The 65,997-nt window shown below is 49.5% G+C and overlaps 11 protein-coding genes across 15 annotated transcripts; 7 read left to right on the forward strand and 4 right to left on the reverse strand.

The window, feature by feature from the left end:
- Positions 1-7,896: 7,896 nt before the first annotated feature.
- LOC128269780 (uncharacterized) lies at positions 7,897-12,319 on the forward strand. The gene is made up of 4 exons (XM_053007187.1): positions 7,897-8,086; positions 11,273-11,389; positions 11,462-11,704; positions 11,787-12,319. The coding sequence occupies exons 1-4, from the start codon at positions 7,897-7,899 to the stop codon at positions 12,317-12,319; spliced, it is 1,083 nt and encodes a 360-aa protein (XP_052863147.1).
- Positions 12,320-13,315: 996 nt separating this feature from the next.
- Positions 13,316-14,694, forward strand: LOC128269350 (uncharacterized protein DDB_G0288805-like). The gene is made up of 3 exons (XM_053006795.1): positions 13,316-13,752; positions 13,846-14,087; positions 14,171-14,694. The coding sequence occupies exons 1-3, from the start codon at positions 13,416-13,418 to the stop codon at positions 14,384-14,386; spliced, it is 795 nt and encodes a 264-aa protein (XP_052862755.1). The 5' UTR covers positions 13,316-13,415; the 3' UTR covers positions 14,387-14,694.
- A 1,155-nt stretch (positions 14,695-15,849) lies between these two features.
- Positions 15,850-19,075, forward strand: LOC128268102 (CD81 protein). Its single transcript, XM_053005122.1, has 5 exons — positions 15,850-16,054; positions 16,134-16,328; positions 16,393-16,566; positions 16,824-17,039; positions 17,504-19,075. The coding sequence occupies exons 1-5, from the start codon at positions 15,989-15,991 to the stop codon at positions 17,654-17,656; spliced, it is 804 nt and encodes a 267-aa protein (XP_052861082.1). The 5' UTR covers positions 15,850-15,988; the 3' UTR covers positions 17,657-19,075.
- Positions 19,076-19,250: 175 nt separating this feature from the next.
- Positions 19,251-22,569, reverse strand: LOC128269075 (protein 60A-like). The gene is made up of 8 exons (XM_053006427.1): positions 22,208-22,569; positions 21,844-22,046; positions 20,891-21,077; positions 20,669-20,823; positions 20,470-20,564; positions 20,190-20,369; positions 19,941-20,075; positions 19,251-19,868 (listed from the first exon to the last, which is right to left on the reverse strand). Exons 1-8 carry the CDS (start codon positions 22,444-22,446, stop codon positions 19,743-19,745), a joined length of 1,320 nt encoding a protein of 439 aa, XP_052862387.1. The 5' UTR covers positions 22,447-22,569; the 3' UTR covers positions 19,251-19,742.
- Positions 22,570-24,300: 1,731 nt separating this feature from the next.
- Positions 24,301-27,658, reverse strand: LOC128269065 (uncharacterized). The gene is made up of 2 exons (XM_053006415.1): positions 27,575-27,658; positions 24,301-27,017 (listed from the first exon to the last, which is right to left on the reverse strand). Exons 1-2 carry the CDS (start codon positions 27,656-27,658, stop codon positions 25,431-25,433), a joined length of 1,671 nt encoding a protein of 556 aa, XP_052862375.1. The 3' UTR covers positions 24,301-25,430.
- A 3,275-nt stretch (positions 27,659-30,933) lies between these two features.
- On the forward strand, positions 30,934-36,563 carry LOC128275853 (calpain-D). The gene is made up of 12 exons (XM_053014423.1): positions 30,934-31,130; positions 31,475-32,148; positions 32,409-32,646; positions 32,708-32,823; positions 32,901-33,056; positions 33,337-34,815; positions 35,035-35,143; positions 35,220-35,375; positions 35,485-35,596; positions 35,692-35,958; positions 36,018-36,164; positions 36,349-36,563. The coding sequence occupies exons 1-12, from the start codon at positions 30,934-30,936 to the stop codon at positions 36,520-36,522; spliced, it is 3,825 nt and encodes a 1,274-aa protein (XP_052870383.1). The 3' UTR covers positions 36,523-36,563.
- Positions 36,564-36,820: 257 nt separating this feature from the next.
- LOC128270882 (caspase-like) lies at positions 36,821-40,213 on the reverse strand. The gene is made up of 3 exons (XM_053008311.1): positions 39,854-40,213; positions 39,429-39,688; positions 36,821-39,045 (listed from the first exon to the last, which is right to left on the reverse strand). Exons 1-3 carry the CDS (start codon positions 39,955-39,957, stop codon positions 38,495-38,497), a joined length of 915 nt encoding a protein of 304 aa, XP_052864271.1. The 5' UTR covers positions 39,958-40,213; the 3' UTR covers positions 36,821-38,494.
- A 1,319-nt stretch (positions 40,214-41,532) lies between these two features.
- Positions 41,533-42,597, forward strand: LOC128270871 (dnaJ homolog subfamily C member 25 homolog). The gene has a single exon (XM_053008300.1). It carries the CDS (start codon positions 41,572-41,574, stop codon positions 42,595-42,597), a length of 1,026 nt encoding a protein of 341 aa, XP_052864260.1. The 5' UTR covers positions 41,533-41,571.
- A 1,283-nt stretch (positions 42,598-43,880) lies between these two features.
- LOC128270893 (derlin-2) lies at positions 43,881-45,553 on the forward strand. Of its 3 annotated transcripts, none has more exons than XM_053008329.1 (7): positions 43,881-44,095; positions 44,192-44,292; positions 44,379-44,524; positions 44,626-44,713; positions 44,834-44,956; positions 45,048-45,211; positions 45,293-45,553. In XM_053008329.1, exons 2-7 carry the CDS (start codon positions 44,200-44,202, stop codon positions 45,384-45,386), a joined length of 708 nt encoding a protein of 235 aa, XP_052864289.1. In that variant the 5' UTR covers positions 43,881-44,095; positions 44,192-44,199; the 3' UTR covers positions 45,387-45,553. The 3 variants fall into 3 exon arrangements, with proteins under 3 accessions (XP_052864289.1, XP_052864296.1, XP_052864281.1); XM_053008336.1 differs by having other exon boundaries at positions 43,881-44,060; positions 44,132-44,292; XM_053008321.1 differs by having other exon boundaries at positions 43,882-44,060; positions 45,293-45,552.
- A 1,191-nt stretch (positions 45,554-46,744) lies between these two features.
- Positions 46,745-50,388, reverse strand: LOC128269251 (uncharacterized). Of its 2 annotated transcripts, none has more exons than XM_053006670.1 (3): positions 50,337-50,388; positions 47,374-47,778; positions 46,745-47,263 (listed from the first exon to the last, which is right to left on the reverse strand). In XM_053006670.1, exons 2-3 carry the CDS (start codon positions 47,774-47,776, stop codon positions 47,148-47,150), a joined length of 519 nt encoding a protein of 172 aa, XP_052862630.1. In that variant the 5' UTR covers positions 47,777-47,778; positions 50,337-50,388; the 3' UTR covers positions 46,745-47,147. The 2 variants fall into 2 exon arrangements, with proteins under 2 accessions (XP_052862630.1, XP_052862622.1); XM_053006662.1 differs by having other exon boundaries at positions 50,238-50,384.
- Positions 50,389-58,302: 7,914 nt separating this feature from the next.
- On the forward strand, positions 58,303-64,680 carry LOC128278519 (UNC93-like protein). Of its 2 annotated transcripts, XM_053017285.1 has the most exons (8): positions 58,303-58,672; positions 61,435-61,497; positions 61,588-62,113; positions 63,174-63,426; positions 63,493-63,794; positions 63,861-63,992; positions 64,071-64,267; positions 64,355-64,680. In XM_053017285.1, exons 2-8 carry the CDS (start codon positions 61,471-61,473, stop codon positions 64,478-64,480), a joined length of 1,563 nt encoding a protein of 520 aa, XP_052873245.1. In that variant the 5' UTR covers positions 58,303-58,672; positions 61,435-61,470; the 3' UTR covers positions 64,481-64,680. The 2 variants fall into 2 exon arrangements, with proteins under 2 accessions (XP_052873245.1, XP_052873319.1); XM_053017359.1 differs by lacking the exon at positions 61,435-61,497 and having other exon boundaries at positions 58,303-58,523.
- Positions 64,681-65,997: the final 1,317 nt, after the last annotated feature.

Genomic DNA, 65,997 nt, shown 5'->3' on the forward strand with positions numbered 1-65,997 from the left:
TTCGGAGCCGAGAGTGCAAATAAATGTCCCTTGCCATGTGTCCTCCGGGTGCATGCCCACAGGGTTTACGTGTGGCCCGCGCTGCCATCGATCTGTGTTTTGTTGTTTCAATAATCACACACACACACACACGGCCTAATTCGACATGTACACACACACACACACACACACACACACATACATAGGACAGGCGCAGCGCAAAAAGAGATCCGTCCGTCAGAAAGTCTGTCAGGAGCGTCGATGCTTGATGCCATAAACCGGCGACTTAAGGACCCTTTTCGGTGCCAGCCAGCCAGCCAGCCAGGAACAGGAGGCCACAGGACGCGCGCACCCAACCTAGGATGATCGCGCTTCGAATGGCCGCTAGGACGCTCCAGGACAATACTGCCGTATAATCTGCCGTGTGGAGGGCCGAACCGAACCGCCTGAAAGAGAGAGTGAGAGGGAGAGAGAGAGACAGGGAGGGCAAACGGTACGAGATGGAGGAAATCAGGTACCGAGACCGCGACCGGCGGCTAAAAGCAGGGGATTAAACCATGCGTCGGGGGGTGGCTGTCACACTTAAACCGTCATCGCCGTGCTCGCTCTCTCTCTCTCCTTGCTCCGTCTCTCTCTCTTTAGTGAAGTTGTTTGAAATTGTGAGAACACACACACGCACGTTCGAGAATCGCGCCTCGAGGCCAGCAAAACCCCCCCCCTGAAACCGGAAGCTACTCTGACCGACCGGAAGCACTTTTTAGTAGTCTGTCTCAAAGTAAACAGCAATTTTAGGCGCCTCCAAAAATGTCCCTATTGAAAAAGTCCTGTTTACTTTGAGACAGACTGTGCCATTCTTTCTTGGTAAATTATCGGCGATGAATCGAATCTTCGAAAATTCTCAATTCCATTCCCATGAAACGCAACGACGAATTCGGCTCAGTTTTGAGAAAATCACGCACTTTATCGATGCTCCCTGGGCGCGTCATCACGAACTTGGCTTGGCCGACATAAAGGTCCGTTTTTGAAACGCGTATACCACTCATGAACTCTGCCACGAGATAGATAATCATCACCATAAACTTGTTGCATTCATTTAAACGTTACGGTGAACGTTTTACCGAGTTTAAAACAAAACTTAATACCGAAATTTTGACTGAAAGTCTGGAAAGGATGTACATTTCAAACAAATATACCCACATCAAGGTGACGCCATCAAGCTACTTTGAGACAGACTGTGTATTAGGTCCCGGCCCCAGACTCATCCTGGATTCCGGTTGGGGCCACGTCCGCTCCCTGACCGGGACGATCCTGGAGCCTGGAGTCAGCCTAGATTCTTCGGGGTGCAGTAAGCTAACAGGGGGCCCATCGCATCGGTCGGTCGGGAACAACCCCTAGTCAACTGCTTCGGCAGCCAGGCAAATCGACGGATTTATCAAAAAAGAAAAAAAAAACAATATAGTACTGTACACACACACACACACACCGCGCACACCAGAGTCAGTTCCGAGGTCGAGGCTTGGGAAAGTCGAAACCCATTAGGCAGCTGTTGTTACTGCGCTGAGCTGCGCTGCGCTGGGCTAGGCTGGGCCTACAATTTGTAGGATTTTTGCAGCTCCGAACATCAACAGAGCCGCGGCCAACCACCACCACCTCCTAGGCACCCCTCCAGGGGTCCAGGGGTCCGATCATTTACCGGTACCGATCCTCCGGTAATGCGGGGCGGTGCGCGGCACCTCCGCGAGCATCCAGCGAGGGATACATCTTTATTTTTATATCTCATTCAGTTTTTCTGTTGTTGTTGTTCATCCCTCTCGATATTCTCTCGATTGGGTCTCCAGGCAGAGGTCCCGAGGTCCTGAGAGAGAGCGGCGATAGCGAGCACGGTCACACTCACGCACGGAGCGCGATTCGGGTTGCGCGATAGGCTTCGGTGACTATCGATGGTAAACCGACGCCGGTAACGTACCTTTTTGCCGTCGAGACAGTCTCGACTGCGAACCCGAGCTCGGGTTCCAGAAGTAGGACCCTGGTCTGGTTCGCTTCCCGTCGGATGGTGAGAAGCTAGCTTTCGACGGCACGCCAGTGCGTCTGGTAGACCTAGTCGCGCTGGTCCAACCCGAGCCCCCACCACGTTGGCTCATCGATTGATTCGATCGGCTCAGATCTCTTACCTAACCTCCTGGTGGGGGGGGGAGGGGGGCCGGTTGGTCGCCGTCGAGGAAATGAAGCTATTGCAGGGGTGGCCGCAACCGCCTGCGTTAACCTCGCGTTATGATGGGCGCTACGGCTTCGGCTGACTTAATTTTGCGCCGCAATTTTTTGCTCTGTTGTTGATTTCTGCAGTCTTCTGCTTTCGTCCCAAAATGAGGTTGCGCACGGCGGCCCACGGCATCTCCGCAAGGGCCCCCCCCCCGCTATAGGCCCTACGTTGCCGTGTGCGTGCGTGTAAGTCCCATGGGCTGAAAAGTTCCGTGCGTAATGGCATAAATGGCGCTAGTCTGTTTTAAGTTCAACGCTTTTTGGTTACTGGAAAGTTTGAAGGCCGAAATTTCAAAGAACTCGTCAGACTTGGCCGCTACTCTGGCTGTTCACAGACCTCAACAAAAAGATGCGACGATTTCGCTCGAATGAAGAGAGCTGTTGCCCAGACACTGAGACCTTAGCTTGAGGCCCAAAACAGAAACCGCCCTACAAGAAGGGAAGGCTCTGAGAATGCCGCTAGTGTTTCGAACAACGCAACAAACGCAACGTTTTCTTTCGTAGGTCCGGCACTTTTCAGCCCACATACTAGAGTGTCCGTTTTTTCTGCCCGCCTCTGCCGGATTCGTTTTTCCGTGACCGTCGTCGCCGTGTTCACGGTTTGTTTGCTCCACTTCGTGCGGTTCGTGTTCGATTGATTTCTGCGGGCGCGCGCAGTAAGTCGTAATAGCTGAAGCTGAACCAACCAACCGGAGTCTCAACGCAAATCACCGACGACGACGTTGCGTTTACCGGGTGCGTTTCCAATAATCGATCGATCGACCGAGCGTGATGGGCAACCGCCACCGAAGGCATTTCACAATTTCGGGCACAAGCCACAAATCCCCAGACACGAACGAGAGAAAGGCGCGGACAGTGGAGCCGGAAAACGATTCTCTCTATACTTACCTAAACCGGCAAGGAAAGAGACCTGGACCATATATTTGACACTGACCAGTTACGCTCACCTCACCATGACCGTTGACAGGTGGTTTCTAACTGATTATTACTTCGACAGGGGTCGGTCGGTATCGGTTAAGTCGAGAGACCATAACTGCTGATATTAAGGCCCAAAGGTGAGCCGTTAAGAACTACTGCTGTCAATGTCTGCCGTCAATGTGCTCCTCCGGGATTCTAAATCGCGTTGGCTACGAAATGAAGGTGTTGGCACTGGACCATTTCCAACCCATTTGGTTTGCCATTCCGTTTGGTTATGGACCATTCCAACTTGACCATTTGGTTATGGTGTGAAAAGCGTTCAAACCTTCATAAGAAGATTCAAGTTCGAAGCTTGAATCTTCTTACGAAGATTAGGAAAACAGTCCAAAACCACAACACAACATATACGTCAGCTTTCAAGCAAATGACTCCACAGCACAGCTGTTTTGGGCAAGAATCAAACCTGAAACTCGAGCACTTAGGGTGGTGAGAACTGCAACTGCAACTGGACAGGAACAGGCTGGTCGCAGGTTGAACCCCGGAACCGCCGGCTTTAGGTTTTGGGCCCGCGGCGTCTATATCCCGCGCTGGTTGACCCCCGCCTGACAGGTCCCGCTCGCTCGAGCGGAGGTGTTGCGTGTTCCGTTGCGTTTGCTACGGACGGAAGTCGACGGGCCGATAGTCGGATCGGTCGGTGGTGGTCTCGGCGGACGGCGGCATAACGTTGATGGCGCGATAAACGTCAATCTAGCCCCGGTGGGGAGGAATGCGCCCCCGCTCTAGAGCGCATCACTGACGCGGGGTGCCACGAGGGTGTCCGATGCACCGTTAATGTCGTGTTTTTTTGTTTTGTTTTGGTGCACCCATTTATGCCCTGCCTATGCGGAGGGTGGCTTTGCGAGCCAGCTGCGTGGAGATTCGCGTTATCATCCTCTGCAGGGGCCGGGAACCATACCCATCCTCAAATGCCACCCTCTTCTGACCGCCTGACGCAATGGGACGGTGGGAACCATCATCATCGACATCGGCATCGGCATCGGGAGACCATCTGATGTTGGCGCGATCGGTTTGCTGCAGGTGACGCCGCTGTGGGAACGGCGCGCCAGAAGTTCCCAGACATTCCCAAACACAGCCCGGTTTCCTGTGCTGGCTGGGGTGCGTGGACTCAATTCGCCTCCCACACGGAGGTAGCTCACGCTCTAGTTTGACTGCCTGTGTTGGCTGTGACAATATTCGCAGGTGGCTGGTCACTGGACGGTGCCGGCTTGCTTCCTTTCTGGTCTGTTTGGATTCTGAAGATCCGATGCGCAAAATATCGTTCCACAGTGAAGTCTGACGTTTTAAAACGTCAAGCAGTCGGTACTTCCAATCACTTGACGGATCACCCTATATCTCAGCGGTCTGCTTGCCTCTTACTTTCTGACCTCCAGAATCGGATTCTCAGAATTTTCCCAGGCGAATTTCCTAGGAAACCGCTCCCGCTTGGTGGACGTCGAGGTCGTCGGCGAGCTGAAACGCTTCAAAAAATTAGCCGTGGCTGAAGTGGCCCAATGGCGAACGATGGCGGGCAGCAGATACCGACTATCCGTCCTTGCCGAGCATCCTACTCGCCAGAGTAGTCCACACTCACCGACACCGTTTTCTTCCTCTGCCTGCCCAAAGCCACGCCTCGGGACACAGTTCGACGACATGGGGCAAAAGGACATTCTAAACGCTGTAACCTCCTGCAGTGCAACTGCGGTAAGCGTCACAGCTTCACAGCGACCGCATCCACTCGAAGTGGCGGTGCCACTCGGGTGGCTTGACACTTGCCTGGCACACATTCACACGCCTCTTTACCCCGGAAAGCCGAGAACCCGCCAGTGACAAATAGAACTCACACACACACACGCACAGACCTTGTTGCGAAAAACACGCAAAAAAACGGAGGGAAAACTCTGCGTTCAGCTCGTCTGCGAAAATTTTTCCCCGGGATATGGTCAACAACTTGTGTTGGAGGTCACAGGTCAGAGTTAAAGAGAGCAGCGTCGACGCCAGCCTACCCCCCGCTTACACCGCGCAGGATGGAGTGCATCCTGGGTGTCGGAGATGTCGGGATCGGATTGCTTCGGTCGGCGAGAATCCGGTGTCCGGAAACCACCCATGACGCTGGAGCGCTGGCTTATCTGTCATGTCGTCGAACCCCGGGTCGGACCACCCCGTCGGGTCATAAGGATGGTCGATTTCCGTCGCCGGGGCCCGGTCTGATGCTGGTCGGCGGAACTGCGTGGTGTGACGTGGGCTCCCGCATGAGAACGCGCGACAAGCACTTGAAGTATGGAGTTAGTATGGAGAGAAGGAGCCCACACAGTATGGAGTAGGGGGTGGGACACACCGCTCACAACGCCATCAGCGTCAGGAGCTTAGACGTCAGAATTCCCAGAAGCAGGAGCAGAATGCGGCGGAGATTCTTGAAGAGTTGAGGCCGTTCTAGCCAATCGACGACTGATGTTTGTTTGCCTTACTGAAACCGATGCCTTTGCTAATCACACACTGTCACTTTGCTTGACATGCAATGCGAACAACAATCGTTGCAACAACTACGACCAAGCCCACTGCTCGATTTAAAAAACAAAATCATTCCAGGATGCGGTGAAGTTGAGCCAATTTAAAAAGGCAACACTCGCATCATCGCACCACCCGTCCAAATCTTGTTAAATTTTATTTCTGAAATCTTGCACGCAATCTTGCACGCCTGAAAGATTTCAATGGTTTAGTTACGGTCTGGTAACGTTGATTCAGTTTCATCACCCCGTGGTTCTTGTCTTAGCCAAAATCGGTTCTTGGCTTGGATTACACCGTAACGCTACTGATGTTTGTAACGCCCGTCAGCGTGTACGTGTGTCCCGGCTATGAGTTAACGCTCGAGCGTTACCAACTGCTCTGTCAACGGCTGTGGTTATGAACCGTTACAAATTGCAACAAGTGCCGTAACCGCAAACGGTGAACGTTTCGGCAACTGGTTGTTGCGCACTTTTGCGACCAAGACCAAGAAACAAGAGAGCCACAGCACAGCAGTGCGTAGAAGAAAAAGCCCGTAAAAAGACACTGTTACAGAAAACAACAGAGATTGCGGTTGCGCAGACCGCTCGGCCGGATAAGAAGCAGAAGAAGAAGAAAAGAAACACAGGACCACAGGCACACACCGATACCGATGCAACAAAATGGAACCCGCACAGAAACTCAGCAAAATGGAGTCAGCATCTCTGTGGCACCCCGTTTTCGGTTTATGCGCCTTTGCCGCTATTTTAGCACAGAACGACCCGCGCGTAATGGCCACCATGCACCACAGCGACGCTTGTGTCAGCGCCACCAAAAAGAGGCCTCCTCTCGATAACAGCTGTGTGTGGGGGGCTGCTGCCGCCGTGTCCCCAAAAAGAACGGCACACCGAGCGAACTTGCTGAAGGGAGAGAAGCATGCATGCAATGGGAAGAGAACGAGAGAGAGAGAGAGGAACGGGGCTCGAAGGGAAAGAGGACGGAGGTTGGAGGAGGAACTGGGGGAGTAGCGCAACGCAACAGTAGAGCACGATCGCGCAAAAGGCCAAATACACTAACACACCAAATACTGGCAAACCCGGCCCAACGCGTTACGTTTACGGGGTTTTTTTTTGTTTTTTTTTGAGGTGCGACCAGCCAGCCGCGTGGAGCGACCTACTCTACCGCCCTCGTACCCCGCGTTACCACCCCCCGTCTCCTACAGCCCACAGTTCCTTCTATACCACCGTCGTCGTCGTCGTCGAGGGCTTCGGTGTGGTTCTCCCTCTCCGGAGGCCTCTCGACTCGGTGAGCGGTTACGGCGGCACGACTGGGTGGCACTCCCACCACCCGTTCACCCTTCCCCCCCCCCCCCCCCCCCGTATGCCTAGACACCACAATGAAGAAAGTGAAAAGTGCCTCTTTTCTCACTCGCTCGACACTCTCGTGCTGCTAGGTGGCGCTCGCTCGCGCGCGCGGTACCCCCGCTTCATACTTGGGCTTGGGTTAGGGGTTGGGTCGGCTGCGGCGGGGATCGTGGGGAGTCGGTTGGTCGGTCTGCGCCGGGCTGCGCCAGGAAAAGTAAACACGCCAGATTCGCATTCGCGGCTGCATCGTCGTCGTCGTTGTCTGAGTCTCAGGTCCCTTTCCTCGGTCGAGTCCTGCTGACTGTATCCTGCTGCTGGTGCCCGCGCAATCCGTGCGACTCAGTGTGTGTGGGTGTGTGTAGGTGTGTGTGCGTGTGGAACGGAAGTCGTGGGCAAAGCCGCAGAGCCGCCACAGGCGCTACGGTGCTTCCGGACCAAGCTCTGGGGGACGAAAGCCCCCTGGGAGGGCACACCATGTGGACCTGAGCCTGCCAGGCTTCCGAGGGAGTTCTGGTTTAGCAGGGGGAAGAGTGGAACGAGAACGGCGGTTTTGTAGGTGGCATCCCAGCGCTGTTGGCGAAAGTCGGCAGATTCTTCTCGACCAGCACCGGCGCCCCCCAAGTCCAAGCCCCAAGTCCCACGAGTTGCGTTGCGCCCGCTGCCCGCAGCGTCAGTCGAAAACGTAAACACCACGTGAAAACGAAAGTGAAGCCGGAAGTGAAGCGGCGCGACGCACGGCCGACTTGGTGGGGTTTGAGGGCCGGTTATGCAACCGGGTTGGATGGCCTTCGCCACGGTTCGGCGTAGCAGTAGCACTAGTGGCCGTCGGTGTTGTGCGTTGCGGTGCGTTGCCGCAATGTCTCACTACCGGTCGCACGTCGTCAACGGTGCCGCGTTTATCGTCTTCGTCGTCGTCGGTGTCGTCGCCGTCGTCGGTGTCGGAGCCTCGCCCGCCAGAGACGGCCGATCGCCAAGTCAGCCAAAGTCAGCGTCCGCCACAATCAGCTACCAGCACCATCAACCCAGTGCCTCAACCGCAGATGCAGGTAAGCTCAAGCGACTCACCAGAGAGAGAGCGTGTCCTCGGTGTCTTCCTCTTGTCTGTGCGTCCGAGTGCGTCCGGGTGGTCAGGTCAGCTGGCTGGCTGGCTGGCTGGCTGGCTGGCTGGCCAGCCGGGAAAGTGCCGGAGCCGGAGGGATGTTGCCGATTACCTACGTTGCGTTTCATAATAGGCAATGTCGGGGCGCGCTGTTTCTTGCTGCTTTCTTGCGTGGAGTGGCCGACACTCTCGCGGCTCTTATTACCGCTTTCCATTTCTTTCGTCTTTCGCTCCCCCCCGCGGCTCTCTGTCCCACCGTTTTCCGCCGTTGGTTGCCCAACCGGTCGTAACCGGTCAACGGAAACAATTGGTAGGGTTTTGGAAAACTCACTCACTGAAAAACCGACAAAAATAGGAGGTACAGCCACCAGGTACGCCAGGTGCGCTCTTCATCTTGGTCTTCGAGTGCGGGACTTCGAGTACCGCGAGCGAAGTTGATTACGTTGCGGACTACGGACCTTGTTGGACGACCCAGCAATGTTGGAGAGCTCGATAACCTGGGGCGACCCCAGGCCCCGGCAATGCAGGTCTTCCCTGAGCCTTGTGCCTTGAGCTTGTTTCGACTGATCCACCAGTAGAGAAGCGCAGTAGGTTTGGGCGTTCGACGATGTTGACGGAAGACCACTGCAAACGAGGCGACCTCAGAACTCTGACGGACCTTCAGTAACGCTTATCCTATTATTCTGTTCTACGATGGTTTCTCTCAGCTTTGGGACATAGCTATGTGTACGAAAAAAAAACGCACCGTACGTTCTCACAATCGCTCGCTATTGTTTGCCACTGTATCTGTGTGATTGTGTGATCCGTGTGCAACATATCCATGCTTCTTCTTCCTTGCTGCAGCTTGTTTTGTCTTCACCGCTATTAGAACCGTCAGCCAGCTTGTAACAACTACATTACCGGCTAAGTACTTGCGAGACATTGGGCCCAGTTTCTAAGCAAGCACACACACACACACCTGAACGGTGGTCGGTAGATGGGAGTCGCTGTAACAGCTGCTGGAGGGTCACGTCTGGTCGGTCTCCAAGAGACCCTGGCCTGGTGGGGGCTAGTAGAGCTTACGCACCCACGAAAAGCGAACAGACAGCGTTGGCCCAGCTAGTTGGCCCGGTTGCTTCTTTCTCACAAAATTCAGTTACTCCAGCATCCAGCGATAGTATGCCCGACTAGTAGGAACCAATACTCCACCTACCGTCCAACGTAGCTGAGTGATTGCTAGGGTACAACGACCACGACAGCCGAACGATGGAATAATTTATTGCAAAAGAGAGTAAGATAGCAAGAGCGAAAGATAGAGAGAGAGACACACAGGTAGAGTACATTGGGAACAGGTTTCCAAGCGACTTCCAGCTTCTCTGGATTTTGTGTTTTTTTTTTTTTTGCTGCAAACAACCAACGAACCGCTAACCAAACGAACCAACGTTCTATGCCTCGCGGTGGTGGTGCCGGTGAATGGCAAGAATGAAATCTGGTGCCCGTGCGCCACTTTCGCTTTTAGTGCGCGCGTTTTTTTTTTTTTTTTTGTGACTCACTCACTTGTACGTTTTAGCACAAACCGCAGGTCCCCCTCCCATCTGACGGCAAGCCCTCAGCGCGATTCAGCTCGCAGTGCTCGCAGAGAACCTAAAGAGAGCGTGGAAATGTCTGTCAGCAAACGGCAAAGGGGGCATCGTGCTGCTAAGCCCTCAACCTTGAGCCGTCCCGTCCCAGGAAACGGCTAGGCTCTTAGGACTCTACCGACCCGCTAGGCATTCCATTTTGTCACCTTTCTCAACCCGTTTCATTAATAACCCGAGCCCGAGCTGACGGAAGGGCCGGACTGGGGGAAGGTTGGCGGTGTGGTGGCGACTCGATCTGGGGGTTCGATGGCTTCCGGATCTAGCCCGATTACCTACGTGCGTCAGTCGTCGAACGTTTTGGAGTAGAGCTTCGGAGGCAGGAGTCAAGAGACAGAGCAGAGGCGTTGAACTATGATCAGTTGGTACTCCGGATACCAGCGGTCATGACCAGGTGTTTGGTTTGTGTTTTGTCCAATAGCCGAGCCGTCAAGTGTTTGGATTTCAAATAACCGATGGACTTGACTTTTCGTCAAACGTCAAACTTCAATCTGGAATTTGTAACCGATTGGTTCTTCGGGGAAATTGCGAAGCTGAAAACTTGCACGATGATTTGGTTTCAGCACAGGACGGCGCGCTACAGCCGACAGCCCGAATCGATTATGGCAACGCGGGGATTGTGCCAGTTCTAGTGGTTTGTTTTGGGTTTTCGCTTTCTTCATGCAGATGGTTACTAAACGGACCGCAGTTCTCCACGGACCGGCGGGATTTCGAAAGCACCGTCACCGTGGATCGAAGTGGATCGATGGTTTTGGTTTTTTCTTGTCTTCCAGTGGTTACGCCGCCGCCGCCGCTCGCCGAAGGCCTCCTCACAGCAGCAGAGGGCTCACGACAAAGCGCAAAAAACACGGGCGTGCGCTATGCTACGCTATGCTGCCTGCTCGCACGTGCAAATTATGTAGCCAACTCGGCTAGTGGCTCGCTCGATTGAATAACATTGTTCAATCCGAAGCCAAATTGCACGTTTCGGGGTAATTTGGAGCAATACCGGATTCTCGATCGCTCGGCTGACGCGGGCGGCATGCCGAGCGTTATTGAAATCACCAATCAGCTCCCTCCAACTCCAACTGGTCGACAGCTCTTACTTCATTCGTGTTAGCCTTATTTGTTCGCCGGTTTTTCGGACGGCACTCGGACGGGGGTTTCCTGGTTTTCTGGTTATCCCTTTGGCCGCCAACTTCACACGAGAGCTTCCTTAGCACCACGCAGTGATCCAATTTTTCAGGCTCACCTCCACGGGAGGTGCAAAACACGTAACAGAGTTCCTGCATCTTACGCACCTTACGGCCACCCGCGTTTGCCCCCCGAACATTTGCTTTCATTTCTGTATGTCCCAACATCCCGAACTATCCCATCGCGTCGCGTCGCGTCGCCGCGCTTCTGGTGTCCTGGGGGTTGATCGACCCGGTGTTCGTCAAATTCGCTATCCGTCCAACAGCGCGCGCGCGTCTGTTAATGGAAGTAGCCACTTGGCCAGGGGGAACTAAACAAACTCACCTCTTATGGTCACGCCGCAGAGTCATTCAACCCGCTACCGGCCGCTGCTGCTGTGCGCGGAGTTGCTGCGTTTCCTGATGGTGGTGAACCGGTTTTCGTCCCGACGCTACCGTTACCGGAGAAACTAGTTCTCGAGCACTCGACCGGCCAGCAGCATCACCGGGCGGCGGATCTCGCCGTCAATGCTGATGAGGTGCCGGACGAGGTAGAACGTCACCCGGCGGCCCAGAAACTGTATCCGAACTTTTTCCGCAACATTCCGCCACTGGGCCATTCGCGGCCGTACTACCAGCCCAACGATGCCATCATCGATCAGCGGTACAACGGCAAGATCCGGGTGGCCGCGGGTGGTGGCCTACCGGCCGGTGGCGCCGTCCTGCCGGAGGTAGTGACCGCAGCAGCGGCTGCAGGCTCATCGTTGCTCGGGTCCGGTGACTTCGGTGTGATCAAAGGTAACTATCACGGAACGCCACCTCCCCCCGTATGTGAACTGTATTCTCTGTCTCTCTCTCTCTCTATCTCTCTCTCGTGAAGGCGGTACATTCTACTACGATACCGACGTGCCACAGAAAGGTGGCGGCTACATTGACGACTTCTACGGGCTCGGCTTCGCCAGCAACAGCAACAACGGTCACGGGCGACCCCAGCTCGCCTATCTGGTACAGAAGGCCGCCGCCGCCGGTCCACCGAAGGAGGAACAGTTCTCGAACTTTCGCGACTTCGCCGACATCAACATCTCCAACGATCCGGCGTACTCCCAGCAGGCGCCGCGGTACCTGTACCTGCCGGCACCGAAGGATGCCGAACCGAGCGGTGACTCCCGCAACACGACCGAGCGCGCCCCCGACAACATACTCGATGAGCTGCGCTCGCTCGACCGTGGGTCGCCCCCGGCAGCCGATCCCACCAGGGTCACCAACCGGGACACGGGGGTGCGGGCGAAGCTTAAAAAGGACCCGCTGCTCACTGTGCGCAAGAAGCGACCGAAGACTGAAGTCCGCGACCAGCAGCCAGACAGCAAGTCGGCCAGCGACGGTGGCGACGACTACATGGTGGCCGCCAGTTAGACACCGGCGAGGATGATCTTGATTCCTGCCTTGACTTTGAGTCCATCCACTCCATCCACTGTCCTGCTCTCTCGCTCTTTATAATTATCTGGAAAATAGTAGAAAATCATCAGTTCCCACCGGAAAGCACCAGAGTTATCAGCAATCCCAGAACCGGTCCACCGAGGGTGGGCACGTCAGACCGGACCTCGAGCCCCCCGGCCCCCCGCCCCCCCTTTTCAGACAGACGCGTTCGCGTTCCGGGTCAGGCTCGGGTTGTGAGACCGAACCTCGCGGTTGTGGCGTGTGGTTATCGGGGATTTATTAGGGCTCTATAAACCTTATGGTAGTTTAAGTGAGTGTGAGTGTGCATGTATGTCTAGCGGGGGACCGTGCGAAGCGTGTGTAGGAAGGTAGGACGAAATACGTGATTTATCTCAATACCGTACGCATCACACGCTCCTCCAAATTGTCCTGTTCAATTATTTGTCTCTTGTAATCTTCTGTAAAAATGGTCCGTTTGGACAAATAAATTGCAATCGAATCGAATTGGCAGCTAGCGCGATATTGGCCCATTTGCTTTGCCTCGGACATCGCTGTCGCTGTATTGAAAGTTGCCACCGAATCTGCCACCTGTTTGACTGTCCGCTGCTTTGCGCGTGCTCCTCTCGCATTAATTCCCGCAACGGGACAGCCGTTGGTTCGGGGGTGATTTCAGACCTGGGCCACCAGGATGTGGACCGGTGGAGGAGTTACTGGGTCAAACCCAACCCCATTGGGCCGTGGGGAAGTCGCCGTCAGTCGTCGCCAATGGCCACGGGACGCTCGCGCTTGACACCTCCGCGGGGGAGACCGCGGTGGTCGCAGCAACTCACCGCAGTGCGCAGGTCTGACCTCCCGCGAAACACATCGGTGCCCAGGTGCTCGGTAACAGTTCGGGTTCGGCCAGTGCATTGTGGTGGCAGGCAGTGTGGTGAAAAATCATGTTTATATACGACGGCCATCAATAGTCAGGAAACGTCGAACGTCGATAAACGAAAACAACAAACCCGACCCCAGAAAAACGGTCATCAGTCTTTCCGGGCCCCCGTTCTGGTGGAGTAGAGCGTTCCAAACCATGAACTTAAACAACAACAACAACAACAACAATCATCCGCTGCACCCGTACCACCACGCCCCCAGCACCCAGAGCTTCAGTGGTAGCAGTTTAGCAAACAACAACAGCAGCAACAGCAGCAGCAGCAGCAGCAGCAAGAGTAGCGACGGCACCAATCAGCCACACGCCATCATCAACAGCAATGGGCAGCAGGGGACGCTGCGGGTCAGCCGCAGCAGCACCAGGAAAAAGCCGTTCCACTTCATATCCAGCATGTGGAAGATGAAGAAAATCATCAAGTTCGAGGACATTATGTTCCACCGCGAGATGAAATGCCGGGCCCGCTCGGAACCGTCAGGTAGGGTCTCCGCACTAGTCTCCTCCCGGCACTTTCCCGGGGCCGGTAATGCAAGTGCTAATGCGTTGTTGCTCTCCGCTCCGCGGGTGCCAGTGTCCACCTACAGCTGCACCGGCGGCAAAGGCTGCCAGCGGAAGTCGTCGCCCTCCTTCTCGATGCTCAGCCTGTCGCCGGGAAAGTTTCAGAAATCGGCCGACGAGCTGGAAGTGACGCGCCTGCGGTTGTCGCGAAACGACAATCCGTTCGTGCAGAAGGTGCTAGCCAGTCGGGACAATATGGTAGACGTCATCGACGACACCGAGTCGGACGATGCCATCCTGATCCTGATGTCTGACGTAAGTAAGCTTGGGTCGCGCAACCTCACTCCCGCCTCCCCGGCTGATGCTGTCCGTTTGTTTTTGGCGTCGAAACTTCACAGGACTTCAACGGTGAAGCGGAAACCGACCCGCTGGCACTGCCGCAGGTGCACGAACACATGATCCGCTCTCCGCCACCCACGTTCTGGCCGCGGGCGCCAAAAACTGTCTTCAACTTCGATGGGCCCGACGAAAAAGGGCGCCGACCCGAGCCGAACGCCAGTGCGAGCGGCCGCCCGTCATCATCGGTACTTGCGGATCCACGGAAGCATCCGTAGTGACCAACACACACACACCGCTCTCGTATAGCACGGCGATCTTTCAGAGTACCCCCAGAGCACGGCCAGCAATTGTGAGTCAGTGAGAATGCCGGCCCACCACACGGAAGAGGTCCTTGTTCCGCCGTCGAACACTTGCCGAACGACGACGTGCGGAAGGACTTTTTATGTTTCAATTACCAGTACCAGCGTCCAGCGTTACCCTGCTGAGGAAGCGTTCGTTCATCTCCAAACGATAACAATATGAAGATTCCCGCACTATAACTTGTTACATAGTTCATTAGTGAATATATAAATAATTTGTTTAAGAAAAACTTTAACGGATACCTCTAACCATCACTATGCAGCTCTGTTGTACCTGTACTTGCTATGTACTTTGTTTGCGGTTTTCTTCCCGAACCGCGCAGCTACCAGCAGCACTTTACATAGCCAACGGTCGGCGGTGTTAGTAGTAGGCAACTGGCTTTGGGCTATAAATACGCACTGACCAGTGTTGGCGGGGTTGATGTGAGGTCGCCCTCACTCCGAATCTAAGAAAGAGATGAAAGAAGCTTCAAGCTCAAAGTCTCTATAATAAAGATAATAACAACAACATGTGAGGTCGCCAGCTCCAACGATGGCTGCGTCGACTAGCAAGCCTCGTGTGCTGGCGCTCCTCCCTGTGGCTGCTGATGGCAAGCCCCCGACGGCGTCGTCGTCAGGTATCGGGCTCCTTTCGGGGGCTAAGGCCGTTGGCAGTGGTCATTATTAGCTTCGCCTCTGTCCGGAAGCGGATCGTCTCTCCAACTGTCCTACGGGAAGTCTGGGTTCGGCCACCAGCCGGTCCCGTGGCAGCTGCCGGAACAGCTCGTTCACGATGCGCCCCAGGACTGCATGGATCCCGGGCATCAATCGTGAACAGCACCACCGACGGACGTACGAACGTTGGCCAGTGGCAACATCATGTCTCGTCCTGTCTATGAGTTTCATACGAAATGTCTCGTCCGCTGTGGGTCAGCAACTGGCAAGCGAACAAAAACCAGTGAGCAATTTAGTACAGACATAGTAACCTTTTTCAGTATACGCTTATTGATCATATCTGTTGGTGCCAATAAATAGTGATGAACAATCACAAGTCTGTCCATCCGGCGCCGGGGAGGTTTTAATTGTTTTCCCGCATCGGGAACATCAATTTAAAAAAAAAAGCTCTCCCCTATAATACCAAGAAGAATAACAACAATGCCTCAGTGCGGGGAAAATGTAAACAAAGCCAAACGCCCAGGGGCACCAACATTGCCGAGCCAACGGCGAAGCAGCGCACTGACAGCTGCGATAATAAGGGAGGGTTTCGCTCACCGTGTACACGCACAACACACATCGACGTCGACGGCTGGCTGCTGCAACAGTAGCATCCTGGAAAAAAGCGCCACCTATAAAGCGGTCATACCAATGTCGCTCAGTTCCATGACGCGGTGTCAGTAAAACCAATATACTGCCGATTAAATTGAAGGGCTCCGGGTACGGGTTAGGGGTAGCGATCTGTGAGTAGCGTACGTGAAACGCAGTGCCAACCGTGTGTCGACGAATCGTTTAGTGAACATTAGCAAAACTATAGCGCACAAGATGGGTATCAAAGGATGTTGCTCGGTTGTTAAATACCTGGTGGTTTTGGTGAACTTGCTTTTCCTGGTGAGTGGTGTCGAAAATAAAAAACCGTCCGTCCGCAGAGTTCATTGACTATTCTATCGCTTCGGTGATTCGGTTTCAGGTTGTCGGGCTGGTCATCATTTCGCTCGCCATCTGGATGCTGTCTGATCCAACGTTCCTGATCTCGTTGACCCAGAACGAAACGCACTACACCATCGGGCTGTATATCTTCCTGGCGGTCGGTGCTTTGATGCTGGTGGTTGCCCTTCTCGGGTGTTGTGGCGCACTTAAAGAGTCACAGTGGGTGCTAACATCTGTAAGCTGGTGTACGCCATCCGTTGTTGTTCGGCCGTTTCACTTCATAAGACCCCTCGTTACAGTTCTTCTGCTGCCTGTTGATGGTATTAGTTGCGGAGATGGCGGCTGGCGCTTGGGCATTTCAGAACTCCACCAAACTGGACAATGTGGTCCGTTCAGCCGTGAAAGATGCAGTCCAGACACAGTACGGCATGATACCGACACGTACCGCAACACTGGATGCCATTCAGCAGCATGTAAATATTCCACGGTTCTACATTTGCTCTTTTCTGTCGTGCTGGAATTATTTGCAATTATCTGCGTATTTGAATCTAATCACACGACGCGACTCACATTCTTTATCGCATTTTCATCTCAATGCGCCCATCTAACCGAGAAACGCCTGTAACCGTTGTAACCATTAGTGTTATTTGAAAGATTTGAGCACGACACTTCTTTTCATCTTCATCTGTGTCTGTACATATTGCCAATCGTACTGTTTGTCTCGTTGTAGTACCAATGCTGCGGAGCGGAAGGACCGAACGATTGGCAGTCGAGTGCTTATAACAATGTTGAGCGACCCACGCCCAGCATCGAGATCGGTAAGCTGCCGGTCAGCTACAACGTGCCGGAAACGTGCTGCAGCTCGCACATCTCTCCGGAAGAGTGCAAGGTCGCTCGCCGAATGGAGTACGCAACCTCGATCAAGCGCGCCAATATTTTCGCAGATGTGAGTAGTTGTTTGTGTACGGAATAGCGCATATAACAACGATCCCCCTACTCCAATCAATTGGTGGTTGAACGGTACCATGAAACAGTCTATCAACCGAGCAGTGACTTTGGCCCCGCCCGTGAAGATGACGAAAAAGAAGTGTACGGGGATTGTCTTGCCGTTAGGCTAAAAATAGATACACATCACTCGCATCATGCTAACGGTGGAATAATCCAAGCATTCCCACACAGGCTTCGTGCAATATGATAACATGCACTATTATTAGCGCCGCTGACTTAAATATGTGGTCTCGAAAACAGTTGTTTTTTTTCTCTCGTGTGCTAATCTCTTCTACTTCCTGGTCCCGTACTGTTAACATAATTGAGATTAAGATAGGAAATTAGATACTTGCGAATGTCTAATGGCGTCTACAATAATCTGTTTCTTGTTCTATTTTTCTTCAATTTTTTCTCCATGTATAGGGTTGTATGGAGAAGCTGGTCGGCGAGATTCGGAAAAACATCAAAACGGTCAGTTACGTCGGAGCAGCGATCGTTGGTATCGAGCTGCTTACCCTTATACTGTCGTTGCTACTGTGCTGTACCATTCGTCGGAACGATAACTATAAGCACTGAGCGAAAATCGAGATCTAACGACAGTTTGCATTACATTGCTTTTAATCCCTTTTCATACTTACATTTAAAACGATACATGATATGACGTCGAATTTTACTTATGCGGCCACCAGAACCGCCGAGTGTTCCTGGCCAGTAACAGAGCATCCCAACACCGTTCGCGATCGAGCGCCTCATCCGCCAACTCGGTAAACCGAGTATTCTTGCATCTCTAAGGATGCGTTCGCACAATCTCCCTTATCAAACTCATTCTTACCATGTCCCTTCTGTCCTTCCAAACGGCCTAAGAAGACTTTACGAACCGGTTCGTCATGCGCCATCCGCTATTCTCATGACATGGCGACATAGCCCACCGAAGCAAGGCGACATGTATACACTACATGACAGTACAGTGCGTACAACTCGCTGTTGTACCGTCTCTTCCACTATCCCGTCACACATATGATGCTCCAATCAGAGCCTCTTCCTCTCGGACGCGGTTCAGAGGGTTTCGTCGATTTTGGACAGTCCATCTCCAGGCATCCAGGCATATGTGAGTACTGGGATTATAAGGGTTCTGTACAACCCGAACTTCGACCGTCTTGACACGAGATGTGAGCGAAATAGTTTCTTCAGACCGTAGAATAACGTGCTGTCTGCTAGCACTCTAGCCCGAATCTCTTTAAGCCAGAATCAGGTTGGACTTGTAGTAGATGGTCTCTGAGGTCTCCACTTAAGAGTTCTGAACGGCTCGCTCCTGCGCGATGTAGAAAAGGACAAGCTTGGCCTCCTCCTCGATGCACTGCCTTTGTAGTAGCAGATAGGATTAGAGAGCTTGCCATCGTCCGTCGCCTGGCTGGTTACTTTTGGCGTGAAGTCGAATTTTAGTTACAATTTTTTACTAAAAGTCTTAGTACATAGATCTGACGACCCCCGGCCATGACAAAGCTTTTTTATATTGATAATAACATACTTTTCTTGATAACATTAATACTTTATATATATATACATTATAAAGTATATGAATATGTATAATATATATGTTATATATATTATACATATTCATATATACATCTCTCACTGTACGAATGTTTGTATTAATAATTTTAACTTAACACATCATTCATCATATTCTCAGCTCATCAACGAATGATGCGCCAAAGCCAAATATAAAGATGCATATAATCGATGTTCTACAAACAAACAAAACAATCAGAAGGATTGATAAAAACAACAACTTGTAACGCACTTATTTATTTAATTTTCGCCAATTAGCGTACTGTATTGAAGGTACCTACCTTTTTATAGGTATTAGTTTGTAACTAGTTACCGCCGTATTCAAGGAAGTATTGCTCTTTTCCTATACTACCATCGCATTAATGGGAAGGTTGGGATAAAAAGCAAACTTGTGTTCTCCATAAAATATAAAAGAAAATATATATATACATATTCATAAATTTATATATATATATATGCTTTTCTACAAGTTAGAAATGGATTAGAAAAAAAACATAATTTATTACGGGTCACTTGGTAGTAGAAAAGGTATATGTATGTTGGAATGTAATACCAAAAACAAATTTTACACCGTTTAACACACAGATTTTAATTACAATCTATAGATACTTTTATTTCTCCTTTCTCGAGTGTATTCACAATTACAGCAGCATTGCAGATGTAAATTACATAGATTGGTTCGATGCTTCTACTGAAAATAATACTTGTCTATGCTTTGTTAGTGCAATCACCTTTCTCACGATTTATAGGTGTATATGTGTTTATGATCAAATGATACATCCAAGCGCAAATGGATTACTAATGTGGAAATTTCTGATTTCCCATAAAGTGATGAATTTAAACATGGCCACCCTTCTCTGGCTTCGCCGATACCGGCAGTCTGCTCTCAATATTGTGCAGCATTGGGATTCACATACATACATTAAAATATAAACTTTATAAAATGCAACACACACGCACGACAGCAACGATCAAGGCCAAATTGTGATCATGGGCATATTATGATTCTCTACGTCACAATATATGAGTGATATACAACTTTTCTTATTTCCACCTTGGGCTGAATCGCATGTAGTTGCATTTTCTTTTTTCAATGACAACCGCAACTTTTTACTACCATATTTTTATACTTTTTGAGATTCACGTTCGACTCGTCGATATGGTAGAGCACAGATATCGGAATCAACTTCGTGGGAGCGCAACACGGCTTAGGAACCTGCAAGAAAAATTTCGTGGCACAACGTAATGAACTACTAGACATTTTGCGACGGACCCTATCATCGCTTACCTTAGTCGGATGATTTAGGTGTACAAGCGTCTGTACTATGGCGTGATTTGTCGCGTTCATGTGTGCGTTCAGTGGAAAGTTGCATTCACCGCTACAATAATACGCACCGTAGCCTTCAGGTGCGATGATCCATTCCTAACACAGAAAAGAGAGAAAAAAGAATTCCAAATCAACAATCATCGCAATAATGTTCGGCGCAATCATTCCCCCAAACTGCACATCTGACATTCCAATTCCCTAATCGCTTACATGCCACTGTAGATCCTTGAAGCTGACGTACAGCTGTTGAATGCGGCAGCTCTTATGATGATCAAACTGTGGGTGATACGGATAGAGGGGATTTCTGTGGTCAGTTTTTCCCTTGCGCCGACGCTGGCCAGAGTTGCGCTTGTTGCGAGTTAAATGACGCTGCAAGATCGGTTTCATCATCTGCAGAGAGGAGTATCAATGCGTCGAAGAAAAGAAATAGTCAGCAATAATATTACGAAACGATCAGATAACATATTCAAAATCACAATTCTATGCCAACCTGTTGACTGTTGGCGTACACAACCAGAAATGGCTGATACTCTTCGCTGCCGCGTACACTAACGAAACCGGCATCGTCCAGCTTGACTTCGCGTTCTGCAAAGAAGTAGCATAATATGAGAGCAATTTGTCGAAATCCTTCGGCTATAAACGCTGGTGCGATTAAACCGTCGAAGCATCTTTGTTTAGAAATTATTTACCAACACGATCACCAAAGTACGCGCCGATATACAACCCGTGGTTGGCCTGGCGGTTTTTCAACCATAAATCAACGGCCCCAGTTACGTTGATTTCCAGCCAACCCTCAAAGTCACCCGTCAGCTTCAGGCTGGAGATTTCAGTCATTTCGCTCTCGCTGGAAGGTGTTGTGCGGAAAAATGAAATAATGCTAGCTTGAGCCCGACCGAACGCCTACCACTTACCCGTCCAGTTCAATGAGCGCGTAAACTGTCAACGTAAGAGTGGAGTTGTACGTGCTAAACTTATTCAAATTCAGCTTTCGATAGAGCCGTAATTCGCCCATCAGTATGCTGACGTCGTTCTCGATGTTGCCGATGCTAAACCATAAGCGACGGCCTTTCTCGTGGCGCATTTCACTGCCATGGTGATCTGCAACATTGAACAGACGACGGCAGTTAGTGACATTCAAAATGTTGACTAAAGGCAGCGCTTATTGGTTTGTACGCGACCGACAAACCACTAACAGTTGAGTTAGTCGTGTATTTAGTCCAAGTCTACGTGCATACGGACCACCAGTAGGCGGTGAGATAACTGTGTTGAAGAAAAGCAGTCGTTAGTAGGAGAGCAGTTGTATTCTTCCAATTAGTGTACCGGTAGCTCAACACTGCCGAGCAGTACAACATTTCATGACTTCGTTATACACACCTATTCCTGAAGCAATCAATAAAAGTTATTGAATTGAAAGTCAGCTAACAATGTCAGGGGTTGGATATCAACAAATCGATAAAGTATTTCATGTACTTTCATGTTAATATTTTACTTGTACCAACAAGCGTCAATCTACATATTATTAGTTAAATCTCAGGGCGTACTGCTACATCGATACATTTCTATGTGTTAACAGAATACAAAATAAATAAACGGCGGCAAGGGAGCGTCGTATGCAGACTATAATGAAATAGAAAACAGTACAATAAAATAAATAAAACAAGTATAGAAACATACCCCTATTTAACCATACATATTAGTAACGCACAACATCGAATGTGTCCGTCAGTTAGAAATTTTGGACCTGAATAACAAAGTAAAACGAATATACTTTTAGCCATCACGGATGTTAGTAAAAGGTGCATGAAAAATACGAAGAAAGCTACTATAGACGGGCGAAAGAAGGAACTCTGTACGTAAAACTCACTCTTATTCAAAAATGTCATTATTATATCGCTTTCTTCAATCGCCTTTCGATCGGCATCGGTGATCAGGATATCCATGCTAGTAGCACTACGAACCTTTCGTGTCCGCGAGTATGCACCACTCTCACCGATCACCGCATTGCTCTCTTCCTGTTCCTGCTGCAGCTGATCGTATACATTGAGCAAAAATTGAGGCGCAGATTTACTGCAAAAAAAAGTGAGAGCGACCGAGAGGGATATGATGAAACAGAGGTAGAGAGGGGGGGCGGCATGTAAAGTGCGTTGAGTGTTGTGCGTCGTCGAGCGGCGGAAACGATGCGTTTCGGTTCTTCGCACTGCACCCATTGGGACCCGAAGCGTGCTTACCCGACTGAGGAGTGAAGATGGCGCACCGTGGGCTTAGGACCCGGCAATCCGAGTAGATTGAGAATTTCATCTTCGATTTCCTGCTGCTCGTCGAACGACAGTGCGTCCTCCTGTATGGTTTGGTCGATGCCGTTATCAACGTAAATGCCAGACAGGGTCGTTGGCGCGGATGCTAGCGATGCCCGCCACCAGCAGCAGGACACCAGGAGCATCGGAACCAAGAACACTTTGCGATTCATTGTGCTGCGTTCATGGACCGTTGCGACCGATTAATTTTCACGCACAATATTTCACGAGCCCCGCTAGGGTTTCAGTGCAAAACACGCCTGTGTGCTGGATTGACAGTGAAGATAAAATTCTTTACCCCGATCGTTCGCTGCCAGGCATAGACCCTTCCAAGAAAACGGGCCGACTGTGCGCATAAAGTTGTTGGCCTGTCGCAGTATGCGTGGCCCGATCTTAAGCCTATCATTCGTCGGCTTTCTTCGCTCAGTTCCGAACTCACTAACACTACCTTTAGTCTCCACACAAATGCTCTATCGCTGTGAGGCAATGTAAACGAAAGAACAACATTCATCAACAAACGACAAAACTACGAAAAACAAACTGCGAAGAAAAATTTGAAAACGAGTTTCACGATTTATGGAAAAGTAGAATAAATCAACACTGCTCCAGTAATGCCTTCTGGTATTAGCTCTCTTGGTACCCAACTAAGGTTCTGTTCTACTACTTTTGAATCTTAGTTGATCATAGACCGACTGCATTGCTTTCAGCGATAGGGTATTCGCAAGCGGATAGATTCCAGTGGCTGCTTTAGGTGATATTTTCGAATGCCATTTTTATGTTAAGCACCTATGCTAGCATCTAAATCAAACACGCATAGATATAAGGCCCGATTATCATTCTCTAATTGAGTACTCGAACGGTAGAGTGAACACAGTAAGGGAGAAAGCAAAATACAGCAAGAGAGAAGACAGAAAGTGACAGCTATAGCAAAATGAACTCAAAATGAATGATCGAGTGAACGTTCGAGTTTCATAATAAGGGGGATATACTGCGTTTTTGTGTGGAAACCATTTTTGCAACACAATCCAACGTCGCAAAAAGCTCAAGCTTAAAAGATACAGCTAACTTAAGCTTTTAATCTTATTAGATGTCGCCACTTTGAGTCAAACCGGATGTGCAGAGTCCGTGTGCTGTGAGTGTGGCCGTCATCCGAGTATAAAATACAGGGTGGTCCACGAAAGCTTTTTTTTTCATTTGGTTTGGCTTAATTTTTTTCGATGGTTAAACATTTATTCCAAAGTTTCATTTATTACATTTTTTTAATATAAAACATCTTTGTCAAATGTCCACCACAATTGACTTCGACGGTGTACGCTGTCAACGGTGACGGCGGATCCTTCTTCATTTGCGAAGAAAATGGGACGGTGATGTCGCCAGACCCAACTCAAATTAAATTATTCCTTTCAAGTTCTATTAAATACGCAATAGAACCTAGCTGGCTTCCAATTTTCCTATGTGATTCATTTCTCATCCCCAGTCTTCATCCGTTTTAAATATGGGTCTACACGTATTTCATTCCGTTTGGCCAAATTTGGCCGTTTTTCCGCTGTAGACAGCGATTTGAAGTGACATTAAAAAGTATTTTACTGCTAGGTTCTTAACATTTAGATTTAGAACACAAAACCCTATTTGATATAGAAGATGTGAAAGCAATTCGATGTCTACAATCTCATCTATCGACGGAGCCGCTAGTAAGTTCTCCTGGTAGGCTTTAAAAATAACCTAGAAGAACTTAAAAAATACAGTAGCATGCGACTTCTGGGTATTAAACTTAAAGACCTCTACGTGGACACCTCTTTAAATCGATAGAAACCCAAACGAAGCAGGAACGTTGACACGAGGGTATTGCATCCGGGAACTGCTTTGCAAGAGATGAAATGAATTTGGAAGAATGAATAACCATTTTTGTGTTTTATCCCGGTCACATTAGCATACACATTTAAATAAAATTATGAGATTTATGCAAATTTAAAATACCACGCTAGATTTAAATATATATCTCAACAATTAAAGTGGTTGGAAAAACAATACATTTTTTCTTTATTCGGTGTGCACCGGCTGCGGATACCGGCGCTATACCCGAAAAGCCCGTTCACGATAGGGATAAAAAACTACAATTACTACAATGCGGTTCGAAATAGCTTAACGTAAGTAGTTTGTTTTTGTTATTTTGAAACTGCCACAGACTGTATGGCACAAAGTGCAAAACTGGTCGCACATTTTACAAATAGTGATAGCCTATTGAAACAATATGTAAAATCATTCTTATTCCACGATAATACGCTTTAAATCTGGTGGCTTGTGAAGAAGTTGAATATTCTCACGCTTATTGGCACAAAACTGCTAAGCAATCTGCATATTTTTCGCATTCATAACTTTTGTTCTTAAATTTCCGAATATCCTGGACCCACGTCAAAACAAAAAAAAGATGACCAGATCGACACTGCAACGGGAATTAATCCAGTGGAATGTGCTCGCGCGTTGCCAACCTAGCATAGGAACAACCAGGAATGCCAACGAATGTTCAGTTCCAATAAAAGAGACATATCTAAGATGGCTTACAGTATGAGCGGCCTTTAGTCTACTTTTGATTGCCGCAATTCGCTTTTTTAGCTTGGTTCTTATTCTTAAACCTAATGAAAGCATTAAAAAAATCGTTATTATGTTTTAGGGTTTCGTCAAATCGTTCTTCGTAAAAAATACGGAAAACGTATGTGCATCCAGTGTCTTTTACCACCGTGCATAAACATACTAACTCGTGGAAAGTTGTTATATTGTTAACGAGTGTGCTACTTCGTAAGCAATGAAATATGTCCTGCTTCTGCCCAATGATTTCGCCATCGGTAACTGGAACCATGGTTCAGATATTGTAAAATGTGCCACGATCAGTGACTAAGGGAACTTGTCTCTATACTTCGGTTTTCAACAGTCATATCACATTTTGATAGCCTTAAAAACGTATTCAAAAGCCCTGCTGTGGACATGGGTTACAACCAGCAAGATTACATTTCGCTCAAAGGCATAAATATGCACACACGTTGTTTATATGACAAAAACCACGCTTTGATAAGGCTATCTCAAACTTTTTCCCTTCGTCTCGTGCTATTTAAAAAATAATCCCGGTTTTTTCTTGACCTGAGCTCAACAATTAGCCATTTCACACTCGCTTCGGTTTACTAATGGTCGCGTAATTGATGGTAGCTGCAATGTTGCGCTGATCTTCCTCGTTGAATACTAAAAATTCAAAGCCCTCCTCTGGTAGTCGACGGACCGTACCACTGGAACCGTAGCTGTTTGGAGGCCCATGCAAGGACGGATTGTGCTGCTGGGGTTGTGGAGTAGTTCCCGTGGTAGGTTCGCCGATGATTTCATAATCATCCGACGGCACTGATGACGAAGCCGCTGGTTGGGTGTAAGCGGTTGTTTGATCACGGCCTGGTAGCCGGATAGGCACGATGGTTTTGTAGTCGCCTGACGAGTGGCGGGTGGTGGTTCGGAAAAAATCCAACCTATCGTACTCCAGCCGCTGAACCTGGTCAATCCCGGACGTTCCATTTGCGTGCGTTGTCGGAACTGGAGCTGCTCCAAATGAGCTTTTTGGTGTTTCCGGTACGTGTGACGGCTCGGTGTGCTTAACGTCATTCAATCCGTACAGCTTCCATGCATCAGTAATGTCCTTAACACACTCATAGTCTAGCTCCTTAACTCTGCATCGATCCATCGACTCCTCGTGAGCTGGTCCAGGCGCACTGGGTACGAAAATGGACTGATTCCGTTGGCCACCAGTACACTGCAGTCCGTTGTTCCCGCCCGTTTTGATAAACACCGTCGACACGTTCGCAAGCTTTGAATCCTGCTGGTCCCCTACACTACCTCCAGCAATAGGCATCCCCTGTTTGCGAGGTGGTTTCGTGGGTGTAACCGTTTTTCCGTGCTGCGCAGCAGCATCGTGTATCGCGGGTATCGTATCGATCGAAGCCAGGTGCAGGGTAGCTACACCGTCGTCACAGTGGATGCCCGGTAGAGGACTTCGGGAACCCGGTTCCATGGCTAAAGCTGCGCAAAGCTGGCTGCTCAGTCCATGTGCCTCGTGTTCCAATGACGACGACGAGATGATCTTCTTCATTGATTTCATCTTAGTCAGCATACAACGGAATATGTCTTGCGGGTTAGCGTTGTCTAGCTTGAACGTACCCTCACCTGTGTTGCACTTCCGACCAGCCTCGAACGTAAACTTGCCCTCTCGGTAGCCATACTTACGAATATACCGATAAGGCCAAAGAGCCACGGTCATACTTTCGTCCTCGTAACACTTCAGTCGCATATCAATTTGGCCCAGCTCGAGTGTATACATCTTCGGTTCGATGCCATTCTTGATGGAGGCATCAGTTGCTATAAGAGTTACCGTGTAGATACCTTCACTGTACGAGGAGCAGTACAAGTCATTATCCTCTTCAATTGTATTTTGCCGCGGCGGCGTCGGGGCTTGATTCGATTTATCCTTGAACGCTACAATCTGCAACGCGTTGGTCCACTGACGGGCTAGCAGTTCATCTGGCGAGTAAAGCTGTATTTGGCCCGTCTTCGAAACGATGTTGATCGTGTTTTGAGGTGGCTGATCCAGTACAATCTTAACGCAATTTTCAAGCGTTACGATGCGTGCGGTTTTGTCGTTTTCGGTGTCGCTGATTTCAAGCCGTTCGATCCCGTGGCGGCTCGCTTTAAACAGTTGACAATATTTAACCTGAAAACCAGAAACATGTATAGATGCATTTATGTTACTGGGGTTTACTAAACTGCCCACTACTACAGCCGCCACTTAGCTACGTAAAGTGCGGACGATCCCCAGTCGTGGGTCCTTAGTTCATTACAATTAAATAAGGAACGTAAACAACACAGCAGGTCGATGTATTCCCGCGCTGTTATCTTGCCGACAGATATTAGCCTGCATTTTGTTTACAAAGCCACTAGTTGTTTACGTTCTTAATGTGATTTTACCGAAATAAGAGGCCATGACTACGTATCGCCAGGATATTATGCACCCAAGGTGCGGCGGTGCAAGTAGGCCACAGACTTTAAGGTTTACTTGTGCCCTAGGTTCGATTCTTACTGGTTGAGCAGTCGGTGATTAGGATGGAACTTTAAGAAAAGCTGCACCAGTAGAAACCGTAATTTGAAACTAAATAGATTTAAACGAACAGCACACGTGCATAACGCAACCAAAGAACAGCTACCGTCACCAGTTCCAGCGCATTGGTTAGCTTCATTAGTTTCCCCTGCATACTGCAATAGTTCACCCACCTTTTTTGTTACTCGCCACGAAAAACCACTCTGTGATCTGATCGTCAAGAAACCGGACAAATAGGGACTCTCTTCTTCATCCATCTTAGGAAGCACACCACATGAAAGGGCACGGAAGGCTACGTTCGACGGCGGTATCGCGGACTAGGATCATCCAAAATTACTTTTAAGTTTTGGTTCAACAGATCGACGATCACCAACTAGAATTGCTTCTGTCTCCACTCTTCCTAATTCATTTCTAATACTGGAGCGCAGCCCTCTGACGTCTCGTACAACAGGTTTACTTTGAATCTATAGGGGCGCGTTGAGAGCTGCACGAGCTAAGTCGATCAAGTCTGCGATCAAGGCATGATATTTTGAATATATGATTTGCCGATTCAGCACGAATTCCACCTGTCCATTTAATACATATTAAGCCAACATTTGTCAAAAACAGCGTAATTCGAATTCTGTGACGTTATGACTTAACGTTATGAATTTTCAATACATTTTCTTGTAGAACTACCATAACACAAGTAAGCAAAGGTATTCTTCTCTCTTCGATCACACGTTTTACATTTCCTCCCTTTTTGCCTGCCGCAATTCGTTTGAGAAACCTATGAGATGTCTGTCGGAAGTATTTTGTACAGGGTGTACCATCTAGCGTTTTCTTTTTCATTTGGTTATAAAACAAAAACGGCTTAATATTTTTCGATGGTTGAACATTTTTTCGAAAGGTTCATTGATTAGCTTTATGTATAAAATACAATTTTGGTTGCAGAAAATTGGGAAATATGAAAAACTTATCTCCAAAGTGGTTGATCTTCAACTCAAACGGTACGGTATTTGAAAAGCACATTTCATTTTAGGCTGTTACGAATCCATCTATCGTTTGTGTGGCTAGAGGTTTGTTTGGGGTGGTTTCAGAAAGAAGCATCGTCCCCTTAGCCCTGTTTTCTAGAGTCAGTTGGCCAGTATCACCGCCACAGGTTGCCTAGTTGTTGCTTCCCTGTGGAATAATTATTTTATAATAACATGAGTGGACAAGGAAGCCAAATCGACTGATTTGTTGCGGGTGCCTGGTTCTTAACGGAATTCCAGGCACTGCTTCCGCTATCACCAACGTAACTGCAACTGCTGCATTGGTGTGTTATACACCCTGGAGGCAACTTCGTTGTGAAGCTGTTTGATATCTTCACGCCGTTCAGCGTTGGTCTCGTCTACCTAGTGTACCGGTGTTTCCGACAGATTTGTATCTGCAAACCCAACAGTAGTCGCCCAGCCAACTCAGAGCGCTACTTAGTGTGCAAATCCAAAAAACCAAACACGGGTACGATCGAGCGCTATTTGCAGGACATCAACCGGCAGATGTTTGAAAAACGAAACGCAAGCAACGATACATTAGAACTCGTAAACGAGGCGGTAATGCGTAAAGATGAGGCGTTCTATGACTACATATGTGCAAGCAATAACGAGATTGGCCGTAAACAAATCATTGCCCTGATGAAAATAGCAGCCTTCTGCAAAAACCGAGACCTGATGGAAACGCGCCAACTCGAAGTGAAGCAGAAGTGTTTAGACTTATGGAAGCTAGAGGATGCGATCCGCAAATCCGCAAACAAGGGTGACCCAGATCAGTACGTTAAGAAGATCTACAAAAACTGGAATAGTCTGACAAAGCACATGCACCCGTCTGAAGCGCGAGTAAAAATGGACCTACGGGCATCCTTTTCATCTGCCCGGGATTGGTATTTTGTGCCCATCGGCAACAAGGAAAGTAAAGACAAGAATGTTCGCTCAATTCTGCTCGGTAAGGGTGGTAAGGAGGTGTATCAGTTCGACGCGAAACATGGCACCTGGATACTAATCAAAGATGTAGCAATTGAACTGTCGCCAGCTACGATCATCTATGGTGAAATTGTGCGTGAGTTGCAGGATGAAGGAAGGTCACAGGTCACCATGCATACGTTACACATCATTGACGGACTTATGTTGGGCGGGGAAAATATAGAACATTTAACATTCAGGCAACGGTTTGAGCGTTGTCGCCAATTTGCCAAGGCGCTTAACAAGCCAATCAGGTGTGCTACAACGAACGCGAGCTCAACATCGACGTGCGCCAACTCCACTGGGTCGTTGCAGATTCGAGCAAAAAAGCACTATCACCTATCCGAGATGGAATCGTTTTTCACCTCACTAGAAATGCACCAACTTAAGGATCTCACAAACCGTCTCGGCTACAATGTGCGTAATCCGATCAACCAGGATCGCTTCTATATACCATATGGTTTGTTGTTTCTGCGTGATGTCAAACCACAATACTCGAAGCAGTTGTCTAAACGACGGAACATGGAGTACTATTTTAATTGCAACACAGGTGAATCGAAGTACCCGGAGCAATTCAAGAACCTCATAGAAGAAACACAGGCAACGTTCGACGAAACGTTCAATACGCGAATCCTTTGGGAGTGGGTTCACATGTACCAGGTTCAGCCGAGCGTTGATGAAAAGGATGAGAAAATTCCCGATATTGTCCACCGCGTTGATTTCAAAGAATATCTTAAAGAGGCCTATCCTTCTTAAGTAATCACGAGGTTTCTTGCAACATAATCATGTCAACATTATATATATATATATATTTTTTTTATTAACATTTCTTTCTGTAAGGGCCAATCCCAAGAGTAGACACATAATCCAAGACCGAGACCAAGATCCCAGACCTAATCAAGAGTTCAACATCAAGTTGAACCTCCGAGAAAAGGAGTTCGAATTGTAGAATAATTTTTTGAAATAAAAGATAAATGAATAGATGAAATATTCCGTTGAATGTGTGGCTTTTTTTCAAACATGTAAGGCAAGTCAAAGTCTCAAAGATGTTTGACACCTTCTGTTGAAGCAGCATGCCGAACGGCTTCGGGTCAAATCGGCCTTCCAACAGCCAAACAACACGCAAATTTGATCAAAATATAGCATGCAATAGTTACAAAGATCTGTCATCAATCCTTACGTTGTGGGCAACAGAGCTTGCAATTTGCGAAATGTCCAAAACATCGAAAAAAAACTATTAACAGTTTTTCTACCAGGACAATGTGTAGAATTTTCCTTGTCGAGAGCTTCTAGGATGCGACTGTCACAGTGGTGCAACAACAACAAAACAAAAATCTCTGGTTGACTTTGGCTTATCTGTCAATGGTCGTTGCAGCAGCGAAACTATGTTGCGTTTGACAGACGAGATTTTCTCCAGCGGACGGCAAATCGATACCGTACGTGAAACAAAAACAGCACGGCTGTTGCGAAACCTTGGCTCCACGGGTGGCTTGGGTGGCACGGGTGGTCGCACAATCCACGGACACTAGACGTGCGTGTAGCAATGTAGCAAAATGGGCACGATAGCGTCGGTACTCCAGTGGTATTGCATTGCGTGTAATTACCTTAATCCAACAGAAAGCGTGCGCTGCTTACGGTGTCGAACGTTGCGTCGGGTCAACGGTGTCGATATAGTCCATCATCAGATTCGCTCGGTTGCCGAAGTGCCCAGGCAAGCTGCGACCTGCGTTCGCATGAAGGATGTGAATAGGTAAATAGAGCAAGTGTCCGCCGTAGTGTCCAGATTGTAGTCCGTTAGGCAAGCGTGTTGGAATTCTGCCTCCTTCGTTCGAAGCCCTAGGGCATCGCAACCAACGTTCAATTTTGGGCACACGAGCTCAGTTCGCTCTTTATTCCAGGAGTGTGCAGTACAGAGAAAAAAGTAAAAAACACACCAACACTGTTTTGCTGCTAAGCTAACACTCGCACCAAAAACTAGCATACCATACTACATAAGCAGCCCTTTCCACTGTCATTGTTTTTCTCTTTTAACTACGTTTTTCGTTCTTCCACTCATCTCTCTCTCGCCCTCTTTGCTTGTTTCTCTTTTGGCAGAAAACTAGTCACAAACGATTGTCTGTTCCGCGTTATAGACAGCCTAGCACTAGCGCACAAAAACATAAACCGGAAGAAAATCGAACGTTCCTTCGCTCAGCCGCAGGCAGATCGGTATTGCTGGAGCCGTAGACGGCATCTGTCGCAACCGAGTATTAACCGCCGCTGGAGCTGTCACCGATGCCGGCTGTACAACCGGAGCGTTTCCTGGCACTGCATCAACTGCGAAACACTGAGTCTGATAGCTCCCGTGTACAAGGACACGATCAAGAAATCCCTTACACAGCTTATTCGCAGGGGCACCGACGACCATCACGGGTGCGGTCTCTGTGCCATCGCTAGCATCAAAGCTACCAGTATGGAGCAATTGTGGGCCGCCCGATGTCGCTTTTGTCTCTACAATCAGTTCAACTTCGAGGGCGACCGTTCTAGTTGCTGCTGTGTCGGAGCCAGCGAGTCAAGACTGCCGCGCTGTCAACACTCCTCAACTGATTCCGCTGGGCGGACCAACGGCGCCGTTACAACGATCACCAAGCGCACTGGCGGGCTGATCGTAGTGCCCTCTGCCTCTCAGCGGCTTATCGACAACTCAACTACTAACGTTCGGCTCAAGGATAACCAATCACATCATCATCACCACCATCATCCTAAGAACAAAATGCAAAACCAAACAGGTTTGTATATACGTAACTATGAAATTTATGAGTCGATTTAAATGTTATCTTAAATATAGTTTTTGTTGTATGTATGATAATCCGGAAAACAAGTCTAAATACGAACCCGATCTGAACGAACGCTTAACGGTTACTGATTGATCGCATATGTTTTGATTATACAAAGCACATCAGTTCTATCACGTTATGTTCTGTTAAATATGCCGAATATATAAATATTTTCAATAAGAACTTGACTGAAAATTCTGTATGGCTTTCAGGAAAAAGCTACGCTTCGCCGTACTACGCAAGCGTGGAGCCAATTTATGCTGTCATCAATAAGGAAACTAAGCGAAAACATGTCGCATCGAAAATGACCAGTGATGCTGTAAATAACAACCCGAGCGATACAAATACCGACCAGCGAGATATTATACTGAAGGACTCGCCAGAAGACGACTACGCAACTCCTTCGTTTTTGCTGAGGCCTGTGCCTGACGAGATAGTCGGGAAAAATAGGTAAATTGAAACGTAGCTTCTTTTGTTTCCTTGCTTGAAACATGTTATCAAATTCGAATAGACGGCCGGAAAAAGATGATTCTTCATTTACCGGCAATAGTGGAAGCGCTAAGGTCACAGCTAAATGCAAGTATAATAAGCAACTACTGAACTACAAGAATAACTTCGATAAAGGTAATTGAATCAATTTCTGCTTGATGTTTTCGGATCCTGCCATGATCTGTTTTTCCAAACAATTGTTTCTATTATTTTCCTAGCTGACTGTCAAGATCATGATATTTTTTCCGTCATGGACGAATATAGCACGCATCAAAACTCTACAATCCTAGAACTCGACAACATACCGGCTATCGTGAAAGTACCAATAGCCAGCTTCGAGCAGGATCTAGAAGAAGAATGGTGCACTAAAAGTAAGATTTCCTCGTATCGAATGGATATAGTGGATAGTTCATTCTAAATTTAGCTAAACGCAAAATACCTTTACGTTATGAACAAAATCTACCATTACAACGTTTTATAAACGTTTACGTTATAAACGTTTTACAACATTTTATAAACTTCCACCGTTTTGAGTACACAATTTTTAAAGCATTGGACAATTGATGATTTTTTGTTTGTTTTATATTTTATCGTAGATAGCTCATGTTCTATTTCTATTCTTTTCACTCTGCTTCTTTTCTTTAAATGTAGCATCCATGTTAAATCAGGACGAAAAGGAATGGTCCTGTCGTAAATGTACACTCGTGAATTCTAGCACAGTATTAGCGTGTGCAGCCTGCGGTGGTTCAAAGCTTCGCAGTATATGTAACGTTGAGGAAATGACGCTGAAAAAGGGCGAGTTTTGGACTTGTGCCAAGTGCACGCTCAAAAATTCAATCCTTCAGCCAGATTGTAGCGCTTGTAAATCACTTCGCCCGACTTTAAAGGCTGTGGCCATCGCGAACGAATCCCTGGAACTTTCTCAACTAGCCACGAACCGCCTCATATTGGGTCAGTGCGATGAACCTTCAAATAGTCGCTCCAGCTCAGCGCCGGGCGTCCCAGCAGCCGCAGAATCTGGGGCAATTCCAAAGCACCAACTGCCAGCCGCGCTCTGCCAACCGACGGTAAAAGTAGCTAACCCACTACAAGTGGTCACCATCCCCAAACGTACCTGGCAATGTCCTGCGTGTACGTACGAAAATTCACTCGCCTGTGTGGTCTGCGATATCTGCTCGAGTCATCGACACATTGACACCTGCGGTCTCGTTCTTTGGCAGCAGCAGCAACAGCGTCAGCGAAGCGACCGATTGGCGGACAACCAGCGCCAGCTGGACGATATCGATGCACTGAATCGCTGGCGCAGTATCATCGAGTATTGTCTCGAGAACGGACAGGCGTTTGTAGATGATTCGTTTCCGCCCGCTACGAAAAGTCTCTACTATCAGCCGTCGTCGAACGTTGACAGTAATCCAGTCGCGCAGTGGCGACGACCACATGAAATCATCTGCGAGGGTGGCAGCAGTCAAGGATCGTTGATGCCTATGTGGGCTGTGTTTCGCACACCACTACCATCGGACATCTGTCAGGGAGTACTGGGCAACTGTTGGCTCCTGAGTGCCCTAGCAGTGCTCGCCGAGCGAGAAGATCTGGTTCGCGAGGTGCTGCTAACTAAGGAGATCTGTCCACAGGGTGCCTATCAGGTTAAACTGTGCAAGGATGGTCGCTGGACGACCGTGCTAGTGGACGATTTGCTTCCTTGCGACAAGCGTGGCCATCTTGTGTACTCGCAGGCGAAGCGAAAACAGTTGTGGGTGCCACTGATCGAGAAAGCTGTAGCGAAGCTCCACGGTTGCTACGAAGCGCTCGTGTCTGGCCGAGCAATCGAGGGACTAGCCACTCTGACGGGGGCACCGTGCGAAAGCATTCCATTGCAGGCCAGTTCTTTGCCGCTGCCTAGTGAAGATGATCTCGATCGCGATCTAATATGGGCACAGTTACTAAGTTCACGGTTGGTGAAGTTTTTAATGGGTGCCAGTTGCGGTGGTGGCAATATGAAAGTTGACGAAGATGAATACCAGCGAAAGGGCTTGCGGCCCCGGCATGCTTATTCAGTGTTAGACGTGCGTGACATTCAAGGACATAGGCTGTTGAAGCTGCGCAACCCCTGGGGGCACTTTTCGTGGCAAGGTAATTCAATAAATGATCGTTGATCATTCAAATCGTTTTTCAAACTTTCTTAACACGATTATTCTATTCCTTTTGCCAAAAGTCTATAATTCCGGTTTAATTTTTGTTCACTATCGGGAGAATCTTTCTAGGGCGTTATATAAAAAATGTAAATTTATTTATTAACATGAACATATTTGGTCAATGTTAATTTTATCCGCTTTGCGGGAACATTTGCAGGTGATTGGTCAGACGATTCGGAGCTATGGACAGACGAATTACGGGACAGTCTGATGCCACACGGTGGTTCGGAGGGAGTATTCTGGATATCATTTGAGGATGTGTTAAGGTGAGACTAAGATTTGGTTACATTTCTTGGCCCTACAATTTCGCATGAAATTGTTTTTTTTGTCATCTTCTTTCAGATACTTTGATTGTATCGACATATGCAAGGTGCGGTCGGAGTGGAATGAAGTACGGTTGTTTGGCACTTTGCAACCTTTAAGAGCTTTATCATGTGTACTAATCACGGTTTTAGAGCCGACAGAAGCCGAGTTCACCCTATTTCAAGAGGGCCAACGGTAAGCTGTACAATGTACATGTAAAAGTGACGTGCTAGATATATAAATATGCGGCAAATTAGAAACTGAATTTGACCAACGACTAAATATCAGTACTGTGTCGCTTCAGAAACTCGGAAAAATCCCAACGCTCACAGCTGGATCTTTGCGTTGTGCTATTCCGCACTAGAAATCCAGCTAATCCGGAAGTTGGTCGGCTTGTAGAGCATAGCAAGAGACAGGTATGTACGGTGTTTAGCAAATTTACTGAAAGTTAAAAAGTATGATCAAATCTTGTACAAAACCAAACATTCACCCCTTTAACTACTTTCAACAGGTTCGGGGCTTTGTCGGTTGCCACAAAATGCTGGAAACTGACCTATACATGCTGGTCTGTCTCGCTTTCAATCATTGGCACACGGGAATTGATGATTTCATGCAGTATCCCCAATGCGTACTGGCGATACACAGCTCGAAGCGACTGCTGGTAGAGCAAATTACACCACCTCCGTTTCTGCTAGCCGATGCCATTATCAATCTAACGTTGGCTAAGGGGCAACGACACGAGGGACGCGAAGGCATGACTGCGTACTACTTAACCAAGGTACATTGGATCGAACATGAAACAGAATGGGCTTAACTGATCGGTTTTACTTCTCGCAGGGCTGGGCCGGCCTGGTGGTCATGGTTGAGAATCGGCATGAAAACAAATGGATACACGTGAAATGCGATTGCCAGGAGAGTTACAACGTTGTCTCGACGAGGGGTGAGCTCAAAACAGTCGATTCCGTACCACCTCTTCAGCGTCAGGTAGCTAAGCCGTTTTTGGCATGCATTTTTATTTTACTTATTTTAGTTGTTCCGATTATAATCTAATCACAAAAAAAACTTGTAACAGTTTTAAAAGGACGGACTTTGTGTTTGAAAAATCGCCCATCTTTCTGCGCCAATTTATTGAAACAGTTCATTAATTCATTGTTTTTTTTTCTTCTAGGTAATCATAGTGCTTACACAATTGGAGGGTAGCGGGGGGTTCAGCATAGCGCATCGCTTAACGCATCGATTAGCTAACTCCGGTGGCTTGCACGACTGGGGACCACCGTCTTCCACACATTATCCTCCTATTGAAAGCGTTTCTGAGCTGCACTCGCCTCGAATGATAACCTAGAATCTGATGTCATCAAATAGCGGGAAAACTACGGATAAACTCAACTACCCATTGAAAGATATTGATAAATAAATCTTCATAGTTCACAAAAATTCCGCACTCTTTCCTGCTGCCTCTACATGTAAGTAGTTGAGAAATGTGTTAAATAGTACTAACTTTTTCTCTTGAAATAAATCAAATAGGATTTGATAATAATATTTTATATTAATATAGATATTATAGTTAGTTTTAATACATCTCATATGAAATTATAATTGGCGGTTGGGAATAACAAGGACATTCACACCAGTCTGGTTGGTACTTTTATTGATTTCCGATTTCCGTAGCTTCGTGCTTTAATAATAGTAGACTGTTGTTGAATAGTGATTAATCACCAAGATTACAGTTCCACTAAAAATGTTTGCTCCCCTGGTTCATGGATTTTTCTTTTCACTTACCTTTAGCAATTTAAAAATAGGCGAGACTGCGTTTGTATATGCTTCAGTTGCAGGTTTTTGAGCTATGTTATCTGACAGATTCTTCTTCCTATCGGTCAATAGCCGCTGAGCAGTCTTAGCTTGCACCAGAGACAATCAAAATTATGTTTTTTGCGAGGTTGTTAGGACCGCGCCAACCCTCGTGTCACACCAATATTAGGAATCGAACTCACGGCCAGCTGCGTGACATCGAAGCGTTACGGACTGCTCTATCAACGAAGTCAATCTGCACGATCACAGGGTATTAAAGCAGAACATCTTTCAACATATTTTGGTTTTCGCATCTTTTTTTATTAAAATTTTCCTTTTTGGATATATTTATCGTCTTTTAATGTTTATAGCAAGTAACGCCTGTGAGGTTTCTTGTGTTTTTTTATATATATTTCTTCAGAAAATCTATTTAAGAAAATATTATATTTTGTTACTAGTAATTGCTTCGTTTTCTGGCCGTTTTTTTTTAACTATTGAGAAATTTCAAATCAATGGATTCATGTTTTTGAACATTAATATTGTAGTCGCCATGAATAGACATTAGAAGTAACCCTGAGACATTAAATTGCATTAAAAACAGGAAAAAACAGTGTACGTAGGAAGGTTTAAAGATCGAATCTATCCGCCGCAGAAGAAAAATAATGGCCTATTTCTGTAACTGGAATATTGTTGAAGTGAAACTAATGCATTTAATTAGTTATTAAACCTTTCCTTTTTTTGTTCTAAGTACTGGATTTAATTTTTGAACGATTCGTAATATAGCATCGTAAATTCTACGTTCTGTTGTAGACCTTGTGTGTAGATTCTTTTAGATTCTTTACTCTGCTTGCATTCAGATATGCGTGCTTCACGTGCACTGGGCACTTAGGCAGCTCAATATAGCTTCGTTTTTTCGAAAATCATATATCCCTAACACTAATGGAGCATGCTAATTTACGTCCTTGTACGAAATTACTGAAGTCAGTATTTCCACATGACAAATTAAATCAATTCAATGTTTAAAAAAGTATTCAACTACGCAATTATTCTAAGCATTGAATTGGATACTAAAATGAGTAGTAATAAAATCCATGCATCCCATGCAAATCATGCATTCTAACTAGATGTGAATATAGTGTAAGCATCTTAACTTTGTTCGCCTCCAGATATCCGTGCCTGACCTGCACTGGGCACTTTGGTAGCTTAACATAATTTTGTTTTAAGTAGCTTAGAAAAACAAAACACATAAAGCTAAAACTAATAGCTATAATGCTATTTTACGTGCTAATGTAAAAAATTAAATGGGTAAAAACAGTAGACAAGAATGACTAATTACGTACCAAAGGAATGGACTACATCAATCTCTTGCGTTGTGCGAATTTGAATTCAACCACTCACTCTATACTATTTCAAGATGCTATTGAAAAACTTTTAAAAACAAATTAGAAGAAAATTGTATGAACTTGGTTTTGTATGTCTTTTTTGTTTCCTCGTTTTCAGCGTTCGTTGGCTGTGTTTTCTCTGCTTTACTTCTTCTCGCCAAAGCGCAACAAACGCGTAAGCATGGTGGTTACACAAGGGATCTGTTTCTGCTGATGCATCATGGGCACGTCGGGTGTGTTGGATTCAAAGTCGTACGCCACACGCTGTGCTACGAACGTAAGCAGCGTCAGGAGGTCGTACTTGCGACCGTGCTGATTCAGCTCCTGGCACAGCGACTGCATGAACCACGAACCTTTCTGTGTGTTACGCCATGAGTAGAAGCCCGGGATGGTGGAGTAGGCGATGAGGAAGTCGGCGTGCGTCGGTATCTTAAATGTCATCGCCGAGGAACTATCCGTTTCGGTGCGATCTTTCGGCGACAGCATCACTCCTCCATCAAGCTGATCACCCTGGCAAGCTTGTATAAAGAACAGCTTCGGCTTCCCGGCCAAAGATGGGCAGTGGTTCGCCGTGAAGAACGACCAGATAACGTCCAGCTTGTACTGGCAGTCCTTTGCGTAAAGGTAACCGAGTTCGCCGTGAGAAAGGATCGTCACTAGTATGCAGTCGCAATCACTATGATCCATAAGGGACACTTTTGTTGATCGACGGTGTTGTTGATGTTGTTGGATGGTGGATCGGTGGCGCCGGAAGGTGTGTTGGTTGGTCGAGGAGAGAAACGGAAGAACATTAATTACCATTTTTAGTGCTCCCGTGAGTTGTAACGTAAAAGGCAATGAAGGCTATCATATTTCTACCGCTGTTCGGAAGCCCCCAACCCCCCACCCGCCAATGGTAGTAACAGACAGGAACGCCATATTTCCGTGCGCAACATGTCTTTGTTTGGATATGTTCGCCGCATATTAGAACTGTTGTTTCCACTGCTATGTGGCTGGTTCACCTTCGGTGCTGCATCGGCAGCTGCACTGCTTGGAAAACACTGTCGGGGAGGAAGTGCGGGCCTTCGACTGTACTTACCTCGCTCGATTTCCTTCTGCAAGTCGCGTAGCTTTAGGTCCTTGTAGACGTGTACCTCAAAGTCAAGTCCCTCGAGCGCGATGGTTAAATTTTCACAATCAACGTTCGTACCCGCACGTGGTTTCAGCTGCGGCACATCGAAATTTTCGTGATTGAATATCAGCGCCAATCCACGGCGTTTATGGGTCATGTTGTAGTCAGAAGCATAGCGATCGACGGGCATCCGAGCCCGTATATGATGGTCATAGGTTTTGTCGCTGCTAGAGAACCAACCAAAACAGACATAAAGCCATGAAGCCAACAAAAAAAACCATGAAGCGTCGTGAACAGATCGTTAGGGGAAAAGGCTACTGGTAGATTGACGGAAATTTTGCGCCCGAAAAGGCTCTACTCTTTCATCCATCCGCTTAGTGAACTGTACTTACAAGCCCTTGCGGGATCCTAGTGCATCATTGACGTCGCGGGCCAGCTGTTCGTCCAGTTCTTTGTTTATGTCGTTGCGTAGCCCAACAACATCCATTCTACTCATGTCTAAGGTGCACTACACTGCCAACGCTAATACCTCTGGCTGCCAGATACTAAATACTGAAGCAATCACCAGAAAAACACCGTTTCGGTTGATCAAAATGCACGTTGGGTTGCAATGGATGGAGCGGATAGAAACAGACAACACTGGATAATGCTATTTGTCGCAGACCTGAATTCAATTGCAAGTACCCTATTGGCAGGAGCGTCGATTAGAAACTGAATCGGACAGCTCACTGAATCGGGCTAGGGCACTATACCTGCTAGCGAAGGATTTGTAATGCGTGAAAGAGACAGAACGCAGCTAGGCCAAACGGTATGTTCTACCTCTTTTGCTGCCATCCACGCAGTACTCTCCAGCGAGGCAAGGCATCATTGTTTTAAAATACCATATAACCACTACATCTATACATGGTTCGCTGCAATGTTTTGTACCCCGCCCGCCCCCCGTGGTGCATTGGTGCGCCGTATTGGTACGAAACGTATGTTTACAAAATAAGAGTTTAGAGCGATGAGCGTGATTTTGATTTTAAAAAACGTCAAACCAGGGCAGCATCAGGCAAAAGTTTCTACGCTTCTTCCTAGGCACAAATTTTCACCCTAGCCCCGGCACAAGTTTCTACGTTTGCCAGGCATTTACATAAGAAAAATCTCAAGTGTTTCGAAGTGGAAAACCAGGCCATCTGTTTTGGGCATCGTTTTTCGAAAGAAGGAAAAACGAAAGAGGAATAAGGCAAAGATATAGGTTTTTCCCTCCACTAGACGGGTAAGGATGCTCATATGCAGCGTTCTCTCCGCATCGAGCGAGGTAGACGACGGAAGAGAAGTCCATAAAAAGAAAGAGGAAGACCTACAGAGTGTTGACCTTTTCCGACGGATTGGACCTAAGGATACGTTTACGACTTGTGTTGTCACACACACACCCGCACATATCGCACGGTACATGACCGAACTTGGCGCTATAATGTTGGACGCACACACGATGAAACATTCAACATACACCGCACTTGATGCACATTTGAAACCATCTAGAAAAAATTGATATTATTTTCAGCGGATTTTTATATGTTAGCCTATCCACTCACTTTGATTTTTCATCCTATACCTTCCTGGACTGCTTTTGCTAACATTATTTCAAGAAGACTTTACGTGAATTTCATACCATTCGAAATATGCCCATGAAATAACAAAATTTTAAAATCCATCTGATCGGCAACCTAGATTCAATTTAAAACAGTTTGAGCCCAAACATGACTGTGCCGATTTGGCATTTTTCGTCACTTTGTACATTTCGATTAGTCTAAAATCGGTTTTGGTTTGGTTTAATTTGACCAATTATTGCCATTTTTTATTTCAACCTTGCTTGTGTTGCTCTCAATATCGATAGCAACGTAACGCAAAAAACAAACTGGCAATAAAAGGCAGTTTGATAACGCACATAAAAACGGGCAATAAAAGCCAGTAAAAGCTCTCCTGCTCGATTTGCCTTGTGTCAATCTGACCTTGTAGGAGCAAACCTGGCGAAAAACTAGGCGAATCTAGGCTGTCATCGATGACAACCAACCAACCTGTGTTGAGAACGTCGATGAGGAATGTTTAGTTTGTGGAGCACACGACGATGACGACGGCAGGATGGATTCCTTCGCTGGTCGTGCTCATCCTGGGATTCTTGGCCACCGCCAGCAACGGCCATTACCTGGACCAGTTCTACTGTGGTCCGGACAACTGCTACGAGTTGCTGGGCGTTAACCGAGAAAGTACCAAGCACGAGATTGCGAAGAGCTACAGACAACTTGCCCGAAAGTTTCACCCGGATTTGCACCATGGAGCCGAGCAGAAGCAAGTGGCCGAGGAATCGTTCAAGAAGATTGCCACGGCGTACGAAGTGTTGAAGGATGAGGAATCTCGCACCGATTATAATTACATGCTAGACAATCCGCAGGCTTACTACGCACATTTCTACCGCTACTACCGACGCAAGACCAAGATCGACGTCCGGTTAGTGGTCATCGTTACAATCAGCATCATCTCCTGCATCCAGTACGTTTCGCGGTGGCAGCGCTACGACACAGCAATCAAATACTTCATGTCTTTGCCGAAGTATCGCAACAAAGCGCAGGAAATAATCAATCAAACCCAGAGCGACGGCAACGGATTGTCCAGTAATGCTAGTAAGCAGCGCGCCAAAGCTTCGAAGGCGGAAATGAAGAAAGAACACGACAGACGGATTCGCGAGGTGATAGAAAACAACATGGACATTCAGGGAGCGTACGCGAAGCCGGAAATAACCGACATCCTGTGGATTCAACTGTTTCTTCTGCCCTACACCGTTGGGCGCTACCTGTGGTGGGTGGCGCGTTGGATTTGGAAGTTCAACGTTTGCAAGCAACCTTATGGCCGCGACGAGCAACTGTACCTGGTGCGAAGAAACATGAAGCTAACCGCTGTACAGTTTGATGCGATCGAGTTGGACACAGTTGAGCAGTTCTTACGGCAAGAACTGTGGGTCAAATCGAACTTCGATAGATGGAAAATCGAGCAGGAGAACGAGAAAAAGAAACAAATGGCTGACAATCCCCGCTACAAGGCTTTCCGTAGATACATGAAAAATCACGGCCCCGGGCGCCTTACATTTGAAGAATAAACGCACTGAAAAGATTTTCTTTTATTAACTTATTTCCAGTACCGCGCTCGTCATTCGTTGCCTCCATTCTTCGTGCAGTGTAGCGTTATCCGGATTCACGAAGCGACCATGAAGCTTGAAATCTGTTCAGTTGGTTACAAAATTTATTAGCTTAACGGTAGTGGTTCGAAGTACAATTTTCATGTATAATGGTAACTTTCCTAATACTTTGTATCAAGTTTACGTCTTCTTTATCCGGCAAGTACAACCGACGGGCGGTCTTGGCCTGTAACAGAGATTCCCTCCACCGCCCGCTGTCGAACGCCTTTGTTCGCTAGCTAGTTAAAGCGACCTTTCTTGCAGTCACACCATCTTGTGCGGGGCCACCACGTCCCCGTCCACATATTGTCCACAGCATGCTCAATTCCTATGTAAGCCTGAGCTACATCCTTTCTTCGACCTTTAATGTTTCGGGCAAGGATCGGGCTGAACATGTAGCATATGGTCCTTGAGGTCTGCACTCGAGAATCCCGTATCGTCCACTCGAGCCTGATGTCGAAAAGGAGACAAGCTAGGTCCCTTGGCGCATACCCCATTAACGAAATTTCATTTTCCGTTAGTAAAAAACCGAAAGAAAGTAATCGGAAACCGAGAGAAAGTTTTCACGGATTTTCGTGTTGTACTTTGCGTGCAGTTGCATATGGCTCATTGGTGACTGTTTTGAAACATTTGGCATAACTTCAAATCGGTATGGAATGCGATGGCCCTTTTGGTGCTGACCCCTTGTCTTGTACGAGCACCTTTTAGCCAGCATATGAATTTACGTGTTAGCCGGTTAAAACAATTGCGTTCTCGAGATCATTGATTGACAAAATGATTATTTTCTTTAAACGTCAAGTGCGTATCATAGAAAACAGCACAACCTTCAGAGGCGGAAGCGCGGAAAGCCACGTGCCACGTGTTTCAAAAATGTATTTACTACTTAGAGATTACTTCAATTTGTATCTAATCAAAAATATTTATTAGCTACGTTTGATATGTCTGCTCATGCACAACAAAATTGAACGATAACAATTCTTCGGCTAGCAGCATTTGGTATTGTACAGCCAAATCAAGCATTATTAATGCCAAAGTTTTTCAAGCCTTTGTATTTCGTTTCTGCTCACGTTTCGGACATGCAAATATAGTGAATGGAAGCGTTTAGTACCGAAAACAGAAAAACGCTCGGGGTGTTTCGTGGCGAGGGTCGCTAGGCAAAAGTCAAAACACACTGTGACTGTTGGCAAGATAGGGGACTGAAAATCAGGTACGTCATCGCACGACGTGAAGTGCTCAAACCGGCCCATTTGATTGGTACACGACAGAAAATGTTTGCGGTAACAAACTAGCACCGTTTTTGGTACTGAAATCGCCAGTAACACTCGTCTAACCTTTATCATCGGTAACACGCTCTTCCACACTTGCGAGGTTACGGCGGCATACAGGTATTTTTAATGGCTACGCCATCCGATGCGTAATCGTACGTTTTGCCGAGAAATTGTGCATCGCCTTCCAGCGTATTCATGGCGTATATTACATTTCATTAAATTCACCTCGATCAACCACCGTGCTGCAGAATGAACGATGGCATACCAAACGATTCGCCAAGAGTATCTGGAGATACCGATTGTAACGAGGGTGTATTCAACGGCGTGCATTATCACAACACTGTCTGTGGTACGTATTTAATGTCACCCGGGGTAGTACCGTCTAGTTTGGCACGATTGCTTATTTGTTGCGATGTTCCCGCTAAACCTTTGCAGCACCTCGACATTGTCACACCGTTCCAGCTGTACTTTAATCCAAAACTCATCTTCGAACACTATCAACTTTGGCGGATCTGCACAACATTTCTATTTTTCGGTACTTTCGGCTTTAACTTTCTGTTTAACATGATTTTCACATTCCGGTAAGTTTTGGTCAATTGCGCGCACCAGCGAGAGTAGCGTACAGATTCTCTAGTAGAGTAGTAAGCACGTCGCAATAATGTTTTATTTCAATCATTTGCAGGTACTGCCGTATGTTGGAGGAAAATTCATTTCGTGGCAAAAGTGCGGATTTTGTGATGATGTTTCTTTTCGGCGGCACCGTACTGGTTGTATCCTTTTATAGAAAATTTGGCCACCTAATGATGCAATGAATAGTTGCACAGCAGTCCGGCTACTTTCTTTTCGCGTTCTTTGGAGTGCTTAGTTTCCTTAACTCTGGCCCTGGAAAGATTCTTGCACTGTTTGTCAATTTACTTTTCCTAGGGCAGGCCTTTACCATCATGCTTGTCTACGTGTGGTCCAGGCGAAATCCATTCGTGAGGATGAACTTTTTCGGCGTGTTAAATTTCCAGGTACCAGCCTTTCCAAGAGTCGCTTGTTACGAGCCCCGATTAAATTTGCGTTTGAATAATGTGTGATCATCTGAACTTTCTACTCGCCCAGGCACCTTACCTACCGTGGGTCCTGCTGGGATTTTCAGTGCTAATAGGAAATACCATCTGGGTCGATCTAATTGGTATTGTCGTGGGCCACATGTATTACTTTCTCGAGGATGTGTTCCCCAACCAAGCAGGTGGCATGAAACTTCTTAAGACTCCAAGGATTCTGTACGTACCCCGAAGTTTTTGTTCGCTTGATCAGTTTTTATGCGTTGGTGCTTTATGTTCACCCCTTATTTACTTCCCTAGCAAGCTGCTATTCGACGAAGTGCCAGACGATCCCAACTACGTACCGTTACCAGAAAACCAACCGGGAGGCTTCAATTGGAGGCGGAACAACTGATGGTAAACCAGATGGTAAAATTCGAACCGATTCAATAAATGTAAGTTCATATGAAATTGACAAACGCACACTTTCTCGTATTGGAAATTCATCAAACTCGACTATGTAGTCGAACGCCTTGCGGTACGGTGCTTTTTTCAATGTGTAGGTATGGTGAAGGATTTTCAAAAGTTACTTTAGGCACAAGGCAAACCCCGTAAAATAGAGCAAGATATAAAATTTAACCTCAGAGCTCGAACCTTCGTCATCGCTATGTGTTAAACATTTAAAAAAGCATTAAATGCTTGATTGTTGTTATGCCAAACAGACTTTGGCATAACGACAGTTTATCAATCGCCTTTAGCGAGTTAGCCTTCAAACTAAGTAGTACAACAGGTAAGTGTGCGAAAACCGGTTGAGATGCAACCGAGCGATAAATGGCTCAATACTGGTACAAGATTTCCATTGTTTGTATCAGAGTTTCAGATTAAAAATCCTCCCTCCAACAGTCCGAACGATTGATTGTGTATCTGTGGCGGAGGCAGACCCTTTGAGATGTATCAACGCGAACGCTGCTCTGAGAAAATAGCGTGTTTGTATACACACTGGGAACGGAATCTCCCATTGGGACCACCCGAACTGCGTCTTCTGAGTGAGGCGCGCAAAGCTGAAGTTGATATAAACATTGGGCTCAGTATAAACGGGAATACGCCACCCGGGCGAATATTGAGAGCGATTATGCTGAGGCAAGCAGAAAGGGTCACGTATGCCACCACAGAAGTTGGTCTCAAATAAGTTAAGATCGATTCGGATTAAGATCATTAAACACATTGGCCACAGATGGGAGTGGTGGTTGTCGATATGCTAAGAGAGCAATCTCTTAGTATGTTGCAACCAGCGCACGAGAGACATTAAACAAGCGAAAGTAAAGCAAGTGACAAACTAACACAAAAGGATCGGCCACGTTCATCATCGAACATTTCAATGGTTTGTTGCAAGATCTTGAAATGAAAACAAAACGTTCGATTTACATCTCTACTCATTAACTTCTTTTCTTCAATTTGTGCCACATACGTGACCCTTTCTCTTCCGTCCTTGTGTCCGGGACTAATCCAAGGTCAAGGTTAACAAAGGGACCAAGGACTAACGGAAAGAGGGGCAACTTTGTGAAGCCGAACAGCAAGTTGTAGTATGGCGTAGTATTGGTAGTTGAGTCCTTGACCTGGTGTCCATGTGACCAAAAAAGTGTCTGGTCTCTTGTAGGTGTACGTTGTGGCCTGATAAACCAAGTACTATGTTTGATGTTTTCAAATTTTTATTCACTTCATGTTGTCACAATTAACACTAAGTTTTGAACATAACGGCTTTACGTTTATTGATAGTTCGCATATAGTGTAATATCATCAACCGTTCGCCGCTCGTCATGCGGGCCGCCTTTGAAACGCGCTCTCGTTTTTTTTTGGACAGCTTTAAGTGCGGCCGGCTTCAGACTTTGTATGGTGCGACAAGTAAGTGTCATAAAAACGGTAACGAGATCAAGAATCGACAACTGCTCTTCCTATCGTGTTGCTGGACTATGGACATTAATGCGGACTTTATTCAATCTCTCGCCGTACCGCAGACTGAAGCGTTATGGTGCCGCTTCCGAACAGCAGTATTGCAATAGCGTGCAGTTTTTTAATTGTGTGTGGTTGCATCTTGAAAGAATTGATTACCATTCATGAGAAGCAGTAGTAGTTTGCGTACACACATAACACGGAGGCGAAATTGTGGGTTAGTTGATTAGAAAACTTGGCTTACTTCCTGTCGCTTGCCCCAAGCCGAGGCCAGCTTGTCGGCCCGCTTTCCCCACAAGCCTTTCAGGTTGTTCCATCCGGGTTCTCGCTTGCCCCAGGATCCTGAGGAGGGGAAAAAAAATGCAACAAACGTCTGTAAGAACACTGTAAGCAAAACGCGCCACACGTCGTATGATGCATCCTGAGCTTCAGAAACATCATCAGAAACCCACCACCAAGTTTGGTCCATCCGGCGCTACGCCCGTGGCCGTTCATCCGCTTGCCCCACGCCGCGTTGATTTTGTTCCAGCTGCGCTTAACCTCATTAGCCAACGGTGCGGCGGGTTCCTGGCTTTGCACTATGTTCTCCGCTTCCGACTCATAGTCCACGGATGGCAGCAGACGCGGCGGCGCTCCATCGTCATCGTCATCGCGCTCCTGCAGGACGGTGTCATCCTGTGGGGTGCCGTATCCGTTGAGGAAGAAACCGATAGACCTGGCACCCGGCGGCTTGGCCCGTTCCATCAGATGGGCCATGTTGGCAAAGATCCGTTCCTCGGAGCTCCAGCAGTGAGCGTGTAGGACTGACACCATCAGTGTCACGGTCACCACAAACGCACAGCGGTACAGCTTCATGGCTGGGGAAGTAAAGTGGGCGAGTAGGTAGGTAGGTGAACATTGTGATGCCTATTGTGCACTGATAGACTGATAAGAAGTATTTTTCCCGCGAGTGTATACTTTATTTCACACAGAAAATGTTTCTTTCAGTTACATATTGTGGCTTGTATTTTGTCGCAACCAACCGGCTGGGAATGAAGGAAATGAAGGATGAAAGAATGAAGGGGACCCTAGAATGGATCTCGTTGCTTCGCGCCAATCCACTACCGCTCAATTGTTTCTGTTACAAACCGCTTCAAACAGCTCCCAGTAATCAGCCGTGATCCTTAGAAACGCGCGCCAAAGCGCACCAATTAGTAGACGCGCACGTTTCTCGCAAATGACGTGCTTCACGTAGCGTCTCAGTCATGCACGCGTGACTTCTTTCTAATTGCCTGTGACCGAATCGCGGCGCGGCCCAGTGTTGACGTGCCCACTATGAGGCCCCGGTGGTCGATCTGCTTCACCTCCAGTCCAGTCGTCCAGTCCGGTCATTCGGTGTCGTCTTCTGGATGGACCGAGTTTTAAGACAAAAAACGACGAACAACCAACGGTTCGGTCCTGGTATCTCCGGATCGCCGGCATAGTAGAAACGGGAAGTTCCTAATTCCTAGGTTAACCTGATTCCGGCGTGAGACTTGGTATGGAACCCGAAGGGTTGTGTGCTTTAGCACACTAATTACACAGTAGTTGCAGTTCTCTTCGGCAACACGGGCCCTTTCACTGCTCCGTGTGCTGCGTGCTCTACGTTCGCTCTCCTGTGCCCGTCAAGAGGGCAACAATTACGACACCGCATACTGTTTGCTCAGTGCTTGTGAGATGAATTTTTCGGTCATCCCGGTCCGGGGGGAGGAGAGTGGCATTTGTGGAGGACCCGCGTCACCCGCCCACATCAGCTCGACCGGGCGGCGATTGTTGTTTATTGTGCAAATAACACTCCGGCGAAGCGGCTCAATATCCGACTCATTGCTCTCTAGTAGGTGGTGTTGTACGCTAGTGGGGGAAATGTATATACATCACCAATTTCTGCGCTATTCAAACACTCAACATCAGCCGGGCGGACGGACGGACATTGCGTTGCGCGTTCGACGACGACGACGACGACGACGACGATGACGACGGGCCTTTTAGTGCCGAACGCTACGAGCGAGCGTTCCACTAGTCCGCTAATTAACGCCCATTTTATCGCCCCGTTTATCATTCTATCATCATCATGTATCTTAGTTTAGGTGGTGGGGGAAAAAAGTCTTCGAACTTTCAAATTCCGTCCGACTACCTGTAGAGCGGAGATTGGATTATCCTTGGATTATCCTTAACTGCGATGCGTCCAGCCATAGGCGAACCCAAACTCAAATTAGGCTAGAGCCCGGCCCGGACCGGGGAGGAAAAGGGGGCGCCTTTGCGTGATCGCGCGTTAGTCTCGAACTCTGTGCGCCCCAAAATTAATGCGATTAAACGAGCGCCAGTGTTACGAGTCTCCATGCCCGCTTTCCCCTCGGACGTCGCACCTCGAATTAAAAATCGTTTCATGATTTCGTTTCGTTTCGTTTTTCAGTCAGCTATGCTGCCCAAATATCCTGTCTTCATCCTGTTTGCCCGCAGGTGTGGTGTAGCCAAATCGTGCCCCAAGGATAACGCTAACGATCCTGTGTGTCAGCAAATGCGTCGGGACTTGAACTAAAGTGACCCACCCACCTGGGGCTGGGACTGATTGGAAATTGGATTCGAAGCAGGAAAAAAGTAGTGCCCGAACGTCTGTTGGGAAAATCCGGCCCCACAGAGAGCGCCTCGGAACCGAAGCAGTATCCGGCGATGCACACTCCAGCTCCAGCGATGCACCGCGTAAAATGCGCCGCCAATTGATTGAAGCAGGCGACCCGGGCCCGGGCGGTGTGTGTGTGTGTGTCAAGCTCGATGGACGCATAAATTTCTCCTCATTATCTCGGCACATCCAGGTGATGGATCGGAGTTTGTGGCCTGCTATCGGTGTCGCAGCGAGCGAGCGTCTACCCAGTACGAAGATTACTACTCCACGGCAGCTGCATCATTAATCTTCAATCTGTCTGCCCGTCCACGTGGCGTGGCACACGGCACACTTCGAATCCGCTGTGCCTCTGCCATAAACACAATGGGCGCTTGCCAGACACACAGCAGGGGACGCTCCAGGATTTAACGTTGTTTGAAATGTTTGCCTTACAGCGCGCGCGGCGATTAGTATAGGCACAGTGAATCGGCCAGCTTCCACCAAACGAAGTACCACTTGCCCGTAAGCTAGGTCACGATCTCGGTTAAACGCGAACCCCCCCCCAAAGACACTTCCTTCCGGTTTATCACACACACAGAGAGAAGGAGCGTAAGAAAGGATGGTGATGGGGTGGACGGTTGATGTCGTTAAAACCACACGCAGGGCACACACACACACGGCTAACGTGACACGTACTTGCCAGCATCCGCTTCCGGTCCTCCGTCGTGGGGGGGGTTTGGTTCGGGAGAAGTGCACTCGAAAACTATCCGCTATCCCGTACCTATGCCAACGTACCTATTTTGGGCTCGACCACCACTAATTGGGTACTGCTGCACGAGCGGTTCACTCTGCAGGACTGGCACCGCTGGCCAACCATCGCCGGGCTTTTATACACGCACCGCCGGGCAGGAAGGACGCGGGCCGTTCCTGCGCACGAGATTTCCGAGCCCGGCCCGGGTGGCACTTTGGGGTCGGGACGGAACGGTTGCTGCTTTCGTTCGACCGTTTTGCCCACCCTGTCACTTCCTGTCCGCGCCACTCTCTGCCATCCATCGCGTCCTCGTGTGTGCGGAAAGTGGCACAGGTCCGGTCGATCCGGGGTTCACCTGAACGGTCCATTTCGAGTTGGTCAGGATCATCACAGGACCAGGCGATCTTCAGTTGCTAGAGCAGAAGATCGGAAAAGAATGGAATGCGGAAATTAGACTGTGTCGGAGCGGAAATCGGAGCGGAGCCAATTGAAGTCGGTTTGCCGGAGCGTTTGGTTTGGTAGAAGAAGAACTAATGAGTGGTCTGAGCTTTGACCATATGCTATCCGTTCCTTTTGCTCTACTAATTACTATGCTTCCTTCTTTATAGTAGCCATCTTGAGCATTATTGGGCTGTGGAAGTAACGGAAACTACGGACTACGCCCCCAAAAGGGCGTTCGTGTGGTTTGATGGACTTTTTTTTGTCGGACGAGCAGCCAGATCTTTTGTGACCACTTGGAGGATGTGTGCATGTTACGAGTCTATTAGAACGAATAGTTAGGGATCGAAAACAAACAAAAAAAAAGTGTGTTTAAATTGATAACCCTACCGCAGGGATTGTGGCCTCGGAAGAGACGATTGCTTCGAAGTGGGTAAAGTAAATCTGGATGCCTTGTGAATGTGCGTGCAGATTGATTGATTGGATGCGTCGCGTAACGATCCCCATGTTGATATGGCAACAGCCGAAACGAACCGAGAGGCGGCTGTGGGGCGGCCGCCAATCCGAAATTCGACCGCCTAGATCATTCCGCATGGGCGCGCCTGTTTTTTATGCTTTGCCTATGGTTTGCGAAATCGCGCTCAACAAGAAGGTTCAGTGTGGTTAAGAAAAGGGTTGGTAGTTGCCTCACCGAAGACGGGTGGTCCGGCGCGTTGCCAGGCTCAGGTGCTACCCCCTTATTTTTCACAATTCCACTCGGCGGAAGGCGTAACGGTGTCTGACGAGTGCCAGCTAGGTGTGACGAGCCGGCCCCGATGCCGTTCGCCGAAATGGTGAATATTTTTGGACGAAGACAAACATCCCCGGACCCGGGGACCTCCGTTCACTTCACTTCAGTGCACACACGCGCTGCTCGACACTGCCGGGAAGGACACATTTCTTGAGCCGCTTCAACGTGACGTCTCCCGCCAGCGCGGCAAAGAATGTGTCGAATGTGGTTTCCTTGTCCCAGGGTCCCAGGGTCCCAGGGCGGCTTTTAGGTGCAAGTGCCCGGTAATCTGGAAGTCGTGTACGCTCAGCGTTTCGCCACATGTCCTTGCCGGCCGCGGTCTAGTAGACGGTCCACTAGACGGTCGTTGATTTGTAGGCTGACAATTTGTCTAGCTCTCTCTCTCTCTCTCTCTTACTCGCTCTCACTCCAGCAGCCTGCTCATTAGTGGCACAGGTTTTGGTTTAGCCATAGCCCCGAGCGGTGAGCTCCCCTCCCCCCCCCCCCCCACCTCTTGGGACTCTCTCAAGGGGGCAGAAGGGGACTCACGCTGCGCCGTGTAATGAGTGTACGAGTACGATTAAGATCTTTGACTGTGATGGTTTCCCCGGATGGATTGCTTCTACGGCCACGCGGGGCAAGATCTCACGCGGTCACTGATCCTGTTCGCTCGCCAGCCAGCATCCGTCCCGCCAGCAGTGTCAGCAGCGCAGCTCTAGAGCGGTGCGGTACGGTGCGGTTTCCTTTTTCGCAGGACCCCGCTGTGTAGCTCGAGGGCTCGAGCGTCCAGCTGCGCCTGTCGACAACCTGGTGGTGCGATGGTGGACGCTCTTCGGCATACATCGCACCTGACGTCGCACCCCCGACCTCATAACGGTCACCCGTAATTGACCACTAGCCGGCAAAGGGCAAGTATAAATTATCTTCATCTATTCCGGCTCTCGGCTCCGGCTCCGGCGTGTCTTGTACGGTCGCCGGAGGCGGAAGCATTTTTCATTCGTAATTTCCTTCGGCCTCGGCTACGGGACGAGTGTACCGGAAGGGCACGAGTGTGGGCCCAGCTATATATCTTTGATGCGTCATTTTGAGGTTATATTTTTCAAAACGGTGCTGTTCCTGGGGGCTGGGCGGCACATCTCTCCTGCGGCTTCAATGGCCAAATACGGTGACAAAATGCCTCCAAAACTGGACGGCGGGTGGTGGGCATGGCCTGTGTGCAACAGGCGTTGCTCTGGCTGTGGTGTGTGTTGGCTACAGCTTTAAGTCTTTAAGTCGTTACCGGTGCACAGAACCGGTGCAAGGATCCCTGTCGTCTTGTTCAACTGGCGGCGGTGCTTGTGGTGCTATTGCGGTTGATGTCGGAAACATTAAGGAACTCGAATTTCTGAGGATTTGTGTATCTTGCAATGTATGCAAATCCACTTCAGTTAATGCTGGCAACCTCGTTGATTAGTTACTCCACGGTGTAGTGTTAGTAGTTGGTCACTGTTGTTCGATGAGAGCTTCACATTGCAACACTAAAACGGTGCAACTAATTGCCATAGCGGAGCGTTTGCCTTAATGGTATATCCTGGGCTGCTCATCTAATTCTAATTTTTGTAGTAAATTTCTAAATTTTCAATGTCTATTTCATATACGAGTCTAATTTTTTTTTCGTTATATTGCTGCACTTTTCATATGAAAGAGTGTGAAGTTTCATTTCAATCGGTCACTTATATTTTTCCTCACAAGCCATTTAGTATCGACATGTCACAGTATTTTTTACAATGGAAAAAACAAGTATCGTGCAGTGATTTAATTTTTATTTAGTACAAGGCCTCATTGAGCAGTATAACCAATATTTTGAGTGAAGTATTGGGTTTTCTGAAAGCTGTTTACAAAATGCCGCATTCGCAAAAAAAATGGAACAAAAACGCTTTTTCGAACGGATAAAGTGCAATGCACAAAGAATCATCACTGTGGACGAAACTTGGGTCTATCACGATGATCCTTAGTCAAAACAAGAGGCTACATAGTGGTGTGAACCTGGTTCGTCGGCTCCCAAAACGAGTTCATGTCCAGAAATCGCCCAAAAGGGGTGTAAGCGTCAGTTTTGTGGGATGCGAATGAAATTTTGCTAGCGGATTACTTGCAAACGGGCAAAACAATAAATTTCGATTGTTGTTGTAACTTTTTAGACTAACTGAAAGAGAAAATTCGTGAAAAAAGACCTGGTCCGCAGAAGAAAAACATTCTCTTTCAACAGGGCAGTAATGCACCCGTGTCACAAGAGCATTTTGAAAATGTAAAAAACCAATCAATTGAAGTTCGAATTGTTGGAGTATTCACCGTATTCACCAGATTTGGCCCCTAGCGACTTCTATCTGTTTTCAGACCCAAAAAAAAAATCAGGCGTGAAAAGCGTTTTTCATCGAATGATGACGTCACGACATCTGCGGAAGCGTATTTTGAAGGCGTTCCAGTTTTTCACTTCAGGAATGGAATTTATAAACTGGGGTCTCGTTGAAACAAGTGTATCGATGTTCAGAAAGGCCATACTGAACAATAAAATGTATTTCAAACTATAAAAATGTGTTTTTCTTATCGAAGCTCCGAATTTAATGAGTAGCACCCGTAGTGCGGGAGCAATGTTTGGTTTGTTTTGTCAATTTTGAGTCGCCTACTCGCCGTAGTTTCCATTACAGCAGCAGCGCTCCACTCTCCACCCTTGATTTTCCCAAAACCCACAAACCCGGGGTACCGGCACGCCAGTTTTCTGTTTTAAAATTAGTTGGCTGCGTAATGTTGTCGAACGGTGGCTGCGTACGTTACTGCCGAACGTGCGGCAGATGGCGCTGCCGTCAGCAAAAAGCGTTCGTTCGCGGTGTCGTGAAGCTTTCGCAGCCGAAGCTCTGTCGAAGTGTTTTCATCTGTGATGTCAGCGGCAGCGGCGGTGCGATATGGCGGGAACTTTTCGTCGAGGGCCACGCGCGTGTCGCGCTTCTCATTGTAATGTAATTGTAATGGTGCATGTAATTGTGGCCGGTGCGGTGCTGGAGACCACCGACTGCTGCTGCTGGGAAAGCGCACGGCCCGGCACACGAACAGAATGAGCGAGCAGGGCGAGCGAGAGAGAGAGAGAGACGGGAAGGCAACACAAAGGCGGGAAATCAAGTTCAACCTTCACACGCTGGTCAACAGCGTGTGTGGGTTTGTGTGTGGAAACAGTAACAGCAACATATCTAGCTAGGTGCATAGTATCAGCACCCGACCCGCGCGGCCCGGCCCGGCTGGAGGCTGCCGGTTTTTATCCTTTCGAATTTCGAACCACCCACCCAGCCCCCCCCGACAGCCCTTCCGGCACGATTTCATTGAACCTTTTTGTGTGTGGCGGGGGGGGCTACGATTTCGGTTCGGTATCATTCGGGCTTCTTTTGTCCGTTTTGCTGCTTTCCGCCTTCCTTCTCGCTTCCGAGGCTTCCGAGGCGCGCATGTGGTTCGCGTTCGCGTGACATTGATTGAAGGCTGCACGCGGCAACGCATCCACCAAGCCACAGCAACCGGTCCGCTTCCCTTTTTTGTGTTGTGGTTTATCGCCATTGTGCACCTTTTTTCGCATCGCCATCGCCACACAGTGTGTGTGTGTGTGTGTGTGACCGTTTAGGCACAATATTTGTCTTTTGCCCAGTCAGCCAGACAGCCCACAACAAAAACACAAAAAAAGGGATGGTTTTGGGAAACAACTAGCAACTAGCGTAGCGTATTTCCCGGGTCCTAATTCCCGGGATCCCGGGCGGGTAGTTCCCGAAACCCCGATTCCCAAAACCAACCAACTCTTCATTCCATTCCGGCCAGCGCGAAGATTCGAAAGCCTCCAAAATGGGAACGAATAAAAACAATGGCAATCGCGCGAGCGGAGGCATTCGCAACTGTAGGACATCCTAGGACCTTTCACTTTGTGCTCGCTCGGAAGAGAGTGAGTAAGCGAGAGAGGCAGAGAGTGGCCTGGGCGAGCCTGGCGAGAGCGCCGAATCATGCCGATGATCGCCGCTCTTCCAAACAGGGAGGGGGGGGGGTGGTACAGTGGTACATTCTTTGTGGTCAAACTCGGCATTTAAAACGTCAAACTTTGGTGTGGAAATTCGGTTGACATTTACGGAAATGGGCAGCAGAATATTCCCGCCCCCCGATTATGGCTCTCAATTACTTGAGTTCCGGGGTGCCGGGATCGGGACGGTTTTCAATTAGACACGGCTGAGAGATTAGAGAGTGAGGGAACTGAAAGCACAAAGATGCGCATCACAAAATATTGCGATGTAAATTTGACAAATTGAATTCATTCATCACCAAAGCATAAACTATCTTTGAAATTATCATTATCTTTGCACGGCGCAGACGTAAACAAGACAAACTTAATTGATAAAATCAAAGACATCAGACTAACAGAACGGCCTTATTCCGTCTTTCCGAAAAAAAGTTAACGGAAGCCGATTTGTCAGATTCGAGTCTCCCGTTTGAAAACCATAATGCCGAAAACTCGATCAATCGACAGAAAGAGTTCATCCACAGCAAGAGTTCATCTAGTCCATTCCAGAGCTCAAACGTGTCGCGTGCAAGAGAAGCCAATACACACCCCGGGCGTTGTTGGAGTCGGGCTTCGGAGAAAACTGATCCCGCTTTTTTTTTGCGCCCATCGCCCTTGAATCTTCCCGAATCCCCCGAACCACCTAGTGCTGCAGCGCACCACCACCACCACCACCACCACTACACACCCTATATGGTCGCCCGGACCGGGCCCCGGGAGTGGTTTGAAGGTTTGCGCTTGATAAACCCATATATTCCCCAACCCAGCCAGTGTGTGGCTTTCGTCGTAGTATAGTAGCCCCGTAACCCTGAAGCGTCGGGGACGGGACGGGCGCCATATAAACTACGGGCCGGGCGCGATATCTTTGTTTGCTGGCTGCTGCTGCTGCTGCTGCTGTTGGCCGGAGGCGCTCCTTGACAGAAGCGCACCTTGTTTACGCGCGCGCGCGCCGAGGGCCTGTCTGTCGCGGGGGCGCCGCCGCGTGTGACACACATCCGCCCGGTGAAGCGGGTGGATCATCTGGCCCGGTGGGATCCCCTCCCCCCCCTCACTCCCCCTACCACGCCACCCTAAAAACGTGCCTGGCATTGATTTATCGTATCCCGGTCCGAACGGTCCGGCGCGGCCACCTGTCACCGCGGCCTGATAAGCGGCGGCCAGCGGCGGCCAGCCAGAGGTACGCACCGCACCGCGAGGTGCCGCGTGCGTGGGCCGCCGCCACCAGGCCGCCGGCCCGCCGGCCCGCCGGTGTGTGCGATCTTGTACGCGCCGGTCCAATCCGGCCCTGGGTTGTAGGAACAACTCTTGACCGGTTTTGTGGACTCTTTTTTGTGCCCGTTGTTTTGCGTGCGTGCATGCGCTTCTCCGTGTGTGTGTGTGTGTTTCCGTGCCGGCAGCATCACCTGGTTGGACGGTTGGTTGGCAGCCAACCTTCACCGAAATATACGCGCGCCGAGCGCCGAGCACCGAGAGGGCGGATAGTAGAGCCCCTGTCTGCCTCAAGGCTTCTCGGGCCCCGGCATCTCTCTGTGTATGTCACGCGGCGGCGGACCGTGGTGGAACCGTGGAGGTCACGCGCGGTGCACCGGTGCTAATACGCCGGTGCTCTCCTGTTTGCCAACCGCGCCGCCTGGCGCCCGGCGCCAGGCGGCTTTAATCCTTTCTGGGTGAGGAGAAAATTTACAACCAACCTGCGGACGCTGACAGGACGCTGACAGTGCCCCCCCCGCACCCCACCGAGTCCCCTCCCCCCGAGTCGTGAAGGTCGGCGTGAGTGTGAGAGGGGAGGGTGTCCCAGCGGAGAAGCCCAGCGCCGAGTGGGTCCCGAGAGTGGCGATATGTGGGATCGGCCGGCCGGCCCAATTATCCCCGCAAAACCCCAACGTATGTGTGGGGGAAGGGGGTGGGGGGGGGGGGGGGAGTATTTGGGGGAAGCTTCCAAACTGCGCGCAACCCCCCCCCCCCCCCCCCCCCCCCCCCGCGGTCCGTGCCACCCCGGGGCAAAAAATGGAGGCGGGCCCCGGCGAGACGTTTTTGCGGCGGCGGCGCCGTCGGGTGATTGGTCACGGATGACGAAACGACGGCACCTCTAACGGTAAATCACAGCACAGGCGGACGACGGACGACACCGTACGACACGACACGACACGACACGACACACGTCCGATAACCGTCCTCCGGTGATTATTTTCCGATAGCTTAGCCGAATCTTGCGCTCTTGCGCCTCCTAGATATTTATGGCTCCGGGGGCGGGCGGAAAAGGGGGAGGAAAAAAGGGGCGAAAAAATCAGCAGCAAAAAGCTGGAGCCCCCGCCCCCCCCCGCCGAAGTACCCGTACCCCACCCGAGCACCCCCCCCCCCCCCCCCCGGACCATCACACAATAAACAACTCAAAAACCCGGACGTCGGCCGGACACACGTCGTCGGTCGGTCGGACGGACGGCGGACTGTCACACTGTCATGCGGCATCCCCCCCCTCCCCCCCCCCCTCTGGTGGGAAGCTGGCTGCCCCGCACGTGTGTGTGTGTGTGTGTGTGCGTCCATCGCAGCTGTGTGTGGTGTGTACGCGGGGGGATGAAAAATGATTCCACCACACACAGTGCGGTGCTTAGCGCGCGCGCGGTGGTGGTGCGGTGCGGTGCGAACCTCCCCGATGGATGGTCTGCGCTGCGCTGCGCGCGTGTCATCTCCGTACGATGGTAGCTCCCGATTACAATTTAGTCGCTCGAGTTGAGGCAACGGAGAAAGACTTACATTTCTGCTAGCTCCTCCAGGCGCCAGCCAGGCAGCAGCAGCACCACCGCGTACCCACGTTCGTCGCGCGTTCCTCCGACGACGTTAGGCGATCCGTGAGGCGAGGATTCCTTTCTCGCTCTCTCTCTCTCTCTCTCCCGCTCGCTGGTGGTGGTCCATGTGAGCCGCGCGCCATCGCCCGGTTTTTGGCGACCCTCGACCACTACGGTACGGTGTGTTCCGGATCGATCCGGATACCGGTCCTCTCCCACCGCCCCCCCCAGTGTGGTGTAGCCCCCCTCCTGACTCGGTGGGCCCGCCCGCAGAGGGTCCGGTCCTGGGGTCTGCCCAGCCCAGCACTACCCATAACCAGCTGTGTAAGTATCGGACCCCCGCGTTCGTGTGTGTCTCTGTGTGTGTGTGTGCCCGCTGAAGGATAGTGCCCGTTCCCGACCACGGTACCCCCCCCGAACAGTGTTAAGAGCCACAGTGAACCACCTTTCCCAGGCTTCCCAGCTCCCCAGCTCTCTCTCTCAATCAAACGATTCGTTGATCAACCACCGCGCTCCAGTCTCTGCCCGCTCCAGACCCACGAAGAGGGGGGGGGGGGGGGACGGAAGGGGCCACCGAGACAGGACATCGACCCCCGGCTGCCCTGCTAGCTGTGTGAGTGCTAGTTGAGTGCCCAACTCCGGAGTCGGAGCCGGCGGACCTGTCGTCCTTCCGTTCACCAAAAAGCGGAAAGTGCCCGCTACAGCGCCGTAGCAGCAGCAGCAGCAGCAGCATTACATACATAATGCTGCCACCAACCGACCGACCACCCTCTGCACACTGACCCCCCCAACTATGTTAATCGCTCCGAGCGAATGTGGCCCGCGCGCGCCGCTGCTGGAGAGACGGGGCCCGCGGATTGGTTTGTTCTGCTTCATAACTAGTTCGATCCAGTTGCGGCGGCGGCGGCGGCGATGGTGGTGGCTCCGGCCGCCGAGGGGTTCATTGAAATTCAAACCTCGCCTGGGTCTTGGGTCTTTCGGAGCCCCCTCCTCGGTCGGCCGGTCGCCGATTTTTTCGCCAGCCTTTTCGCTTTTTTGCGCGCTGAGCCTATGCCTATGATTTTGCCCGGTTTTTTTTGTCCCGGTATCCATCTCCAAGATCACACACGCGATCGCCCCCGGGGGGAGGGGAGGTGGGTGGCACGCACACTCGCGCGCACGTGTCGCAGGGGTGATGGCCACCCGAGGTCCGTCGTCGCCGCCGCCGCCGCCGGGTGTCTTCCGCGAGAAGATATTCCCCAGCTGATTCTCTCTGGGTTGTTGTTGTTGCTGTTGCCAGCCTTCGCCAGGATCGTCGCCTTCGAAAGAAAGACATGGGCGCGGGGGAACACCTTGTGGTTGCGAGTGTGTCCGCGAGGCTCTCACCGGGACGCGCCGTGAATGCTAATGGCCGCCCCCGCCGTCGGCCGGTTCGTCCTAACGCGTGCTGCGTGTGCGTTGGGCCTTATTTACCACCTTCACCGCGCGCGCGCGGCACAACCTTCACCCAATTCTGCACCGCCACCGCCGGAATGATGCGCTGCAGCGAACACTCTCAAGGGAAGGTCTTGCGGGCCCCCCCGCGGGCTCCCACCAGTCGCAGCAGATTCGCGACAGGTGGGAGCCACTGCCACTGCCGCGCTGTGTGACTGAACTTGACCTCAACCGCACACACACACACACACACACACACACAGATTGGCGATAACACACGACGGACGCGTCCGTCGTACACTTGGCGGGCCGGGTTGGGCTGGCGGTTGCGGTTCCGCTCCGGCTCGGCTTTGGCAGTCGAAATTTGCAGTGTTCCAAGTGGCACCCTCACCGCCCCCCCTCCCCTCCCTTTAGGTAGTCACGTGGCCCCCGCACCGACCCTATCCCTCAGCGGAGCGATGTGCGGGAAAAGCCACACAGCCACGGGAGGGGGCGGTGGTGACCACGGCGGGGTCCGTCGGTGGTGCTTCCGGAAATGCTAATTACACACGCGCACACACACACACACGGGGACACCCTAGCCATCCCCCCCCGTCCTACGCCCCCCGACGTACTGATTAATCTCTGCGAACCTCTCTCTCTCTCGGGGGTGGCGCATCTTGGCCACCGCGACAACAACAACAGCGGGGGGTGAGCGAGGGGGGGGACAGCTTTTCCCATGTCGCGGAGGGGGACGCACTCGGAGCCGGGACGGGGGGACAAATGACGGAAAATTATTATGTCTTTTGTGCACACTTTGTTTCATTGTCCCCCGGGGTGGGTCGCCACCCCCGTCGTCCACAGCGTCCATCCATTCTATACCCCCCCGCCCACCTCCTTGTCCTCCAGCCCACACACGCCCCCCCCCCCCCTTCGCCGCGACCGTTTGCCACGTGACATGCTGGTGTGCGCGGGTCGCATCGCACTGTTCCCAGATATCAGCTCTTTAAGCACCCCCGCCCCCCTCCCGCTCCCTTCCCCTCATCACCCACACGGTTGGCCACCCGGGGTCCCCGGGGGGGTTGCCCGAAATAAACCGGAGCGCGGTTGGCGTTCCGGGTTTCGGCCCGTCGAAATCGGTGCAGGGCGACCACGTGGCGACCGGCTGCCACGTGGTCGTTCGTTCACGTGGGGGTGGGGAGTGCGATAATTTGACAAATTCCCGGGCGGGGGGGGGGGGCGGCGGCGGCTGCGGCGAGTGCTCTCAAAAGAACCTCTCGATTGCGTGCCCGCGACCGATTTTCGCGACCGCTTTTGTAAGGCTCCGGCTCCGAGGCGGCGGCGGCTGCACTCCGCTCCCTTTTTGTTGCACCCCGATATGGGTGGAAGGGAGGGGGGGAGTCTAATAAACCCCCACATCCCATCCACCACCCGCGGGATACAGATATTTCCGGTGGATGGCCGGTTCGGGTCACGTCACACTCTGCACTCTACCCACCCCGCGACAACCACCATTTCCGTTTCCCACACACACGCAGTGGTCACAAGTTTCGCGCGTGTGTGTTCGCGTGTATGTGTATCTATTGCTCTACCGCTCTTCCGGCTGCACTTCCGGTCATTTCGCCGGCAACTTCGCCAACTTCAACCGATCAACTGATGCCTCCCATCACTCACTCACCCCCTTCTTCCCACAGTTCTTCACACACACACCGACACACACACACACAACGATGCACGGGACGGTGGATACCGACAAGGTGAGTTTCGAGGGGGGGGGGGGAGGTTTCGGGTGGCCACGTTACCTGGCGTTACTAACGTGGACCGTGGACGCGACTCCCGTCCACCAGAATGCCGACTCGGCCTCGCTCCGGGAGAAGGTGCAGCTGCGGAAGGGGGAAAAGTGGCGCATCCTGAAGAACATCATCACCGTGTCGTTCGCGTTCATGGTCCAGTTCACGGCGTTCCAGGGAACCGCCAACCTGCAGTCGTCGATCAACGCCAAGGACGGCCTCGGCACGGTGTCGCTGAGCGCCATCTACGCGGCGCTCGTCGTGTCCTGCATCTTCCTGCCGACGCTCGTCATCCGGAAGCTGACGGTCAAGTGGACGCTGTGCGTCAGCATGCTCTGCTACGCGCCGTACATTGCGTCCCAGTTCTACCCGCAGTTCTACACGCTCGTCCCGGCCGGCATCCTGCTCGGGCTGGGGGCCGCCCCGATGTGGGCGAGCCAGGCCACGTACCTGACGCAGCTCGGCCAGGTCTACGCCAAGCTCACGGACCAGCCGGTCGAAGCGATCATCGTGCGCTTCTTCGGCTTCTTCTTCCTCGCCTGGCAAACGGCCGAGCTGTGGGGTAACCTCATCTCCAGTCTCGGTAGGTTACAAAGGCGGCCCTTTTTGGGTCCCATTTCTCGCCATATCTCGCCTCGCCATCCTGCCATCCACCTTTCCAGACTTCTTCTTCAACTTCCTTCCTGACTATTGCCCTGACTAAGTTCCGGATTGGGCGGAGTTCAGGGCAATTTGCTTGGTTGATATCCTATGCGATAGAATCCTTTGTCTGCTGTCACGGTACACCACTGAACTCTAGCTCCCGGCTGTGGCTTAATGATAGAACTCGCTTTTTAGCGCACTCTTCCTTCTACATCGTTGAGTTCATCGTCGTGTTTGTGATAAAAAACATTGGTTTTCCGTCCGAGAGGTCCGCCAATTCCTTGCCAGATCATTAGTTTCCTTGAGGTTTAATTGGCGAATACAAATTGAAACTTGGACGAGACATCTTTCCGGTGCCCTGGCGAGATAAAATGTTGGTCCAGGAAGTTGTCCAAAATCAATTTTTTTTTTCGTATGTTTCGTCGTCCATAAGCAAGCCACTCCTGGACCTGGAAAGTGTACTGTTTGGATGCTTACGCGCAACGAACGAACGGTAGTCTCTTCGTAGACTGAGATCCTCTGGACAGTCACTCCTGCTGGCACCATATGTTTTCGCGCATTATCCCGAACCGAAAGTCCAGGATTTCCCTTGATTGATCTCAAAACCTTCCAGTTCAGCTGCCGTATGTTTCACTACGACGTCTTCTCTGAATCTTTCGGTTTACGGTATTGCGTTCCCGAAACAGGGTGTGTAGCAAAGCATATGCAGTTGATTTTGGTGAGGTGCGATTGGTGGTTTTGCAATTTTTAAAGCAGACCACGACCACGGGTTCTCGACGTGAGTGTGCAGCATTCGTTTTGTTCTTTCGAGTTCCATTAAGCATAACTTTCCATAAACTCTCCGCGTACCAAGTTGAAACTTTCAGCACCGAAAGTCGAAGACGTAGCTGTCAAAACATTTCAAAAACCATCGCCCACCAGAGGCGCTGCTAGACTTGTTTACATTACGCTATCGCATTCCCAGCTACATTCCCTGTTTTCTGTCCCGTCCCGACAAACAGTCCTGTCGAGCGGTGCGCACGGCGGCGGCGGCGCCTCCCCGGTCGACGGCGGCGCGGGGAACGGGTCGGTGATTGCGACGCACGACGCCAGCCTGCACTACTGTGGCGCCAACTTCTGTGTCGTGGAAACGTCCGACAACAGCAACCTGCAGCGGCCGCCGGACTCGGAAATCTACGAGATCTCGGCCATCTACCTGTCCTGCATCGTCGGGGCCGTCATCATCATCGCCATCTTCCTGGACCCACTGTCACGGTACGGTATTACTGGGAGTGAGGTGGCCCCCCCACACCCGCCCTAACGGCGCGCCTTTCACCGCAGGTATGGTGAGCGGCGCCGCGGGTCCATCTCGGCGACCGAGATCTCCGGCATGCAGCTGCTGTCCGCAACCTTCAAGCAGCTGAAGAAAGCGAACCAGCAGCTCCTGATCCTGATTACCGTGTTCATCGGCATGGAGCAGGCATTCATCGGGGCCGACTTCACGCAGGCGTACGTGTCGTGCGCCCTCGGCATCCACCAGATCGGCTACGTGATGATCTGCTTCGGTGTCGTCAACGCCATCTGCTCCATCATCTTCGGCTCGGCCATGAAGTACGTCGGGCGGATCGTCATCATCATCCTAGGTGAGGAACATCACCCTAGGTCAACGGCCGGTAACCGCCCAACGCCTTAACTGCCAATCGTTTCAGGGGCAATCGTGCACGGGGGGTGTATCATCTATCTGCTGTACTGGAGACCCCATCCGGACCATCAGCTGGTCTTCTATATCCTGTCCGGGCTGTGGGGCATCGGGGATGCCGTCTGGCAGACGCAGATCAACGGTAACGGTTCGCTAACGGGGTACCGGTCGACCATCGACTAACTTTGTCCCTTCGTCCACTTCGTCTTCGGCTGGCCAGGTCTGTACGGTGCACTGTTCCGCCGGAACAAGGAGGCTGCCTTCTCGAACTACCGACTGTGGGAGTCGGTGGGGTTCGTGATCGCCTACGCGTACTCCACGCAGCTGTGCGCCCGCATGAAGCTCTACCTCCTGTTCGGGGTGCTAGTCTGCGGTATGCTGGGGTACACGATCGTCGAGGTGCGCCAGCAGAAGAAGGTGAGTCCGACGTCCGGGGTTCCGTTACGCCGCACACGGATTCTCACCCAAGGAGCGTTTCTGTTTCGGTTGTTGTTGTTGTTGCAGGAGAAGCGGATGAAGCAGCTCGAGGAGATACCCAAGCAGCAGCAGACGGACGCGGACCGGAAGGCCATCGAGGAGGACGACGAGAAGGACGAGCTGGAGGAGGATATCGTGGTCACGCACCTCTAGGTCATACCCCCCCCACCCCCCCCCCCCCCCCCCCGCCCCCGGGAGCACAGCGAGAGGGCGTGCAGTCCGTGCCGTCTCCTCCCAGTGATGTAGTCACATACCAACCAGCAAGTATAATGGGCGTTTTACGGCCCACCCGATACAAGTACTGGTAGTCGCTAGTTACAAAGATATATGCGAATCGAATAAAAACGATAAAACGAATCTAACGAATCTCCGCCAAGAACAAGGTTTTGTGCTGGTTACAATTGGCAACTTGCGCTACACCGTTTGCTTAAGCTCCTGCTGTCTGCTTCGTCCTGTGACGGGGGCGGTGGTGTGTACAGGATGCGAGATCCTTTGCCAGCTCGCCAATCACGCCATTGACAGCGGCGCTACGCCGGGTGCATACATCTAGGCGTTTATCATTGTGGCGTCGTGGTTTGCGTCTTTGGAATGTTCACTATGCACTCCGGTGGGGAAACTGGCGGTCATAAATAAACTTTAAAAACTGAGGGTTTTAGTTACATTAGCCTCAAATAGATAAGTTATCCATGACAAATCCGAATGCTTAGCCTTTAGCCAACTTTTATCAGCTACTTTAACGCGATCGTTTGCACAGTTCTCCAACGGTAATGTACCTATATTGTACATCGTTCGAAAGGTAATGAATCCTTCTTTCGTTTTGAAATATTGAAATGTTTACGTTTGATACTGCTGGCACATTTTCAGCGGGAATTAGTATAGAAAAGTACGAAAAAATACAGTTTTTCAACTTTGCTAATGCACCAAAGAAATGTTTCGCGTTCGCGTTTTAAACTACTCCCAATAAGTTTTGCATCCGAGCCCGATCCGACTCTGTCCGCTAGGCTTATTTTAAGAAAACACTCAATTTGAGAAACACAACAAACAATCAATTTTCGTCTTGGAAAAGTTGGAGCAATTAGCGAACGCTTGCTGTTCGCATCAAAGCTATTTTGATAAAAGATAAGAGTAGAAAAACTTCCAGAGAGAATAATTTAGAAACACACGTTCATTCGGGCAGTACATAGCAGTGAGACCCCCAAAAAGTAGTTCTATTTCATTGGGCAGCGATAAAAACCATAAACTTAGTTTTCCTGATGTAGTTCAAGTTTTTTTTATCATCAGAAGGAAAACATTAATGACGATATCGCGATTGATCATGTATGTTAACCAAGTAGATGATATCGATTTAAGTTTGGATGAAGAACAACGGATAAAAAAATTCCCACAAACACAATAGGTCAACGCTCTTCGATCGTTTCATATACTTTTTTACACTCATAAGGCATTCGATATTTGCGATATTGCGATAGAACATAGTGTCCCCCCACTGGTGCTTCTTCTTCTTCTTTGGCGCTACAACCGCTGCGCGGTCCTGGCCTGCACCAGAGACAATGTTAATCTCTGGTGCTCTTCTCTAACATTTCATTTTTACGGGCGGGATTGTTAGCCCCGCGCCAACCCCCCTATCACGCCGGTATCGGAAATCGAAACCATGGCCGGTTGAGTGACAA

The sequence above is a fragment of the Anopheles cruzii genome, chromosome X (assembly GCF_943734635.1).
Source record: "Anopheles cruzii chromosome X, idAnoCruzAS_RS32_06, whole genome shotgun sequence".
Classification (NCBI taxonomy): domain Eukaryota; kingdom Metazoa; phylum Arthropoda; class Insecta; order Diptera; family Culicidae; genus Anopheles; species Anopheles cruzii.

Coding starts and splice junctions, on each gene's coding strand:
- LOC128269075 (XM_053006427.1), bottom strand. CDS start 22,446: ATGAATCGCAAAGTGTTCTTGGTTCCGATGCTCCTGGTGTCCTGCTGC. Junction 21,078..21,843: donor AATGACATTTTTGAATAAGA/GTGAGTTTTACG, acceptor TCAATGTTGCAG/ATCACCATGGCAGTGAAATG. Junction 20,370..20,469: donor TGTACGCCAACAGTCAACAG/GTTGGCATAGAA, acceptor TCCTCTCTGCAG/ATGATGAAACCGATCTTGCA.
- LOC128270882 (XM_053008311.1), bottom strand. CDS start 39,957: ATGAGTAGAATGGATGTTGTTGGGCTACGCAACGACATAAACAAAGAA. Junction 39,689..39,853: donor CTAGGATCCCGCAAGGGCTT/GTAAGTACAGTT, acceptor TTGGTTCTCTAG/CAGCGACAAAACCTATGACC. Junction 39,046..39,428: donor GCAGAAGGAAATCGAGCGAG/GTAAGTACAGTC, acceptor GATCAACAAAAG/TGTCCCTTATGGATCATAGT.
- LOC128278519 (XM_053017285.1), top strand. CDS start 61,471: ATGCACGGGACGGTGGATACCGACAAG. Junction 62,114..63,173: donor TAACCTCATCTCCAGTCTCG/GTAGGTTACAAA, acceptor CCCGACAAACAG/TCCTGTCGAGCGGTGCGCAC. Junction 63,795..63,860: donor GATCGTCATCATCATCCTAG/GTGAGGAACATC, acceptor CAATCGTTTCAG/GGGCAATCGTGCACGGGGGG.
- LOC128275853 (XM_053014423.1), top strand. CDS start 30,934: ATGGGCACGATAGCGTCGGTACTCCAGTGGTATTGCATTGCGTGTAAT. Junction 31,131..31,474: donor CGCATGAAGGATGTGAATAG/GTAAATAGAGCA, acceptor CTCTTTTGGCAG/AAAACTAGTCACAAACGATT. Junction 34,816..35,034: donor GGGGCACTTTTCGTGGCAAG/GTAATTCAATAA, acceptor GAACATTTGCAG/GTGATTGGTCAGACGATTCG.
- LOC128269780 (XM_053007187.1), top strand. CDS start 7,897: ATGTCTCACTACCGGTCGCACGTCGTCAACGGTGCCGCGTTTATCGTC. Junction 8,087..11,272: donor TGCCTCAACCGCAGATGCAG/GTAAGCTCAAGC, acceptor GTCACGCCGCAG/AGTCATTCAACCCGCTACCG. Junction 11,705..11,786: donor TGACTTCGGTGTGATCAAAG/GTAACTATCACG, acceptor TCTCTCGTGAAG/GCGGTACATTCTACTACGAT.
- LOC128269251 (XM_053006662.1), bottom strand. Junction 47,264..47,373: donor CGGATGGACCAAACTTGGTG/GTGGGTTTCTGA, acceptor TCCCCTCCTCAG/GATCCTGGGGCAAGCGAGAA.
- LOC128269065 (XM_053006415.1), bottom strand. CDS start 27,658: ATGGATGAAGAAGAGAGTCCCTATTTGTCCGGTTTCTTGACGATCAGA. Junction 27,018..27,574: donor CGTGGCGAGTAACAAAAAAG/GTGGGTGAACTA, acceptor TCTGGTTTTCAG/GTTAAATATTGTCAACTGTT.
- LOC128269350 (XM_053006795.1), top strand. CDS start 13,416: ATGAACTTAAACAACAACAACAACAACAACAATCATCCGCTGCACCCG. Junction 13,753..13,845: donor GGCCCGCTCGGAACCGTCAG/GTAGGGTCTCCG, acceptor CGCGGGTGCCAG/TGTCCACCTACAGCTGCACC. Junction 14,088..14,170: donor TCCTGATCCTGATGTCTGAC/GTAAGTAAGCTT, acceptor GAAACTTCACAG/GACTTCAACGGTGAAGCGGA.
- LOC128268102 (XM_053005122.1), top strand. CDS start 15,989: ATGGGTATCAAAGGATGTTGCTCGGTTGTTAAATACCTGGTGGTTTTG. Junction 16,055..16,133: donor TGGTGAACTTGCTTTTCCTG/GTGAGTGGTGTC, acceptor ATTCGGTTTCAG/GTTGTCGGGCTGGTCATCAT. Junction 17,040..17,503: donor GCGCCAATATTTTCGCAGAT/GTGAGTAGTTGT, acceptor CTCCATGTATAG/GGTTGTATGGAGAAGCTGGT.
- LOC128270871 (XM_053008300.1), top strand. CDS start 41,572: ATGACGACGGCAGGATGGATTCCTTCGCTGGTCGTGCTCATCCTGGGA.
- LOC128270893 (XM_053008329.1), top strand. CDS start 44,200: ATGGCATACCAAACGATTCGCCAAGAGTATCTGGAGATACCGATTGTA. Junction 44,525..44,625: donor AACATGATTTTCACATTCCG/GTAAGTTTTGGT, acceptor AATCATTTGCAG/GTACTGCCGTATGTTGGAGG. Junction 44,714..44,833: donor TCGGCGGCACCGTACTGGTT/GTATCCTTTTAT, acceptor GGCCCTGGAAAG/ATTCTTGCACTGTTTGTCAA.